The 60203-nt window shown below is 39.7% G+C and overlaps 1 protein-coding gene and 1 non-coding gene across 3 annotated transcripts; one reads left to right on the plus strand and one right to left on the minus strand.

Moving 5' to 3' along the window:
• Positions 1-36752: 36752 nt before the first annotated feature.
• On the plus strand, positions 36753-36859 carry LOC127792710 (small nucleolar RNA R71). Its single transcript, XR_008021182.1, has one exon. It is a non-coding gene; the product is annotated as a small nucleolar RNA R71 (small nucleolar RNA).
• A 2279-nt stretch (positions 36860-39138) lies between these two features.
• Positions 39139-60003, minus strand: LOC127792140 (putative 4-hydroxy-4-methyl-2-oxoglutarate aldolase 3). 2 transcript variants are annotated; one of them, XM_052322514.1, is made up of 3 exons: positions 59862-60003; positions 59492-59681; positions 39139-39852 (listed from the first exon to the last, which is right to left on the minus strand). In XM_052322514.1, exon 3 carries the CDS (start codon positions 39842-39844, stop codon positions 39344-39346), a length of 501 nt encoding a protein of 166 aa, XP_052178474.1. In that variant the 5' UTR covers positions 39845-39852; positions 59492-59681; positions 59862-60003; the 3' UTR covers positions 39139-39343. The 2 variants fall into 2 exon arrangements, with proteins under 2 accessions (XP_052178474.1, XP_052178473.1); XM_052322513.1 differs by lacking the exon at positions 59492-59681.
• Positions 60004-60203: the final 200 nt, after the last annotated feature.

Genomic DNA, 60203 nt, shown 5'->3' on the forward strand with positions numbered 1-60203 from the left:
CCACAATACATTGGACCCTACGAGATCTTGGAGCAAATTGGGCCAGTAGCATATCAATTGGCATTACCCCCAGTGATGTCCAATATACATAATGTCTTCCATGTGTCTCAACTTCGAAAGTATGAACTCGACCCTTCTTAGAAAATCCCAAAAGAAACTATAAAGCTTCAAGAGGACTTAACCTACCCTAAAGAACCAATCAAAATTTTGGATTGAAAAGAATAAGTTGTGAGAAATAAGAAAATACCTCTGATAAAAGTATTATGGAAACACCACAACATTGAAGAGGTTACCTGGGAAAGAGAAGAAAAAATGCGCCAGAAGTTTCCGCACCTCTTCAACCATATGGAATCCTGACATGAATTTCGAGGATAAAATTTTTTAAGGGGGGAGGATGTAATACCCAAAATCTTTGTAAATTATTGCTCTTAAAGAAATAAAGCATTTATTGGAATTAGGGGTCATGTAGTGTAAGTGCAGTTTTTGAAAAGTTTAGGAACCAGTGTCAATTAACAATGAACCCTAGGAGTTGACATAACAAACCCTTTTTCTAAGGGCAATTGGAAGATTAAAGGATAACTCAAGGCCCCTAATGATATGGGGCTAAAGTGGAAATACACAAAGCATCAGGCCAAAGTATAATTTTTGAAAACCTGAAACGAACTCGCCTGAGAAACAAATCGACTGAACCGACGACTGGAGGTCATCATGAGCTCGCAAAACAAGGTGCAAGGTGGCATGAAACTTGGGAGAATTTGATTGGAGGAAGTTCTCGATAAATGGCTATGGGGATTTGAAGATCAAACATTTCAAAACAATTTTGGATCAAATTTGAGATCCATTTGAGGGAATTGAAGATAGAAGAGTGCTCTCGAGAAAAAGGGAAAAATTCTGCAAAAAAAAGAAGAGAGAGATTGGAGGAAAAACAAGGAAGAAACAAGCTAGCCGGAGTTTCGGATCACTCACCGAAATCTGGGCTCAAGTCACCAAAAAATAGCAAGGTAAGTTTAATTTATGCTTATAATCGGGTAGAGGGAAGGAAAAGGAAGTCGTAGGTTCAAACAAGGTCAAAACAAAGTTAAAATATAGACACCCCCTTTCAGACCAAGGGAGGTGCTACATAAAATAAGGAATAAACGAATAACAACAAATAATAATTCTCATAAATACTGAAAATATAAATCTCAACATGCTAAACGCAAACTCAAACTGCACTCAACGTACTAGTCCCCAACTGGACAACATCAAATATAAATATCCCTCATAAAATAAAAGACAACTGCGAAAATAAATAACTAAATGTCAAATGACCAAAAGACCAAATGACCCAGACATCCTTCAGGTTTGAGTGGCCTCCACATACACAATCTAACGCATCCCACTGCTAGAACCCACCTCGAGAACTCTCTCGCCGCTACCTGGAATGATGAAGAATACAAGGTGAGTCACAAGACTCAGCAAACAATAGGCATGGAAGAAATAATAGGCTGAGTCAAAGAAATCTCGAACTCATCAAAAATAACTCATCTCAATACCACAAGGTAACTCGATATAAACTAAGGGAAAACTAACCTCATAACTAAGGAATATCTTAACTCTTCTTATAATCGAACTCATTAATGAAAGTTTGATATATTTGAATAAACTGTTATGGTTGCACAGGTTCTCATATGATGATGCTCAAAGTGAATATATCTCATGCAGGTATGCACATACTGGCCTGACGGCCCACATAAATCTCAATGCACCTTAAATGCAACTCAAGGCACAAAGGCGTAAATATAAACTCATACTTGCCTATGGCTGAACCTGCAACCAAAAGAAATAAGCACATATACTCACTAGAGTTTAAAACCCCTACTCCATAATAAGGAGTGTAAATAATTATCTCGCTAGGGTCGTACGATGCCCCTAATTACCGGTAATCAAAGATCTGAAAATGAGATCAAGGGATCCCATCGCGGACCAGGCCGCCTCAATGCAACAATGCACAAATAATATACTAGCACACAATATGTAGTGCTCCACAATAAATAAAATGCTCCATGCTCACACAACATGAATGCTCATATTTCATAACAGATCTCATCACAATCTCATGCAATGCATGTATCTTAATTCTCATTGTATTGGAGACTTGATATCTTGGAATGATTATAAGAATATGGAATCTCTAACTCTTATCTCAATTTAATTACTACTCTTCAACCAAGGTAATTAGCTTAGCATTCATTGAACTTGAAAAGCCATATTAAACTCCAATTGCAAGTCTTAAGGATTTTAGAACATTAAAACTTTGAATATCTGATAAATTATTTTGAGGCAACCAATATTAGATCTCTTAAGAATTAATATGGAGTAATGGATCCAATAATGTTTATTTTAGTTGAAACTCTCTTCTCACTCTCAAATTGTCTCAATAATATAATTATCTTAATTAAACTTCAATCAAAAAGTTACATATTAGATCTCAAGTCTTATGAATTCAAGGATACGTTAGATGAATAAGACTTGCTTAATATTATTTTTAAGGCATAAGATTTCTTTAAATCTTATTAATCTTTATTTACAATAATTTAAATTTAATTTAGAACTTAATTAAAGAGATTTTTACTTGCATTAAAATCATATTAGGATGAAAAATGATTTTCTTCTCTTGGTGTTACAGTAACCCGAATTGCTACAGTAACTTGCTGCTATGCTGTTGCTACAGTGTCATCTTCCAGATTTTGCTACGTGAAACAGCAAAACAGAGTGTATGCGAGCATCAGCACATACAACTTCAATCCCAAAAATCAGCCACACAAATTAAAATAACACTTGGGGATGATTAAAACTCAATTAAAAGGATGATTTAGAAGATCAAACAAGGGTTGATTGGATCAAAAATCTTACCACTTTAATCAAAATATCACCTGCAACTCTCTGCAACTACACCATATACCTATATATATGTATATAATTATATAATATCTACTAAAATGGTTGCTCAAATGGAAGAATCATTGGAATAATGATAAAACTCAATTGAAAAGGATATACATATAAAATCTAAAGCTCCAAGATCTCTGCAACCATTGAATGATATATATATATACATATATGTATACTTACGTTAATTACAACAACTTCTATCCCAACATATATAAATATATATCAATGCCAATCAAACTCTAAATGCTACACCATTCCGAAAAAGAGATTTGGGTAGATCAATACCCAATGGAAGAGAATAAAATCTGAAAAGATTTCAAGAACAATTGAAGATAACATCAAGACTTCTTAAATATTTTCTGCGACCTCTCTTCATACATGCATATCGATATATTGCCTTTGAAAACAAAGAAGGAGAAACTGAAGACGCTCACTTGATACAGTTGAATGAGTTCACCCTTGGCTAACTGAGGAATGAAATCTCATACCAAAAACAAAGAAAGGAAAAAAAATTGGCCATGGAGCAAAAAAGACCTTACTTGGAAGATTACAGAGACCGTATCCAATAGAGCAAGATAAGACCTTGCAAAAACAATCTCAAAGGAATAGAAAAAGGGAAATTGCATAAAGAAAAGAAGTAGGATACTTGCCTTAATTCAAGAATCTCTTTGCTTCTCCTCTCTTCTTTGCTTCTCCAAAATAATGCACGGCGCTAGGTTTTCAAAGAAGTATCATACATATATAATTATATGCCTCAACCCTACATGAATAATCCCACTTTAATAATAACTCTCCTAATTTCTCTTTAATTAAATCCCTTAATTCCCTTAATTTACTCCTATTAAATTCTTCCGAAATTCCCCTCACTTATTTATGCCAATTTCTCCCCAAATAAAATAAAATCTTTATTCTAGTAAAATCCTAAAATTCCAAATAATGATATTCTTGCATTCTTAAAAAAAAAATTAAAATACCTATAAAATATTTCCCTTGGCAAAAAAAAAAAAAAAAATCATCTTAATTTCCCGAAAATTTAAATTCTCAAAATTTTCAAGCCCTCAAAATATTTATTTCGCTCGAGATTTCTTAGGTCCTCTTACGGGTCACTACATAAAATGAGTGAGAAAATGGAAAAAAATCGAGGCTAGTCGTCATCGCTTTAGCCGTCGCCAGAAAAGACAACTGTGCACGTGACAGTCCAGCCTGCGTGTGAAGGCGCGTGAGCCCTCTTCTAGTGGCGGGCGACAATGCGTGGCACCTCTTTTTTACCTACAAATCTCCAGAAAAATAAATTAGAATATTCCCTACAACCCTATGTAAAAATATTTGGTGTTTGGTTTACGAAATCTCGTGTTTTTCATAGAAAATCCAAACCCAATCTTGGTAATAGTACACTGGCAAGGTAAACAACAAGGTGAGTGGTTCCTACATACTATTTGTGACATCTCAGACATTTATTGGTTCATTTGTGTGTGGATGTTGGCTTGCATAACACATTTTTCTTTTACTTAAGCATATCTCTTATTTTATCATGCATCATTGTGGTATGTGTGGCTAGTTGACGTCAAGGCCATCATGTGAAACCAGGGAGCGATCATGTGAGGAGTTGTACATGATGGATCAGCGGGGGTTATTGCAACACCTTAACATCTCTACCACATAGGGAGATTTCATAACATCTTTAATTATTGCATTAGCATGCACTAAGTTTTTTCCTTGAATCATTCACTAAGATGTTCATATCTTACAACGACATATTCAAACATGCCAGGTGCCCCAGGTCCAAGTTCAAGCAAAGGTAAGGAAGTGATAGGCACTTAGTTTATCTTTACTTAACATTGTTATAGTAAACTGGTTATTATAATACTTGAATCATGGCTTGTACAAGGGTGTGTATGTGTACTACGGTTGTATTATAAATAGTGTGTGGATGGTTGTTAAAATAAGTATTATGGGTATGTGTCTTGGTTGTGTTAGCTTGTGGAAGTCCTATTCATTTAACTTTTCTGGTTTCGATCATTTGCTTCCGTTTTTATGGGCTTCCCTAACGTCCTGTGGAAATTCTAGTTAGCTTAGTATTGTGGTGTTGTAAAACGGGGTGTTACACTTATAGATTTAGAGGCTTGCTTAAGACCATAAATGAATCTCGCTCTATCTCTGTAGACACGGATTCCTGAGATATAGGTCACATCTCCTAGATCCTTTATGGAGAATTTATTTGACAACCACAATTTAATTGACATCAACATGTCAATCTCATTCCCCATTAAGAGGATGTCATCCACATACAAGATCAGAAAAGCTCACGCGCTTCCACTGACTTTCTTGTACATACAAGGTTTATCCAAATTTCTAATGAAACCAAACTTTTTGATCTCACTATCAAAACAAAAGTTCCAAGATCTAAAGGGTTGCTTAAGACCATAAATGGATATCTTAATCTTGTACACTTGATTGGCATTGGAAGACTCAAAACCACGAGATTGTTACAAGAATATATCTTCCTCAAGATAACTATTCAAGAATGTTGTTTTGACATCCATCTGCTAAATCTCATAATCGTAGTGTGTGACATTGGTCAGCATCATTCTGATGGATTTAAGCATAACGACCAGCAAAAACGTCTCCTCAAAGTCAATACCATGTTTCTGACAATAACCTTTTGCCACTAGTCGTGCTTTGAAGGTCTGCACCTTCCCATCAAGACCAATATTCCTCTTATAGATCCATTTACACCCAATAGGAACTATTCCTTTAAGAAGATCCACTAGAGTCTAGACTTGGTTGGAATACATGAATTCCATTTCTGACTGCATAGCCTCTTACCATTTCTTAGAGTCAATGTCATTTCTTAGAGTCGATGTCTGACATCGCCTCTTCGTAGTTAGTAAGATCAACATCTTGATCACTATTTCCATACATGAACGCTTCTTATATCTCCTCCATGATAAAACCATATCGTTCTGGAGGGCGAGATACTCTACTAGATCCATGAGCCTCATGTGGAATGACAATACTTATACCTACTTGATCAGGATTGGCTTCTTGACTAGGCATGATTTTAGGCTTAGAAGACACCTCTTCTAGCTCTACTTTCTTTTGGATGCCTCCCTCATGAAGAAACTCTTTCTCCAAGAATATGGCATCCTTTCTTACCAACACTCTTTGATCACAGGGAAAGTAGAAGTAGCATCCCTTACAATGAAGAGGGTACCCTAAAAATCTACATTTGTTAAACCTGGACTCTAGCTTATCTATCTTGAGCTTCCTAATGAATGTGGGACAACCCCAAATCTTAATATGCTTAAGACTATGCAATCTCCCATACCATATCTCATATGGTGTACTCTCGACAGTCTTGCTTGGAGCCTTATTAAGGACATAAACGATGGTGGATAATACATAGCCCCATAGTGATAATAATAGATTGGCAAAGGCGATCATTAAGCGTACCATGTCTAATAGGTACGATTTCTTCTCTCAGAAACACCATTCAACTATGGAGTAGTTGGAGGAGACAACTAGGATATAATTGTTGGAAATGTATGCCCTAAAGACATGTTTTGTTTAATTTATGGTAATGATGTTTCTTTTATTCAGTTTATGGCACATATATTATTTGCATTTAATTGTTGGAAAGGTGTCCATGCTATTAAGTAAGTGATTCATGTGATGGATCGTTCTTCACAGTTAGGCATGAATCATGGGTACTTAATAAGCAAGAAAATATTACTCTTGATCTTTTGATAGAACTGGGCATTCTATCATGATAAGATCATTGTGCAATAGATCCTAATAAAGGATGGCTTGCCTTAGCCAGTAAACAGTCCGTTTACTCTAATTGTACAAGCGCATTTGGAATGCGTAGAGTGGACCTGTGATAGAAGCTAATGACAAAGTACTAATTATCATGGAGCTATTCTATCACTGCTACTACGTGGACGAGTACTCTAATACTTGAGTATTAGTTGGTGGTCTAGTGAACCTAGAGCTATATTCTTAGATTCATTGTAGGTGAGGTCTATCAAAGATAAATATCCTTTTGAGTTGGGAGTATGGTTTCTAATTAGCTAAGACAGACTAATACAAGATAGTTTCTGTGATTCACCCCCTTGTGATTGTCCAAGAATAATCGAATAATCCAGGGCCCTGGGAACGTGACTTAAGAGTGTGTGCTTCTGGGTAGCTCCCAGTGATAAGCAAGTACATTCGAGTAGTCACGGATTATTGGACTAGTGATCTAAGGATGGTAGAAGTCATTTAGAAAGGTGTTAGTACATTATTCCTTTCTAAATGATGGGTGTTACGCAGAGGGGTATTTTCGTCATTACACTAGTAGGTCAAAGACATGGCATATGCAAAATTATTCGTGGGGTCAGTGTTACCATATGGTGATAGTTGGAACACTTAGAATGACAAAATATAGCTACTAGGTAGCAGGGATATTTTGGTCATTTTAGTAGTCGTGAATAATTTGTCTTTTGGTCCCCAGGGTAGCTCGATGTAACTCATGTATTTTTTAATACATTTGGCTTGTTGGATGAATTATATTGAGAGAGAATTATTTTATTCAGAATGGTCCATAATTAATTGGGCTAGAATAAAATAATAGTTCATTAGGGTTTTTAATTAATTAATTGGGCTAACCCAATTAAAAAATTAATTAAATGATCTTGGCCCATTAGGGTTTGGCCCACTAGGGTTTTAACCCTAGGGTTCTCCCTATATATTCTCTCATTATTTGTTTTTTCATCCAAGTCGTTTTTCATTCTTCTTCACCGAAGAAAGGCCACGAGTTCGAGTCATATTTCGGAAGATCGAAAGAGAGCCTCGAAGTTCTGATGCGAAGGAGTCGAAGGATAGCAGGACAGCCGTCGTCTCCACCTGGCGAAGAAGCTACCGCGCATCCTGCCCCTATCGCCCCATTCCGACCGGTAATCCGCCGCAAAAGTAAGTCTCTTAGATTCTAATCAATACGAGGATCGTTTTTTGATTAAAACGCTTCCATTGCATGCTTTTGTATCCTCGTTTTTGATCCTTCAATAATGTCATTAGCCTTGTGATAGTCATTGAACTCCGTACTCAAGCATTCTCCATCTCAATCCAATTAAAGTATTTTAATACTCTTTCCTGTCTAGTTCTCTACTTTAGCCTTAAACTCTTTGAACTTTTCAAAGGTTTCAAGCTTGTACTTCATCAAGTACACTTAATCATATCATGACAAATTATCAGTAAAGTTTATGAAGTAGTTATAACCACTTCTTGCCATTACAGAGAACGACCCACAAACATCCGTGTTGATTAACCCTAACAATTCATTGGCTCTCCCACTTTGTCCAACAAAGGGTAACTTGGTCGTTTTACCGGGAAGGCAGGATTCACAAGTTGGTCCCTATTCAGAACCTACTGGATCAATCAATCCTTTTTTGGCCAATTCATTTATCCTCTTCTCATTTATGTGGCCAATACTATGATGCCATAAATGTTTGCTATCAACACTGTCACCACCAGAACGCTTCCCACTGCTACTAGATGCAACACTTACATCCTTCTGTCTGATACTTTCATGTAACTCTAAAATGTAAAGACCATTTACTATAATGCCCATGCCAACTACCCCATTACCATAATGAATTTGACATGTATTGGTAGTGAAGGAAAGTTCATAAGCATCATTTACAAGCCTTGGAATGGACATTACAATCCAAAATGCATTAGGTAAATATAAGCAGTCTTTAAGTATCAATGCATGCCCAGAGCGAAGAGTGATAAAAACTATCTCTATAGCTAATGGTTCGATAATAGCACCGTTTGTTGGTCCCTTAGGGTATGGCCACTCGAGAAGGGGGGTGAATTGAGTGATTAAAATTTTTAACAATTTTAAAGAGAATTCTTGATTAATGATTTTATTAGAAAATATATTTAACAAATATGTATGAATAGTATTTGTGATTAATAATTTATGCAAGTCATAAGATATAACAACAATAAATAAAATGAGGCCAAAGACAATTTATAGTGGCTCAGTGTTTTTGCACAGACATACTCCATTCTCTCAACGTCTAACCACCATTGGGGTTTCACTTGTTGTACCCCAATAATCGAAAGGAAGAAAGGCCGAACCTTGTAAGAAGATTTGAAGCTACTTCGAAAGGAAGCTCAACAGAACCTCTCGCTGCTTGATTCTTGAGGAAAACCAGCTGTTAACGGATGCCTTCGGAAGAAGCCTTCAGAAATGGCACGTGTCCTCGAAGCTCGAGCCCTATAAAAGCCCAGCTACAGTTCCCAAAAAGGGGATCTGAGATATCGGTATATCACTTTCACTTTCCTTCAGAATCTTAGCCTATTTTTCCTTCCGTAAGATTATTTTCCTTCCGTTATTGACTTAAGCATCGGAGGGGTCTTCGCGAGAGTAAAATCCCAACAAGCCTTCTAACCCTTGTTTACCCTCTACAGTTCATTCGGAAGCATCACACCCCTTTCTTCGGAACAATAACTTGTGGGTTGACCCATTCGGAAGCAAAGTTCCTTTGGAAGACCTTGCTGAGACCAAGCTCGTTGAAGACCCTACTCGTTCCTTCGGAAATACCCTCCCCGGGTTCCTTCGGAAGCCTCTTTCATAGGAACTCTATCAGAAGATCCTTGATCCATCCAAGGAGCCAATTGTAATACCCGGGAAATCCTTAAAGGTATAAATGGTATTTTATGAAGGGTATAAGTGGAATTTTCGAAAGAATGATGTTGTAGGGTACACTGACATAGTTTTAAGCGACCAAATCAACTGAAGGGAGTACCTTGGATCCTAGATAGTTAAAGAAAATGGTATGGTACCGACAAGTGATTCAAGGCATAATTTTAGGTATCAAAAGAAGTTGGATCAGGAACGGTTTTCGGTACAACTATGGATCTGGCTGAAAAATCGAATCGGCATAGAAAACTTCCAGAAAGTCAACGGAGTGTTTTGAGGACCTAGATTTTATATATGAAACAACCCTTGAGCGATTTTGGGTTGAAATGAAGGGATTTAGGGACAAAACGATCAACCGGGCCAAAGTATAATTTTCCAATTTTGCCCAAGGGAGGTCAAAATGATAGTTTTTTAAAAATTTCAAAGGTGAAATGAAGAGTACAAAACTTGTGGGCCTTAGTGGTATTGTTAGAAAGATCAAGGGCCTCAAGGAAATGGGCAAACTGAGATTGGAAGAAACAAGGGGGGCAAAATGTAATAAATGGAAAATGCAGTGTGAACGCAGCAAGAAGACGGTCGCCGCACTGCCACCCCACGTGGCCGCCGTTTCCGGCGATGGGACGACCAAGGGAGGCCCGAGAGAGGTCGTATATGACGCAAGGAGGCTTGGGGGCCAGGCCTTGGCCTTTGATTGGATGCAAAACGGCCGGATTTCGGCCATAAATAGCTAGGTTTTTGGCCGAGAATAAGCACACAAATTGCTCACAATTGAGGGTGAATCGAATGTAAGGGATATAGGGCTTTTGGTCTCGAGGGATCAAGGATCAAATCTGGAGCATTTCAGAGTGTTTGGAGGCCATTTGAAGCTCGATCAGAAACACGAGGTAGACTGCCAAGCCGCGCCTGCAACTGCCTGTTTGGGGCGTTTTCTAGTGGCTTTTGGCCAAAAAATGGTGCCATTGGGATCGACTTGGTGAGGGCTTCACGGGGGTGTGCTTGGTTTGGCCATCGAAGGAGTAGCCAGCAGTCGAAAACGAGGAAGAAGGTGGCGCGTGAGTTGCACGCGCCACACTCCACGCGCAAGGCTCGTGGCATAGGGGTAAATTTTGAACTTTGCTTTAGTATTTTTATTAAATTATTTTAGGATTTATCATGTTGAAAAATTTAGAAAAATGTTTGATGAGATAATTATTTTGAAATTAATTATTTTTATTAATTTTGTGTTTTCGGTATTGAAATGCAAGTTAATTGGCCGTTAGAAGGGGTACATTCAATTTAAGAAATTCCCAAAGTGTAATAAAGATGTAATATGGGGAATTAATGTGTGTAATATATATGTTAAATATTATATATATATGTATATGTGCATGCGCAGGCTGGCGTGGGGAGCATTGTAAGAGCATGGTGGAGTTAGTTCTCCACTTGAAGGCTTTGAGCAGAGAAATTTGAGGGAGACCGAGAGGTTGGTCAGCCAAGGCATGAAGGGTGGCTCGCCTATAAATAGAAGGGAAAATGAAGAAGAAAATGGAAGAATGAAAATGGAATGAAGGTTGGCCGAGTGAAGTTGCAGAGAGCCAACATAGAGGCTGAGGTAACAAGCAACCACCAAGTGATCGAGGGAGAAGTTGGGAGCTCACAACGACGGCCAAAGGCAGCCGCAACGATGGCCGGAAGCGGCCGAAGCTGGCCACAATGGACGGACATCAACCATAGCCGCAAGCCGCGGCCATGGCAGCTCGAGCACGAGCTCTAATGGCTGGGCAGCGAGCTCAAGCAGGCGGAGGGAGCTCAACCAGGTACGTCGGTGACCAGTAGGCTCGGTGTGGAGGCCCGAGAGGCGGCCGGAGAAGCAAGGGGCGTGACCATGGTTGCAACCGGGTGCGTTGAAACAGCAACTAGCCGCGGCCGCGAGCGACTACTAGTAGCGGTCGTGGTAATGGCCGGGGAGGCCGGCGGTAGGCCAGAAGGCGTGCGAGTGACGACCGAAGCATGGCTGGTGCGTTGCAGGCGGGAAGAAGAAGAAGAAGAAGAAAGAAAATAAAAAGAAAAGAAGGAAAAAGGAAAAAAAAGGAAAGAAAAATAGAGAAAAATGCTAAAAAAATTCCATAAAAATGGGAAATGAAGATTTATTAATATTCCGGAGACTTTGGTAAGAAAAACGGTTTGGACACGCGTTTCGAGGTGGTGCACGAAAATGGTGGTGGTGCACTAGAATCAAGGTAGTGCGCGAGAATCAAAGTTGTGCGTGAGAATTGAGGTGGTGTGCGGGAATTGAGGATTTGCACACATTTCGAGGTTAATGCATGCACATCAATGAGGCTTTGAAAGTTAAGCCTAGGTAAGTTTTAGAATTTTTAATATTCTTAGATAAATATTTTATGAATTTCTATGGAAGAATATTTGGTGGAATATTTAAGTAGATATTTATTTTAGAATATTAGTGAGGAAAATGGGAGAAGAATAAAGAAAATGCAAAGATATTGAGGAAAAATAGGTTTTAATATTTAATGGGATAAAATGATGAATAAGGTGTTTTGAGGATTGAGGTGAAATGACTTGTGCAATTTTTTAGGCTTAGCGCGTAAATCAAGGCAATGCGTGTTTTTTGAGGTGTTCTAAATTTGGGGCATCAGGTGAGTGATTTTTCCCAAAAAACTTATATATGATATGATTTCTTATGTTATGCATGTTATTCATGGAAGTTATGAGCATTTTATCATACTTGTTCATATACTGTTGTATCAAAAGACATGATTTTCATATGACATAATGTTATTGGCATATTGATACTTGTGTTGGGATGGGATGTCGCCCTAATAGTGTAACCGTAATTCCCCAAGGGCAATTGATGGAACAACGTTAGGATTATCTTGTCGAAGGTGTCAAGATTTTACCTAGGGTTCCGTGCTGGGCTAGGCCTGGGAAGTTACACTAGGGCAAGTGTTTGTTCACGTATTTGTATCATGCATTCATATAACTGTTTTTAAAACGCTCACTAAAAGGTTCATCTTCTAAAATGCAGATTAGGGCATTCGAGCAAAAGTGCAGATTTTGTAAAATGCCCAAGGGAGGTCGAAACGACGAATTTTTCAAAAATTCTTGAGGGAAATGAATAAATTGGAGCTTGAGGGAAATCAAGAAATTAACGAGAAAATCAGGGGCATCATGGATAGGGAGATATGGGGTTTGGAAATAATTGAGGGGCTTACGTGCAAAAAAATAAAAGTCTAGGTGGGAAACCGACCGGCCGCACATGGCCGCCGGCAGCCGCCTCTGAGGGGTCAGGAAGCTTGCCTGGAGGCTCGAGGATAGCCTCCAGGTGATGATGAAGCAGGTAAGGGTCACCATTGGCCGGAAATGGCTGCGAAGTGACCAGATTTAATGGCAGAGGTGACCGGCATTTTGACTAGATTTTTCGAGGGATTTTTCTCATGATTTAGGGCTATTTAATGGGATTAAAGGCTAGATTTGGGCTTAAGGGATAAGAATGAGCAAGATTTGGTGGGAAATCGCGTAAAAAATAAGTATAAATAGAGGGAGAGAGCCGAGGGTTTCAAAATCAAATCGATCAAAATTACTCCTATTTTGGAAAGAATCGAGCAAAGAGGATAAAAGGCTTTTGTTCTTTGGGTTGTGGGAAGAATTTCTAGGAAGTTTGGAGGCGTTTGGTGCAGAGTAAGTGGGGTTTTAGCGAGTTGGCCAAAAAATCGGGGGTGGCCGGACCAGACCTACAACCGCCATTTAAGGCGTTTTCCAGGTACGTTTTTTGCCATTTGAGGGTGCCATCGAGGTTGCCTGAAGGAGAGCTTCAAGGCCTTGCCATCGTTTTGGCCATCAGAGACCATCGCCAGAGAAGAATAGCGGAGAAGACGACCGGAGAAGACCAGCCGCGCGTGAGCACGCACGGACTCCAACCTCACCCACGCGCTAGCGCGTGAGGGAGCGTGAAACCCAGGTTTTCCCTGAAATTAATTTTAGAATTTTTGTAAAATTATTTTAGGAGGGTTTATGCAAAAATATTTGAAAACATTGGGTGTTTAGTATTTATTATGAATTTTTGAGGGGAAGAAATGTTTGAAAAATAGAAAAAAATAGGAAATTTTGAGGAAATTATGGGAAAAGTAGAAATATTGATTTCTATAGTCACAATGGCCAACAGGAGACGATTGGACTGTTAAAGGAAAAGGTTGCACATTTTTTGAGGCATGACACATTTTTTGAGGCGAAAATCAGACTTTTCCGAATTGAGATGAGTGGTCTAACTTCAGTCTTACCCTTGTTTGGAAGTATCTTGGTGTGCGTTTAGTGAGTTCAAGTGAGCGATTTTACCCTCCTGAGCTTAGGTTGCATGTGATTGAACCAGTTCAAGTGAGCGGTTGTACCCTCTAGAACTCGGGGTGTTATGCATAGGAGTTTTACTTACGTACTTATGGCATCATATGCATATTGAACATGTGGTATATTGCATCAACTGTTTTTAAGTATAAATGAGTTGGTGCATGGCGTGTGATTTTTCATATCATTGGGGTATTGGTTTTTCGTGTCGTTGTATGTTCATGGGGGATGGGATGGGGTCTACTTGGGACAAGGTTAATCCAGGTGAACGGGTGACACAGTAGGGCACCCGAGGATAAAGTATGTCGCGGCAAGGTCAACCCAAACGGTGTGTGGAATGGATTTTCCACGCGAGGTTGAGTATGTCAGGGAGATTTCTCAAGTTAGACGTATTGCATGTTATCGTTGTTTGTTTATGCCATGCTCGTATGTCGTTTAAGCATTCAGTAAACTGTTTAATGCCATCACTTAGATGTTTTATCATCTAACTTGGGTTATGCTCCTGGAACATTCAACATTGCAGCCAGGGACTACTGCGAGGGCGAGGACATGGCTAGCTAAGGGCCTATGGTGTTTAGTATGATAGTTGTTGTATCATTTTGAGGTGACAGTAATTATTTTGGTATATGTATGAATGGTTGTATGATGGTGATGTTATCATGTGGTAGACTATATTACGTATTTTGTTGTGAAAATACTATGTAAGAACCACGGTGTTTTGATGTTAATATATCCGCTGCGTTATAATATGCCTCATTTAGTTTTTAAGATTATTGGTCTTGATTAGTTAAACGAGCAAGGCTGGGGTTCTCGGGATTCTATCTGAATATGAAGATTGTTCTTGAAATCACTGCGGGCGCCGGTCATTGTATGTGTCAGGTGTTTTATCTGCATGTGAAGATTGTTCTTATGGCACCGCGCGTGATGGACTTGAAAAAAAAAAGATTCTCGAAGATTCCCTTATAGTGACGCACCCGTGTAAGGCGGGGTGTTACAGCTAATCGGGATCTACCTATGAAAGATAAGGGTCCGATGATATAGTTCGGATGTAAGGATGTAACACCCCCTCTCCTAGAACTGCCCGAGAAGAGGTGCTACGGGAAAAATAAAATAAACTAACAGATAAACTGAAATCTAATACCAAAATGAATATCTCAATCAATTGAAATAAAACTTAGAGTCAACAAACTGAAAACCATAAACTACATCTAAGGGAAAATCCCTAAACTGAAATATAAAATAAACCTAAACTGATCAAACACTAACTAATAAACTAACAACTCCCAGACATCTTTGGTCTTGAGCGGCTCCACGTACACATATTACTAGACACTGCTGCTAGGTCCCACATCTGGTACTCCCTCACTAGGATCTAGAATGGTGAAGAGTACAAGGTGAGCTACAAAGCTCAGCAAGTAATAAACTGGAAAGAATAATTGAAGTTGAATCGAAGAATATCGATGCTAATAAAATACTTACCGAACTTGTACTGAGAGATATAATAATCACTGGATAGCATTTACAAGATGTAATGCACATAAACTGTAACTAAATGCAAGTATGCAACTTTGGCACGTAGGCCCACATAACTGTAATACATACCTGACTGATCTGTGTCCTACAAACATAAAAACTGTAAGCACATACTTTGGGCAATATGCCCCTAGCTCCCTGGTCGACATCAGGCGAGCGACACACAAACTGCAACTGAAAACTGGTGGGATCCCCGCGGACTAGCCGCCTGGCACGCATAATGCAATGCTCACATACATGCTAGCACACAATATGTAGTGCTCCATAAAAGGTCATGCTCAATGCTCATACCAATGTGTATGCACATAATCTCACAAAATAATGCTGATCATGTCATAATTAACTACTAAACATGGTATATGATTTTTACCAACCATATTGAGGCACAATTATTCTGATATTTCTGAGTATAGGCATGGCATATTGGATTTTTATCACATCTTGGCATAAAAATTCAATTTTTGAATTATTGAATATTTATATTAAATTTAAGACTTGCATTAAGAATTTATTGGAAGCCATTCGGATGTCATATGATACTATTTGGATGATTGAGGAAGCATAAGGAAGCAATTTGGATGAAACAGCAGCCCATTCGAATGAAAAAATGGATTACAGCAAGCTCATTCGAATGGCAGAAAACTCATTCGAATGATAGAGGCTCATTCGAATGACAGATGATATATAACAAAGGCTATTCGGATCTGATCAAGGACTCATTCGAATGACTCACAAATTCATTCGAATGAATTTTGACAACTTCCAACTTTTGAACTGGCAAAAAGAGACTCATTCGAATGCAACAGTACCCTTATTCGAATGAATTTATGGGGTACTCATGGGTCATTCGAATGACAGAGGGACTCATTCGAATGCTAGATTATACAAAGCAACAACTTATTCAAATCTTCAAGGGCTCATTCGAATGACAAGAAAACTCATTCGAATGACAGTCTCAAAACTTCAAAAATACATACGAATGATACGATAACACATGACTCATTCGAATGATAAGGGACTCATTCGAATGATAAGGGACTCATTCGAATGACTGATACATTATAAGGGAAAAGCTTACGATAGCACTGAAAACTCATTCGGATACCACTGAACTCATTCGAATGATAAAGAGGCTCATTCGAATGACTGGAAACTTATACAAAACGAAGCTTACGATAACAGAGACCATATCTTGAATCAAAACTTAGCATCACTACACCATTCCAAAAGAAATCTTAGGAGAACAATCCCAATTGATATAAAATAATATCAAGATGTATTAAATCAATCGCTTATGAAAGAAAACGTTGAAAAGAATTGTGCATGGCTTATCATATCTCACTAGACATGGATATATCGCATGAATCTATATACATATTCTTGAACATACCATCTGATTAAACTAGGAACCCAAATCAATGAGTCTTGATATTCTGAGATCACTGCTAATATGATTTGAAGATCATATTTAAAAGATTCACTAGTAAGAATCCCACATAACTTCCTCATGCACTCATTGTTCTACGTATACATATATATATATATATACTGCAACTAATATAAATCTGAGAACTCAATGGAACGCTGGAATAAACTGAGGACAAACTATTATGAATCTGTAATGAAAGGAATTACATATAGGATACTTGCCTTATGCTAACTCTGATCGGATCAACGATTGCAACGAAAATCTTCCTAAGCAAAGACTTGAACCCACTGACTGCTTCTTGACTCTTTGTTCTTGCGGCGTGAAGAACATATGGCTATGGTCAAATATATATATATAAATAGCCCTAAGTCCATCTCATATTCCCATTATAACTTGGAGACTTCTAAGTCCAAGCCTTCTCGCACCTAGACTCCTAATCTCATAATAACTCTTATTAACTAATTAAATAAATAACAACTTCTTAAATGACCCTCAAGTCCTTACATTTAATTTCAGCACTAAATATAGAATTAAATGCTAATTAAATGCTGATCTCTCAATAAAAAAAGAAAATATTCTAAATTGCCACATTGCAAATTAAATGGCAAATTCTCTTAATTAATTACTTCAATAATTAATTAACTAATTTTGAATAAATACTAGGCCCTGCAACGGGTCATTACAATATCTCCCCTCCTTAAAAGAATTTGGTCCTCCAAATTCGTAACTGGTTACTCGAACAATGAGGGGTAAAGACGCCTCATCTCTTCTTCTAGCTCCCACGTCGCCTCTTCTGATGAGTGTTGCTGCCATTGTACTTTCACAAGAGGAATTGATCGATTCCTCAAGATCTTCTCTAGAATGCTAGTAGGCGTCTCTTCATAAGACACATCTTCTCTGACTTCAAGATTTTGAAAATCAATGACATGCTGAGGATCTGGCACATACTTCCTCAACATCGAAACATGGAACACATTGTGGACATGGGACAATTGAGATGGCAAAGCAAACTCATATGCCAAAGTCCCTATCCGTCTCAAAATTTCAAATGGACCAATGTAACGGGGACTAAACTTCCCTGCTTCGCCAAATCTCCGCACACCTTTAATAGGCATGACTCTCAACCAAACATGGTCGCCTACCTCAAACTCGAGGTCTCGTCATCATTTGTCTGCATAGCTCTTATATCTGTCTTGTGTTGTCTTCATTCTTGCTTTGATCACTCGGATCTTTTCTATCGTCTGTTCCACAATTTCAGGACCCAATAAAGTCCTATCTCCCATCTCTTCCCAACATATTGGGGATCGACATGGTCGCCCATACAAGGCCTCATAAGGTGACATTCCAATACTTGAATGGAAACTGTTGTTCTAAGCAAATTCCACCAAAGGTAAATGCTCATTCCAACTACCTTGGAAATCTAGAACACAAGCTCTCAACATATCCTCGAGAGTCCTGATAGTCCTTTCTGATTGACCATCTGTCTGCGGATGAAATGTCGTGTTGAACTTCAGCTGAGATCCCAATGTCTCGTGCAGAGCTCCCCAAAAATGAGAAGTAAAACAAGGATCTCGATCTGATACAATGCTGGATGGAACACCGTGTAACTTCACGATCTCCTCAATATAAATTCTGGCAAATCTATTCAATAGATAAGTCTTCTTAATAGGCAGAAAATGAGCTAATTTAGTCAAACGGTCAACAATCACCCATATAGCGTCATAGCCTTTAGTAGTCCTGGGTAAGCCCATCACAAAATCCATAGCAATATTATCCCACTTCCACTCCGGAATAGGTAATGGAAGCAATAAACCTGCGGGTTTCTGATGTTCCGCTTTAACTTGCTAGCATACTGAACATTGTGAAACGTATTTAGCTACATCTTTCTTCATACCACTCCACCAATACTGACGCTTTATGTCGTGGTACATCTTCGTAACACCTGGATGAATAGTGTAACAACTACTGTGTGCTTCATTCAAAATCTCTTGTTTAAGATTTCCACCATCGGGTATACAAATACGTCCCTGAAATAAGAGTATACCATCACGTCGTAGAGTATATCCCAAAGGAGAAAATTTCTCGATATCTACTAAAATTTGTGTTAACTTCACATCTTTCGATTGTTGTGTCTTGAGTAATTCAAATAACTCGGGTTGTACTCTCATATAAGCACAACTCACAACTGATTTATCTTCTGGGCCTGAAATAGATAAAACACTCAACTGCTCTAATAACCTCCATTCTTGAACCATCATCATAGCCATAGAAGCTCCTCGCCGACTCAAAGCATCGGCTACTACGTTAGCCTTTCCTGGATGGTATAGAATCTCATAGTCGAAGTCCTTAAATAACTCGACCCAACGTCTTTGCCTCATGTTCAATTCTTTCTGAGATAAGAGATAATGTAAACTCTTATGGTCTGTATAAATCTCGACATTCTCACCATATAAATAGTGTCGCCATATCTTCAATGCAAATACTACCGTTGCCAACTCCAAATCATGAGTGAGGTAGTTCACTTCGTGTTTCTTCAATTGTGTGGATGCATAAGTATTAACTTGACCCTCTTGCATCAATACGCAACCCAAACCTGAATGGGATGCATCGCTGTAAATGGAGTATTTCTCTCCACTTCTTGGAATGGCTAAAACTGGTGCAGTAGTTAACTTTCGCTTCAATTCTTGGAAGGCACGTTCACACGCGTCATTTCACTCGAACTTCTCTCCTTTTCTTGTTAGCTTAGTCATAGGGGAAGATAAACGAGCAAATCCCTCAATGAATCGCCTATAATAACCTACAAGACCTAGAAAACTACGTATCTCTATCACTGTCGTCGGTCTCGGCCAATCCATCACTGCTTTAGTCTTGTCTGGATCCACTGAAATACCGTCTCCAGAAACGACATGGCCTAGAAACCCAATCTGAGTAAGCCAGAACTCACACTTTCTGAACTTGGCGTATAGTTGCTCCTCTTTAAGCCTCCGCAATACTAGAGTAAGATGCTCCGTATGCTCCTCCACATTAGGTGAGTAGACTAGAATTTCGTCGATGAAGACAATAATGAATCGATCTAGATACTCACGCAGAACTCGATTCATCAAATCCATGAAAACAGCTGGGGCATTCGTCAACCCAAATGGCATCACCACGAACTCGTAGTGTCCATAGCGAGTCCTGAAAGCAGTCTTCTGAATATCATCATCTCTAACTCACACTTGATGGTATCCCGATCTCAAATCTATCTTTGAGAACACCTTAGCTCCTCGCAATTGATCCAACAAGTCATCCACTCGAGGTAAGGGATACTTATTCTTCACTGTCACCTGGTTCAATTGGCGATAATCAATACATAATCTCAAATATCCATCTTTCTTCCTCACAAACAATACTGGTGCGCCCCACGAGGATGGACTGGGTCGGATAAAACCCTTCTCTATTAATTCTTCTAATTGGGCCTTCAACTCCTTTAGCTCATTAGGTGCCATCCGATATGGAGCCTTAGAGATAGGCTGTGTACCAGGTAATAACTTAATAGTAAACTCCGATCCTCTCCGAGGAGGTAATCCTGGTAACTCATTAAGGAAAACTTCATGGAAATCTCATACTACTGGTACCTCAGATAACTTCTTCTTGCTTCCCTCGTCAGTGGTTACAAAAGCTAGATAAACTTCACATCCATCACGCATTAGCTTCTCGACTTTCATCACCGAGATCATAGGAATCGTAGATATAGGCTTGACTCCTCTGTAAATAAGAATCGGCTGTTGAGGTAGTTCGAAATCAATAATCTTTCGCCGACAGTCGACTCTTGCATAATGTCGTGATAGCCAATCCATGCCAATGATCAAATCAAAATCCTTAACATCGAGAATTACCAAATCTCCCAATAGCTTCTTATCATGGACCTCGATCTCACAATTCTCAAACATTTCTCTAGCTATCATAATCTTATCTCCCGGCGTAGACACAATCAAGTGGTACGGGAAAGAAATCCGAGAATGGGGAACATAACATACTGTGCGCAGTGCAATAAAAGAATGTGTAGAACCAGTATCAAATAATGCACGCACATCATGACCATATAAGGATAGAATACCTTGGATAGTCCCGTCGCCCTGCTCTGCCTCAGCTGTGGTAAAGGCATAAACTCTACCCTGCACCTGTCTATCGGCGGGCGGTGGATGCTGAGCTACTGGTAGAGCTGGTATAGGTGCTCCTGGCCCTGTAGTTGCTGGTGGCCTCTGATTCGCCTACTGACCTCTATTCTGGGGCGGTTGAGTACACCGATTGGCTGTGTGTCCTTTTTGTCCGCACCTGAAACAAGTGACCTCTGGTGCGGGGAGTGCTGCTTGATTTCTCGGGCAATCTTTCTTTCTATGCCCCTCTTGTCCACACTTGAAACAAACGTTCTTCCCAACTAGACACAGTCCTCCGTGCTTCCTTCCACACTGACCACATTGTGGATTATTCTCTATTTTATTTCCTTGTCCAGTTGTCCACTTCCTCTTCTTGTTGTTGGATGAGCCCTGTGTCGTATTGGCTCCCTTCTTAGCTGCTTGTGTCGCTCTCCACTCATTGCGATCCCGCTCGATAGCATACGCTCGCTGAACTACTATGGCATAATCCATGCTCAAAGCTCCTCCAAACGCATGTCGGATACCAGCACGCAATCCTCTCTGGAATTTGGTAGCCTTCTTTGCTTCAGTGGACACCAACTCTGGAGCATATCGTGATAATGCTGTAAACTCTGCCTTGTACTGAGCCACCGTCTTAGTACCTTGCACCAACTCAACGAACTCATAGACTTTCTGCTCCTTGACCCATGCTGGGCAATATGCATCGTTGAACACTTGTTGAAACTCGACCCATGTGGGCTCTCGATCACCAAACCTCTAGCGGGCAGTCTCCCACCATCTTTCAGCGTCGCCTCGGAACATGAACGTGCTAAGTCATACCCATCGATCGTCCGCACTACCAATAGATCGGAGATGCTTCTCTATCGATAGCATCCAATTCCCTGCCGCTGCTGCATCTGTGCCTCCATGAAATGCTGGTGGTCGCAAAGCCATGAAATCCTTTAGTAATTGACTCCCAGTGTTTGCCGCTACAGTTGGAGTTGTTGGGGCGACTAGCGGTTTGCCTCCACTGCCTCTTGTTTCTTGGGGTACTTGCGGTTGCCTCGCCTGATTAGTAACTAGGGTATCGACTACCCTCATCAATCCTGCCAACATGCCTCGCATCTCGGCCATACCCTGTCGCAAGTCACTACCAGAATCCCTTGGTGAGCCTGGTATGGGAACTGGAACCTCGCCTGGTGTAGAAGTAGCCTGGCTGCGAGTACGGGGACGTCCTCTTTGATTACTCACCTTCCTACATCACCACTTAGGGTTAGAATACTGTAAATTGGGCTGAGTTATCTAACCGATGGACACAAGTCCTAACTCTACCCAACATCCTATGTGTGTACTGGAGACTCCTCAAAACACTACTCTGATACCAATACTGTAACACCCCCTCTCCTAAAACTGCCCGAGAAGAGGTGCAATGGGAAAAATAAAATAAACTAACTGACAAACTGAAATCTGATACCAAAATGAATATCTCAATCAACTAAAATAAAACTCAGAGTTAACAAACTAAAAACCATAAACTACATCTAAGGGAAAATCCCTAAACTGAAATATAAAATAAACCTAAACTGATCAAACACTAACTAATAAACTGACAACTCTCAGACATCTTTGGTCTTGAGCGGCTCCACATACACACACTACTGGACACTGCTGTTAGGCCGCACATCTGGTACTCCCCCACTAGGACCTGGAATGGTGAAGAGTACAAGGTGAGCTACAAAGCTCAGCAAGTAATAAACTAGAAAGAATAACTGAAACTGAATCGAAGAATATCGATGCTAATCAAATACTTACTGAACTTGTACTGAGAGATATAATAATCACTGGATAGCATTTACAAGATGTAATGCACATAAACTGTAACTAAATGCAAATATGCAACTTTGGCACGTAGGCCCACATAATTGTAATACATACCTGACTGATCTGTGTCCTGCAAACATAAAAACTGTAAGCACATACTTTGGGCAATATGCCCCTAGCTCCCTAGTCGACATCAGGCGAGCGACACACAAACTGCAACTGAAAACTGGTGGGATCCCCGCGGACTAGCCGCCAGGCGCGCATAATGCAATGCTCACATACATGCTAGCACACAATATGTAGTGCTCCATAGAAAGTCATGCTCAATGCTCATACCAATGTGTATGCACATAATCTCACAAAATAATGCTGATCATGTCATAATTAACTACTAAACATGGTATATGATTTTTACCAACCATATTGAGGCACAATTATTCTGATATTTCTGAGTATAGGCATGGCATATTGGATTTTTATCACATCTTGGCATAAAAATTCAATATTTGAATTATTGAATATTTATATTAAATTTAAGACTTGCATTAAGAATTTACTGGAAGCCATTCGGATGTCATATGATACTATTTGGATGATTGAGGAAGCATAAGGAAGCAATTTGGATGAAACAACAGCCCATTCGAATGAAAAAATGGATTACAACAAGCTCATTCGAATGGCAGAAAACTCATTCGAATGATAGAGGCTCATTCGAATGACTCACAAATTCATTCGAATGAATTTTGACAACTTCCAACTTTTGAACTGGCAAAAAGAGACTCATTCGAATGCAACAGTACCCTTATTCGAATGAATTTATGGGGTACTCATGGGTCATTCGAATGACAGAGGGACTCATTCGAATGCTAGACTATACAAAGCAACAACTTATTCAAATCTTCAAGGGCTCATTCGAATGACAAGAAAACTCATTCGAATGACAGTCTCAAAACTTCAAAAATACATACGAATGATACGATAACACATGACTCATTCGAATGACAGGGACTCATTCGAATGACTGATACATTATAAGGGAAAAGCTTACGATAGCACTGAAAACTCATTCGGATACCACTGAACTCATTCGAATGACAAAGAGGCTCATTCGAATGACTGGAAACTTATACAAAACGAAGCTTACGATAACAGAGACCATATCTTGAATCAAAACTTAGCATCACTACACCATTCCAAAAGAAATCTTGGGAGAACATTCCCAATTGATATAAAATAATATCAAGATATATTAAATCAATCGCTTATGAAAGAAAACGCTGAAAAGAATTGTGCATGACTTATCATATCTCACTAGACATGGATATATCGCATGAATATATATACATATTCTTGAACATACCATCTGATTAAACTGGGAACCCAAATCAATGAGTTTTGGTATTCTGAGATCACTGCTAATATGATTTGAAGATCATATTTAAAAGATTCACTAGTAAGAATCCCACATAACTTCCTCATGCACTCACTGTTCTACGTATACATATATATATATATACTGCAACTGATATAAATCTAAGAACTCAATGGAACGCTGGAATAAACTGAGGACAAACTATTATGAATCTGTAATGAAAGGAATTACAGATAGGATATTTGCCTTATGCTAACTCTGATCGGATCGACGATTGCAACGAAAATCTTCCTAAGCAAAGACTTGAACCCACTAACTGCTTCTTGATTCTTTGTTCTTGCAGCGGGAAGAACATATGGCTATGGTTAAATATATATATATATATATATAAATAGCCCTAAGTCCATCTCACATTCCCATTATAACTTGGAGACTTCTAAGCCCAAGCCTTCTCACACCTAGACTCCTAATCTCATAATAACTCTTATTAACTAATTAAATAAATATCAACTTCTTAAATGACCCTCAAGTCCTTGCATTTAATTTCAGCACTAAATATAGAATTAAATGCTAATTAAATGCTGATCTCTCAATAAAAAAAGAAAATATTCTAAATTGCCACATTGCAAATTAAATGGCAAATTCTCTTAATTAATTACTTCAATAATTAATTAACTAATTTTGAATAAATACTAGGCCCTCTAACGGGTCGTTACAAATGATGATTTGATGACCACGTTTTTTGGATTTTAGTGTGGTGTAGCGGTAGTGCATGTGTTGGAAAGTTCTGTCTAAGGAAAGACTTGGTATTTAAGTGTGTCTGTTTGTGACCCACCTCTCTTTCCTGGGAGCTTACCTGGTGTACTATTCACATACATACACTATTCCAGTATACGGTTACTATTCGTAATGAATAGTGGCAGCCTGATGGAAGCTAGCAAGCAGAATAATCTAGCTATTGAAGTTGGGATCCGATGATATGATTCGGGTGTAAGGTTGACTCAATAACCATGATTATGGATCCGAGAGATTTGGAGACTGTTGATTTGAGGTCATTAGTCGAAATCATTGCGAGAAATGATAGGATAACTGGTGGTTATCGAGGATGATCGAATCACGGATGATTAGTCTGATGTTGCATGGCCTAGCTGATGAGTTAGGATAAAGATTTTCGATGATCATTTAGTGTCCCAGAAAAATAAGATGTGTAGATCAAGGATCCAACGGATTGGGTCAAGTGAGAGGCCGAAGATGGTCGAATGATGGCCTGTAATAGTTGCGTCAATTGATAAGGTGACAGTGGTGCAACTGATGTGACTCGTAGAGATGGGATAAGGAACCCTAGCAACATGACGACACTATTGGTTCGGTGTTCACAGTGACAGATCTTGATCTAGGGACCAAGGCAGAAGACTTGTAATGAGCTTGTGACTAACGTGCCAGAGAAGCTTGTAGGCTGTCTCGCGGTATGGGTCTGGGACCCAGGGTCTGAGTTGCTTAGTGAACTGCCAAGGAGACGATCAGATACTGAAGATCTGGGACAACCCAGTAGGGTTTGTACCTTGTAGGGGAGTCTAAAGTCCCAATGGTCTAAGGTGCGAGATATGCCACTAACTGAGGTTGAAAGAGGCCGGAAGCCTAGGAAATCAACCCGAAATGAGATGGATTAAATATGGACTATGTGTCATATTTAAGGAATTGCATCGGGGTTCATGGTCATCTTGGGAGTGGGTGACACGATGATCAGTGCGAGACTGGATAGAATACCTCGGTGTCTAGTGTGGCAATGCTAAGTGAGATCATGAGATGGTAATCTCGACTCAAGGTAGAGTTCGGGTACCGAAAAGGAAAGAGTTGCTTGTTAGGTCGTATCGATCGTAAAAGAATGATAAGGAGACCTAGTCAACAGAGGTTGTGACTACGATTTAGTATGCCAAATAGACCTGCGGAATCAGGTAAAGTTGTCTGTGGTCAACCCAACAAAGAGAGCTTAAAAGCACCATAATGAATGGTAAATCGAGAGCCATAGTTGCAAAGAAATCGAGTCCTCAGAAGATGATTGGAACCAAATATCGTGATCTGATTTGAGGTCTTTAGAGATAAATCGATTTGGGATTCCTAGAAGATCGATTGTAAGGGTCATGGAGGATATAGGGATTCGTGATTGGGGGAATCAAGTGATGGCAGATGTGCTAGGATGACGGGTCGCAGTAGAAGAAGCTGTAGACCTAAAACGATTGAGGATCCGAGATTTTCGATTTTGGAGAATGGAATTCTCGTATGGCTAAACGGTTGGTCTAGGTAGCCTGGTAGGCAAATTGGGAGATGTATAGCTGAATGATGTCAGCAAGTTATGGAAATAATGAGCCTGCTAAGATATGGTTCAGGCACTTGCGGTCAGTGAAAAGCTGTAAGAAGAATTGGGAGATATTAGAATATATTCTCATAAGATTTATCGGGATTATTTCTTAATGATTTTTGTCAATGATAGCTTGAGGTTATAGGATGATTAGCCGTGTGCGACTTGATTGAGGACATGAATTATCAAGCTTTGGAAGAGGTGATAATTAAGAATCGATATATTTTACCTCGAATTTGATGAATTATAAAACAACTGCAAGAGGCTGTGATATTTTTTATGATTGATGTGCGATCGAGGTTAAGATAAGGGAATGAGGCATTTCGGATATGACAATGGAGTCATGATTTGATGATAGGGATATTGAGATGAGGATCCCAAAATTGATGATATATTGGTGTATTTCTCGAATAGGGAGACACATGAGGAACATTGAGGATAATGTTGGGATCTCTTAGGGAACATCAGATAGATATTGAGATCGAGATTGGCTTGCTAGGTCGTAAGCAAAGCATGGAAGAAACGATAAGAGCATGAGGCTCTATGTCGGTAAGTGTGAAATCAAAATTGATTGTCATAAGCCACGAGGTTCGAAAGTTTCGAAATGTAGGATATCCCGATAGATTTTGGGAGACGAACCAAAAGTTTTGAATAGAGGATGGTTTGAGCAAAGGTTGGTAACCTAAGTGAATGTAACTCCGAAAAGGATCGAGGATCTGTGAGGTTTGGAGATCTAAGATGGTATTGAGAAAAGTATCAGAAGTGACAGGAGTCGGGTCAATTACAACTAGTGGTGTGTTGTAATACCCCAAGAGCCCAGAGAAGTTAGAATATATCGAGGATAGTGTAAGAAAGGAAACAACACCAGCTGGATACCTTTTGGGCTGAATGTTGGCAAAGAACTCCCAAGTTAAGCGTGCTTAACCTGGGGTAATCCAGGGATGGGTGACCCCCCTGGGAAGTTCGTGTAGGCTCATCAGGGTAAGTTATTCCGGTTCTTCCTATCGCTCGAGCGGGATGTTACAAATGGTATCAGAGCCGACCCCCGAGCCTCTGAGCGCGATGGTGGGGCAAACCTCAGCAAGGAGGCTGAGTCCCGAGGGGGGTGTGAGGCCCCTATGGGGGGTGCGTGTAGGCACCTTAGGCGAATCCCACATCGGCCATGCACGGAGGGAGATCTGGGACTGATTGTAAGGTCGCATGACGAGGACGTCATGTGCTTAAGGGGGGAGAATGTAATACCCCAAGAGCCCAGAGAAGTTAGAATATATCGAGGATAGTGTAAGAAAGGAAACAACACCAGCTGGATACCTTTTGGGCTGAATGTTGGCAAAGAACTCCCAAGTTAAGCGTGCTTAACCTGGGGTAATCCAGGGATGGGTGACCCCCCTGGGAAGTTCGTGTAGGCTCATCAGGGTAAGTTATTCCGGTTCTTCCTATCGCTCGAGCGGGATGTTACATGTGTGGCCTATAACAACAGATCTGAGGCTAGGGACCAAGGCAAAAGACTTATAATGAGCTTGTGTACCGGAGAAGCTTGGAGGTTGTCTCGCGGTATGGATTTAGGACCCAGGGTCAAAGTTGCTTAGTGAACTACCAAGGAGATGATCAAATGCCAAAGTTTAGGTAACACCATGATTATTATGTCTTGACTAGGATCTAAGTTCCAAGGGATCGGAGCACTGTGATAGGATCCCTAAACTGTCTAAAGATGATTGGAAAACTATGATCGGAGATTCGTGAGGGATTCTTCGAAATAGTTGTGTCCATGTCAGGACTCATGAGAAAAGTCATATGAGAATGATCTGCCGGATGTAGTGAGAGCTTGTAATAGCTCAAGGGATTGGGTTGCGTGTTAATGGAACATGAATGGATGATTATGTATGGATTATGCCAAGGCACTAAGAGAACTACGCGATGTATGACTTAGAGATGGTAGATGTGGTATGTTCTCTCGAGATTATGGAGACACTACCGAAATGGTGGGACATTTTAATGTGCTCACGAACCACGAGGAGCTTGAGGTATGAGTTCTCGCAGAAGGAGCTGAATGAGAGGTAGCGACGGTGGACGGAGTTCATTAAGGACTACGACTACACTACTTTGTATCACCGGGGCATGGCAGTGAGGTGCCCAACGCAAGACCTGGTGGATAGCTGTGAGTGTTAGATGTTGGGGGCTTGTTGGCCTGTTAAGTGTAGTGCCTAAAGGATCGTCTATTTTTATGGCTAACCTGGTTGTTTAGTTGGATCTGGAGAACGAGATATGAAAGGCATGTGTAGTTGACAAGTGTACTTGTCTTTGGATTGATGATTGTTACCAGCCCAAGGGTTCTGATTTTCGAGATGCGAGATGGCATTCTCAAAGTTTCGGGGTAGGAAATTCTGAGAAAGATACAGCATGCTTGTAGGCATTGGACGTGTAATGAATGCAAACTAGGGTGTTTGTTAAGAATTGAGTCAATCTGTGATTGAGGTGTTCAGATAATTAGCTGAGTTTGGTCTTAGCTACATGATCGGTCAGATGTAAATTTCGAGGACGAAATTTATTTTAAGGAGGGATGAATGTAATATCTGGGAAATGTGGACTATTTAAGAATAAGTATTTTATTAGATAAATAGAATTTCAGAGAAGATTGATATCTAAATAGCCGAAAAAGTGACCGAATCGACTGCAAGGAGTGCCTTGGAGTCTAGATGCTTAAGAAAAATAATGTGGTATTGTCAAACATCTTGAGGCATGATTTATGGTTCCAAAAGAAACTGGATCGGGATCGATTTTCGAAACAGCTAAAATGCAACTATAATTCAGGCTGAAATACCGAATTGTTATAGGCGACTTCCGGGAAGTCAATGAAAGCCTTAGGGGGCTTCGATTTTTCGTAATGATCAACCCTATGATGGTTTCGGGATGAAACAAGGGCCCGGTGAGGATACTGGGGCAAAATCGATTTTATCGAGTAATCTTAGGTTATTAATTTTGCGTTTTCGGTATTGAAATGCAAGTTAATTGGCCGTTAGAAGGGGTATATGCAATTTAAGAAATTCCCAAAGTGTAATAAAGATGTAATATGCGGAATTAATGAGTGTAATATATATATATATATTAAATATTATATATATATGTATATGTGCATACACAGGCAGGCGTAGGGAGCATTGCAGGAGCATGGTGGAGTTGGTTCTCCACTTGAAGGCTTTGAGCAGAGATATTTTAGAGAGATCGAGAGGTTAGTCGACCAAGGCATGAGGGGTGGTTCCCCAATAAATAGAAGGGAAAATGAAGAAGAAAATGGAAGAATGAAAATGGAATGAAGGTTAGCCGAGTGAAGTTGCAAAGAGCCAGCATGGAGGCTAAGGCAACAAGCAACCACCAAGTGATTGAGGGAGAAGTCGGGAGCTCGCAACGATGGCCAAAGGCAGCCGCAACGATGGTCGAAAGCGGTCGAAGCTGATTGCAATGGACGGACAGCAACCATGGTCGCAAGCCACGACCACGGCAGCTCGAGCGCGAGCTCCAGCAGCTGGGCAGTGAGCTCAAGTAGGCGGAGGGCGGCCCAGCCAGGTACGTCGGTGACCAGTAGGCCCGGTGGAGGCCCGAGAGGCGGCCGGAGAAGCAAGGGGCACGACCATGGCCGCAACCGAGTGCGCTGAAACAACAACCAGCCGCAGCCACGAGCGGCTGCCAGCGGTGGTCACAGCAGTGGCAGGGGAGGTCGGCAGCGAGGGCGGCAACAGGCCGGAAGGCGCATGAGCGGCGACGACAACATGGTTGGTGCGTTGCAGGCGGGAAGAAGAAGAAGAAAGAAAAAGAAAGAAAAGAAAAAGAAAAGAAGGAAGAAGGAAAGAAAATAAGAAAAAAAAATAGAGAAAAATGCTGGAAAATTCCATAAAAATGGGAAATGAAGATTTATTAATATTCCGGAGACTTTGGCAAGAAAAATGGTTCGGACACGCGTTTTGAGGCGATGCACAAAAATCGAGATAATGCACGAGAATCAAGACGATGCACGAAAATTGAGATTATGCACGAAAATGGTGGTGGTGCACTAGAATCAAGGTGGTGTGCCAAAATCGAGGTGGTGCGCTAGAATCGAGGATTTGCACGTATTTCGAGGTCAATGCACGCACATCAAGGAGGCTTTGAAAGTTAAGCCTAGGTAAGTTTTAGAATTTTTAATATTCTTAGATAAATATTTTATGAATTTCTATGGAAGAATATTTGGTGGAATATTTAAGTAGATATTTATTTTAGAATATTAGTGAGGAAAATGAGAGAAGAATAAAGAAAATGCAAAGATATTGAGGAAAAATAGATTTTAATATTTAATGGGATAAAATGATGAATAGGGTGTCTTGAGGATTGAGGTGAAGCGACTTGTGCGATTTTTTAGGCTTAGCGCGTAAATCGAGGTCGGACGCTCAAATCGAGGCAATGTGCATTTTTCGAGGTGTTCTGAATTTTGGGCATCAAGTGAGTGGTTTTTCCCAAAAAAACTTAAATATGATATGAATGCTTATGTTATGCATGTTATTCATGAAAGTTATGAGCATTTTATCATACTTGTTCATATATTGTTGCATCAAAAGACATGATTTTCATATGTCATGATGTTATTGACATATTGATACTTGTGTTGGGATGGGATGTCGCCCCGATAGTGTAGCCATAATTCCCCAAGGACAATTGATGAAACAACGTTACGATTATCTTGCCGAAGGTGTCAAGATTCTTTCTAGGGTTCCGTGCCAGGCTAGGCCTGGGAAGTTATACTAGGGCAAATGTTTGTTCACGTATTTGCATCATACATTCATATAACTATTTTTTAAACGCTCACTAGAAGGTTTATCTTCTAATTGGGTTATACCCTTGGAACATTCAAACATTCCAGTTAGTACTTGCAGATAGCAAGGATATGATTAAGACGTAACGACACATGATGACGTGTCCGATGGATTCAGCAGGTGGTTCTGGTAATTTGTCTATCCAGATATATTTAGATGAGCTGGGAATTGGCTATGTATTCGCGGTATCATTTAATTGCATCTAGGGTGTTTAGATGTTATCTCGGGAATCGAATCTCCATGTATTTAACTATTGAAGATGTAAAATGGTACAGATTTCTATGTTATGATTATAGTGAATTCAGGTTTATACCATATCAGGTTTCGATTATTGCTTTCGCATTGTGAATGATATGATGGGGGTTATGTTTGAAATTCGATACTTGTGGTTTAAGATATATACAAAATAAAAAAGAATTTATGTATATTTTGGACCCCAGCATAGTGACACGCTCGGTAAGAAAAAACGGGGTGTTACAGGTTGCCTCCCCAAAAGCACTTGTTTAGAGTCATTAGCTTGACTGTGTTGTTGCTCATTCTGGATTGCTCAACTCGGTGGATGTCTTTTCCTTGGCATAGTCATCCCCTAGATATGGCTTGAGTCGTTGTCCATTCACCTTAAACGTACCATTGGTGTCATGAGTGACATCAACGGCGCTGTGTGGATAAACTTTGACAATAGTGAGCGGCCCAGACCACCTTGAGCACAACTTACATGAAAATAACTTGAGGCGTGAGTTGAATAACTACACTTTTTGCCCCACCTTAAATTGCTTCCTATGAATGTGATGATCATGGCATTTTTTGGTTCTTTCTTTGTATAACCTAGCACTTTCATATGCCTCCAACCGAAATTCATCCAGTTCATTTAGTTGCAATAAGCTCTTTTAACCGGTCTTTTTTAAATCAAAATTTAGCTTTTGCGCTGCCCAACAGGCTCGATGCTCCAACTCAACTGGTAAGTGGCATGCTTTTCCAAAGACAAGGCGATATGGTGACATCCCAATAGGCGTCTTAAATGCAATGCGATAGGCCCATAGCGCATCGTCAAGTTTTTTCGACCAATCTTTACGAGATGCATTCACTGTGAGTTCTAGGATCCTCTTCAGCTCTCTATTTGAAATCTCCACTTGACCACTTGTTTGTGGATGGTAAGGAGTAGCAACCTTGTGTTTCACCCCATATTTGGCTAAAATAGCGTCAAAGTACCGGTTGCAAAAATGCTTCCCCCATCACTTATTATAGCCTGAGGAGTACCAAAACGAGTAAAAATATTTTTCTTGAGGAAGCTCACCACGGCCCAGCCATCATTAGTGGGTAATGCAACAGCCTCAACCCACTTGGAGACCTAGTCCACTGTTACCAAAAAATAAACATTGGCAAATGAGGGTGGGAATGGGCCCATGAAATCAATGCCCCAAACATCAAACAGCTCAACCTCAAGAATTCCATGAAGAGGCATTTCGTGCTTCCTTGATATGTTTCCTGTCCGTTGGCACCGGTCACACTTCTTTACCAATGTCTGAGCATCTCTAAAGAGAGTAGGCCAATAAAATCTAAATTGAAGAACTTTTGTTGTTGTCTTTGTTGCCCCAAAATGTCCATCATATGGTGAAGCATGACACTGCTCTAGGATCAGTTCCATTTCTTCTTCCGGGACACACCTCCGAATTACTTGGTCGACACCTCGTCAGTAAAGAATAGGATCCTCCCAAAAGTAATACTTGAGATCTGAAAAAAACTTTTTGCGCTGATGGTAGTTAAAATCTGGTGGCATAATATTACTTGCAAGATAATTTACATAATCAACATACTAAGGTGCCTCTATGTCATTGGTCTTTCTTTCAACCATGAAAAGTTGTTAATTGGAAATTTTTCATTTATGTCCTCAGTTGCAGCTTGCTTGAAATTTTCCATTCTAGAGAGATGATCGGCCACCACATTCTCACATCCTTTCTTATCCCTTATTTTCAAATCAAACTCTTGAAGCAATAATATCCATCTGATCAGCCTTTGTTTCGCATCCTTCTTTGCGAACAAATACCTCAAGGCTGCGTGATTAGTGTAGACAATCACCTTGGACCCAATGAGATAAGATCGAAACTTCTCAAACGCAAATACCACTACTAGTAACTTTTTCTCTGTGGTAGCATAATTCAACTGAGCATCATTGAGAGTCTGACTACCATAGTAAATAAGATGGAATATCTTATCCGTCTGTTGTCCCAAAAATGCCTCCACTGCATAATCACTAGCGTCACACATGAGTTCAAATGCCAAGTCCCAATCTGGTGCCACAACCACAGGTGCTAATATCAACTTCTCCTTGATCATGTTGAAAGACTTTAGGCATTCCTCCGAGAAGTCAAATTTGGCATCCTTCTCCAACAAGTTGCACAATGGCTTCGTAATCTTGGAGAAATCCTTGATGAATCTTCTATAAAAACCAGCGTGCCCTAAGAAACTTTTGATGCCCTTGACTAACGTTGGTGGATGGAGTTTCTCAATTACTTGAATCTTTGCTTTGTCGACCTCTATGCCCCTAACTGAAATTCGGTGTCCTAACACAATTCCTTATTGGACCATAAAGTGACACTTCTCCCAGTTAAGCACGAGATTTGTTTCTTCACAACGCCTTAGAACAAAAGTCAAGTTCTTTAAACACTTGTCAAATGATGAACCAAAAACTGAGAAATCATCCATGAATACTTCAATAAATCTTTCCACCATGTCTGAAAAATTTGACATCATGCAGCGTTGAAATGTAGCAGGTGCATTACATAAGCCAAAAGACATCCTTCGATATGCAAATGTGCCATATGGACAAGTGAATGTTGTTTTCTCCTGATCTTCCGGGGCTATTAGAATTTGATTGTATCCCAAGTAGCCGTCAAGGAAACAATAGTGGGAAAGGCCTACTAGACTCTCCAACATTTGATCAACGAATGGTAGGGGAAAGTGATCTTTTCGGGTTGCATCATTCAACTTGCGATAATCTATGCAAACTCACCACCCTCTAGTTGGTCGGACTGGAATGAGCTCGTTGTGTTCATTCTTTTCCACTGTGATACCTCACTTTTTCGGCACAACCTGAACAGAACTAACCCATGCACTATCTGATATGGAGTAAATAATCCCAGCATCAAGCAATTTCAATACCTCAGGTCTAGCCACATCTTAAAGATGAGGGTTTAGTAGACGTTGATGTTGCACTACTGGCTTATAAGTTTCTTCCATGAGGATCTTGTGCATGCAAAGGGAAGGACTAATGCCTTTGATATCCACTATAGCCCATCCAATAGCCGATTTGTATTCCTGAAGTACCCAAAGTAATTTATCTTCCTCGTCTTTATTGATAGAATTGGCAATGATTATTGGAAGAGTAGAGGATTCCCCCAAATAAGCGTAACGAAGATGTGAGGGCAGCTGCTTCAACTCAAGTTTTGGTGCTTGCTAAATTGAAGGGACTGGCCGAGAAGGACTAATACCTAATTCCATGTATTGTCTCCCTCTTCTCATGGGTTTTGAGCTTTGCAGACACTGCACACACTCTTTAATGGTAGCTGAAACTAAATTTTCATCTTGTGAGTGCATGATGCATGCCTCCCAAGGATCTGCTAGATGCTCCAATTTGAAAAATTCCTCTACTTCTCTGTCCATAATATCTATCCAGAAGCACAAATCTGATGAGCTGGGTAATTTGAGTGCCTTAAACACATTGAAAGTGATTTGCTCCTTATTCAACCTTAACATTAATTGTCCCTTCTGCACATCAATGAGGGCTTTTCTCGTGGCTAGGAAAGGTCTCCCCAATATGAGCAGAACATCCCTATCTTCTCCCATATCCAAAATGACGAAATTAGCAGGGAATATGAATTTATCCACTTTCACCAAGATTTCTTCCACAATTCCGTGTGGATGTTTCACTGATTTGTTCGCCAATTGCAATGACATCCTTGTAGGCTTTGCTTTTCCTAACCCAAGTTCCCTAAAAATAGAATAAGGCATTAAATTAATACTAGCACCCAAATCACCTAAAGCTTGTTCAAAATATAAACTACCAATGGTACAAAGGATAGTGAAACTCCCTAGATCCTTCAATTTTGGTGGTAGCTTATTTTGCAATATAGCACTACTCCCCTCCGTTAACATGACAGTCTCGTGTTCATCCAATCTCCTCTTATTCGAAAGGATCTCCTTCATGAACTTTGCATACCTGGGCATTTAGGCTAAGGCATTCGCAAACGGTATATTAATATGAAGTTTCTTGAATACCTAGCCGGGCATTTAGGCTAAGGCATCCGCAAACGATATATTAATATGAAGTTTCTTAAATACCTCCAAAAACTTCTCAAATTGCTTATCCATCTTGTGCTTGCACAACTTCTGAGGGAATGGAATCAGAAGGACATATGGCTTCACCGATGGTGGCATCACCTTCTCTTGGAGCTCTTGTTTAGCTGAAGCTTCTTGTTCCTCTTGATTATTTGGAGCTTCGAACTCATATAATTCAGCTAGTGTCTCTTGAACTTTTTTAGTCTCTTTTGCAACTCTGGGTCTCTTTACATGAATTTCTGGGAGTTATACCCCGCTCCTTGTTGTGATCGCATTTACTTGCTCCTTCAAATTCACCTCAGTGTTGCTAGGCCACGTGCCCAGTTACCTCTCTGTTAGGATTTTTGCTAGTTGCCCAATCTCATTTTCAATATTCTTAATGGCTGCATCGGTCGGTCACTTCATTCTTGAAGCTTTGAAACTACTTCTTCCCATCCTCCTTTTTCCCTTTGTGGCCGCCCTTGTTTTGGTGGATTTTGGATGTTCTGAGTATTACCATAAGAGAAATGAGGATGATTCCTCCAACCCATATTGTATGTCTGCCAGAATGGGTTATTCTACTGCCTTTAGAAATTTTGCTGACGTTGAAAATTTTGAGCATAGGTAGCTTGCTCCGTGAATGGTGGATTTATGAGCAACGGGCATTCAGATGATGGATGAGTTGCTCCACAAGTTTCACATATGGGGAGTGATCCTTGCACCATATTAGCATTCAAAGAATACTTTAAGGCTTCCATCTGCTTTGATAGTGCATCAATCTTAGCCAACATCAACATGTTAACATCCACTCCATGCACTCCATCTACTCTTTTATGTGAGTTTCTATCTAGCCACATCATTAAGTGCTCACTCATTGTCTCAAAAAGGTCATGAAGCTCCCCAGCTAATTTGTTTTGGATAGATCCTCCTGTTGTAGAATCAACTGCAGAGCGACCATGAGGAGTGAGTCCAGCATAGAAAAAGTGATTTTAAGCTCATAGTGGAAAACCATGACTAGGATACTTTCTCAACAGCTCCTTGAATCTCTCCCATGCTTCATGAAAATTTTTAGACTCAGCTTGTCGAAAAGTTGAAATCTTATGCTTAAGCTTGTTAATCTTGGCCGGTGGAAAGTATTTGAGTGTGAACTTCTGTACCAAGTCTGTCTATGTAGTAATACTGCCCGGTGGTAATGAGTCTAACCACTCTCGAGCCCTGTCCTTCTGAGTGTGAGGGAAGAGGTGCATCTTGAGTGCTTCTTCATTAATTCCTTGGTACTTGACATTCCCACAATACTCTAGAAATCGAGACAGGTGGGAGTGTGGATTTTCCTCACTCATTCCATAAAACGGTATGTTGTTGGCGAAGAGATTGATCACGTCCGACCTTAACTGAAAGTTCTCATTCCCGTAAGGCGAATAGATTATACTTGATTGATGCTCAATCACTGGGGGCATCATGAAGTCCCCCATCAGAATGTCTATTTTGTTGACTTCAACAGGCTGCGCCATTTGAACGAGTTGATTGGCGTTGTCACCCATATTATTCGGTTGCTCTTCCTTCTTTGCTCTCTGTTCACGACATCTTTGATGGAACATTTTTTCTATCTTAGGATCGAACTCACAAATATCCAAATGTTCTGAATGGCTCATGCACTATCTCAATCCCTGCACCTACACAAATTGAAATAGCTCAGCCCAAAAAATAATGAAAACAAAATTTAACAGTTAAAGCTAATATCAGTCAAAGCAATAATCAAAAGAGCTAGTCCCTGACAATGGCGTCAAAAACTTGTCTGCCTATTTCTATCACGCCGCAAGTGGACGGATCGTGACAAGTAATATAGTGATAAGTAAAGTGTCGTACCCACGAGGACTAACTTTTGGCGTTTACCTTAACCGATTTAACCTTAACCTAACACACACATTAGCAATGACTTCAACTGTAACGAAAACTAATTTACTAATAAAAGATGTAAGTAGAACAATTTCTTTGATTCAAAACTCACAAAACTAAGACACTAGGGTTTGTGAATCCACCATCGACCTTCTATGATTCAATTGTTCATAACTCAGATCTTCCTATTCCTTATCCTAGGTTGAAAATCGATGATCCAATTACAACCAAAAGTCTCTCTCGATGGTCATTCAATTCAATTCTATGTATATATATATGAGATTAACTATCTCTAGTCAACCTTCAAACATATAAACATGCATTCAATCACAGTGATCATCACAACATGATTTCATAGGGCATAACGGTATCTCTACCTATTATAAGACCATATGTTTAATCCGTATTGAATCTCTCAAAAACAATACAAATCACAAATACGTTTCAATGGTGATCAAGTATCAAAACGACATTATGAACATAACAAACAATCAACCCAAATGAATAAGAAAATAGCAAACCGAGTAACTTTAAATCAAACCATTAGAAGTTGAGATTCCATCATTCACCCTAGCTATAAACAATTAGCAATGCATTCTTACAATCAAAAGAAAAAGCAAAAAGTTGAGATCCATAACAGAGATTTGAGAAAGAAAAGAAAAATACAACCTAAGAGTATAGTCTTCAATCTTCCGCCAGCTCCTCCTTCCTCAAAAACTCTCCCCAAAACTCCAACTTCCCTATGTCATGCATCTTTGCTGATTTCTCACCAGAACTCAATTGAATCTAGCCAATCATCCGACCTTGATTGTCTTGTAATCAATCTTAATCAATCTTGATCTTGATCTTCTACAACAATTTGATTAGGCATGCAATTTTTTATTCAAGTTCAATTTTTTTTTAATTCTTTTACTTCCTATATCTTTCTTATTAAGGATCAGGAATACAGACCAAAGGTAATGTTTTTACCTTCTACATGTCCTATGTATGACCCTAGGTCATGTTTTGCCCATATACATGTCCTGTGTATGATTCATCAATGGGTTTGGTCTATTCCAAATTTGTTTGTCCAAAATTCAAATCCAAAGTCATCTTCACAAGTTTGTAGCGTTTAGATATTTTTTTTTGCAGTCTTTCAAGTTTAATTGTTTTTAATTGATATCAAAATTCAAAGCCACCACCATGTTCTTCAATTATGTCCGCTTTAAGACCCATTAACCGGTTTGTCTTAATTTAAATTGGTTTGAGTTTTATGTATGTTGGTAAACTACTCACCAATTTATCATGTATTTCAACTAATTTTGGACTCAAATAATTTCTAATTTGGTTTTTGACAAAGATTAAATCCCACGGGTTCATCTTTATGTCATCCATGAAGCCCAGCACTGGGTTCTATCCAATCTACCCGGTTTGGTCGAATTTCAATCTTCTCCATCTACTTGCTGTCGGTCGCTATTCAACAGAGGAAAAAGCTTTTTAGCAAGTGCACGTCATGTGTAAAGATTCTGGGGGGAGGGGAGGTCAAGAATCAAGGCAGTGCTGTATATTGATGGATTCTCCATCAATAAATGGGATAACTGAGTACATTGGCGTAGCAATGTCAGGGGAAAACGAGTACATTTCCTATGTTCGTTTTCAATGGCTCCTCTTACTAAACAGGAGAATGAATTCAGCCCATAACAACAACTACTGCTGCCGGTTCAGATGGAGAGCTCTGTTTTTGAAACAAGAATTCCATCACTATCTGCATACAACCATTCACCATCTCGGATCAAGGTTCCTGCAACATAAATGGAGACGTGCTTTTCACCAAAGCCCTTTTTGTTCGATTTCTGGGGATGGGATGCCAAAGCTCTAACCCCAATATCACAGCCATTAATCTCATCCACATCTCTAATGCAGCCATTGACTACGATACCCGCCCACCCCATATTCTGGGCCAGTTGCCCTAAATTCCCTCCCACCAAGGCGCATCTCATGCTTCCTCCTCCGTCTATGACTAGAACTCTCCCGTCACCTTTGCTTTCCAGAAGCTCCCTCACCAGCACATTATCTTCAAAAACCTTGAGGGTCACAATTGGACCTGAGAAGGCCTGACGCTGCCCATAAATCTGGAAGATGGGTTGCAGACATCGCAGATCACCACTGGCAAGCAGCGCTGCATTGGCATCACAAGCTTCAGCAGTTGCCAAATAGGCCATGGAATCTCCTGCAAAATGTGGATTGAGACATCCAGTATTAAGGAAATGGGAGCCATAGAAGGATCCATTAAGGAAGACACATATCATGTGCTGAATCATACGAACTTGGCATTATGGATACATGTTTCAGAAATCCTTCCCAACATTTTAATTCAGAATTAAGCAACATAAAGTTTTAACTTGTCTAATAGCTACTTCTGAGCTACTTGATTACAAATACTTGGTAAATAAAATCTTGCATTGATCATGAAGACGCCAAACACACCAGTGGAACCTGATAATGAAAGGGCAGCCAGAAAATACATTTATAGCGTGATGAGGGGGGAGACAAATAATTTCAGTTACAATAATCAGTGCAAGGAAGGAAAGGTTGGAACCAAAATGATGCTCTCAACTTTAGAATTAAGAGCATGGTCACAACCTAGAAAGTGGGTTCCGTGACTGGCATTGATCCCAATGCTAGGGCAACCTGAACCCTTGGAATCAACAAGCCACATGTACAATGTTACTCATTATATTACATGTGACGACACTGAAATATCCTGTTGAATAGTCTCATATATTCAATATCCAATATCATTTACACATGTCTTAACTCTAATAGCATAATTATAATTAAATCCAATCCTTTCATATGGAACAAAAATTCATATAATGATAAAAAGAAGAAATAATTAACTCGAGGTTGGACTCTGTGTCAATGTGTCCACACAGATTGTATCTAGAGAACGAATGTACTCAAAACTAATGAGACTGGATGACTAAACCAGAGACATATCACTGAGCCAAAACCTGAAAATGTTTTTATCAACCATATGAGCCCCGGGGTCAACTAACAAAAGCATGTCATGTCCACTAGGAGAAGATATAAAATCTTATGCCACATGCAACATGTGAAAGATAAATAACAGTTGCAAGTTTTAGAAGTCATATAATCATGTAAAACAATCGCGCATTCAATTGAACATGTAAAACTGCGATCTCATATAACAAGAGAACTGTTAAAACATGTATAACTTAGGTTGAGACACCATGGTTTCTCATATATCACATACATGCTAACCCACAGATCCCTGTTGTAAGCATGCAGTGTCCTCAATTACTAGTCCCATATGTAAAGTAAAAAACATAATGTCTTACAGACTAGGTTGTGCCAAAATCTTCACATATAACTTGCAATTTACACAATATATATCATGCACAGATATAAAACAACTTCTCATTTTTTTTTTCCCAATGGATTTAAAACAGTTTATGAATAAAACCATCGGTTTCATTATTAGAGTGTACCTATACAAATAGTCAAATATTTCTACAGTATAGTTTCCAATGCATGTAAAGAACATAAACTTTTTCATAGCATAACAATAGTAGTTGCCTATGAACACCTACATACAAATCTAAGTATGTCTCTCACTAGGTTGTGTCTCAAATCCTACAATCAAATAAGACTAGAATCAAAACTTGAATTAAAAACCGATGCCTATACGAATAAATGTTAAACTTAGTGCGTAACCACGAATAGTGCCCAACGTTATGGGTTTCAATACTTTTTTCATGTACCATTTGGCCAATTAATCTTGTGCTTGGCATTACATTGACCATGGCATAAAATTATCCCAACACTTAACTTAAGCATCAGAGGGTCTAGGCAGGAGAAATCCCTCTGTGCCTTCTGACTTGCTTCTGCCTTGTAGATTACTTCTTTGGGCACACATCAACTCTCTCGAACAACGAAGACTCACTTGAACCACTTATTCCACATAGAACTCTTCCGGTCACACTTGTTCGGGGCACACTAGTTGACTTCTTCTATGCGCACTCTTTGAGACACTCCTGTCGGGCAATTCCTCAGGGCCACTTTGTTCTCCCAGACAACGGATCAAGCCGTGCCCCGACCAATCCTACCACAGACTTCTCTGACCACAACCTTGCTCCTCCGTCTCACCTGGCCTTACCGACCTCTTGCTGAGCTTCCTCAACAAACAAATTGTCCACTACTTGTGCTCCAACATGAAGATAATGAAGAAAAACTAGTGTATTTGGGGAGCCAACTGTCACCTCAGGAAAGGCAAGAGATTGTCCACTGCTTGTGCTCCAACACCGATATCTTCGCATGGAGACCTATTGACATGGCTGACATTGACCCTCAAGTGGATCTCTAAACATTTAAATATCAAGCCTAGAGCAAAGCCCCTCAAACAAAAGAAACGCAATATCGCATCTAACAAGCTACCAGTCCTCCAAAAAGAGGTGAATAAGCTCTTATAGGTTGGATTCATCCAAAAGGACTAGCTCGCCAATGTGGTAATGATAAAGAAGCATGATGGAAGGTGGTGTGCCTATGTAGACTTCATTGACTTGAATAAAGCTTGCTTAAAGGATTTCTATCCTTTACCCCAGATTGATCGAATAGCGGATGAAACATCAAGCCATGAAATACTGAGCTTTCTTAACGCCTTCTCAGACTACCACCAAATCAGCATGTACCCACCTAATGCAAAGAAAACATCCTTCATCACCAAAAAGGGGACCTACTACTACAATATTATGCCTTTCGAGTTGAAGAATGCCAAGGCCATATGTCAACGGATGGTTAATAAAGTGTTCAAGGACTTGTTGGAGAACCACCATGAAAGCCTACGTTAATGATATGATAGTGAAGAGTTGCCAAGACAAACCTTATTTTAAAAAGCTCGCTTAAGTATTCGCGGTTTGTCAACAATCCAACATGCGACTCAAACCCAACAAGCGTGCCTTTGGTGTCTACTCAAGCAAATTCTTGGGTTAATAACATAGCAAGGGATCAAAGCCAGTCCTTAAAAGATCAAAGCCATCTTAAACATGCAACCTCCCTTGCCTTGTAGCTCTCAACTAATTCCTCTCCAAGCTTGCTGAGAAAAGTCTGCCATTCTTCCAAGTCCTTAAAGGTAGGAAGCACTTTCAATGGAATGCAAATTGTGAACAAGCTTTCCAAACCTTGAAGACCTACCTTAAGGGAATCCCACTATTAACTTAACGAGAGAGTAGGGTTAGTGATGTGTTATTGAAGAAGACTGAGCAAGCAAATCAACCCATATACTATGTTAGCAAAGTCTTACAAAGGGATGAAATGCCGAGAAGGTGGCTCTTGCTCTTATTGTGGCAGCAAGGAAACTAAGACTTTACTTCCAATCTCATAGAGCCATTGTGCTCGCTAATCAACCCTTGCACCAAATCCTTCAACGACCAGATTGTTCAGGTAGACTAACCAAGTGGGCCATCGAGCTTAGCAAGTATGATATACATTTCGAGCCTCGAAAAGCCATCAAGGGACAAGCACTAGCAGACTTAATCATGGAATGCACCCATACTCTCGTCTCAGTGACAGTGCCTGGTCCCGAGTGGATGTTGTTTGTTGATGGAGCCTCAAACGTCAAGGAAATAGGTCGGTGTTGTGATTATATCTCTTGAGGACAAAGTGCTCAAGTACTCCTTGCAATTCACCTTCCTAAGTTCCAACAACATCGCAGAATATGAAGCCCTTATTGCTGACCTAAACATCACCAAGAAGCTTGAAGCCCAAAAAATCATAGTCACAGTGATTCCCAGCTCGTGGTTCAACAATTCCAAGGTACATACAATTGGTGCAGTATCTTCAAAAGTTATGTGGGTTGGCCTGCTCCTTCACTGACTTCTAGCTTGTGCAAATCAACTGCGCCCTCAATCAACACATTGACACCTTATCTAAACTGGCCTTGACAAGGGACACTCTCGGGCAGCTGATTCACATGGAAGTTCTTCAAAGGCCAAGCATAGAGAAAAATGAGGTTGAGACTGCAGTTAACTTCATTGGAAGTTCTTCAAAAGTGAATGACTTCAGCACACCGACGCTAGGTCAATGGATGAAGCGAGCAGAGTCTTTAAGGTTGTCGAAAGCTCTTCAAAAGCGATCCTTCAGGGAGACACTCAAGTGCAAGACCTTCAGGTGCATAGAAAAAGTCAGTGGGATCCACAGGGGGTCACCCTCCCAGTATTTATAGACAGAAACCCCAAAATGTGAATCAGCCAGCAATCAATGTGCGCACAACTCTTCAAGCCGCAAAATGCCCTGGTCTTCCGCGAATCTGATGCCTGATAATTCTTTTGCGAGCCCAAAGCCCAACAACTCTTCGACAACCAGCCAGGCTCTTCCGCATTAAAAGTGTATGGACACTTTTGGGGACTCAATCTCTTAAGGTATCCTTCCGAGTGAGTTCTTTCGCAGGAGCCCAAAGCAAGTCCCAACTTCTCCGAGGCAACTCCCCCGCGTCTCTATATACTTTTCCCTTTGACTTTCAGTCAAAGACAATAGTAGAGAGCCATTTGTGACCTACCCTCCATGGCAATTCCCTTGGAGAAGTCTCCAGGGAGATCCCCCCGAAAAAGAGCATTTGTTCCCAAGAGAAGGCCTTCTCCCAGAAGGGTTCTTCGGGGGTAGTCCTCCGAAGACTTGGTTCGCATTCGAGCATCACCCAATCAAGTAATCCTCCCAGGGAAGTCCTGAGGGAAACTCGTCTCCCACATTGCTTTACCCCATGTTGTTCCTCACATGGCCTACCCTTCTTCAGGCCTCCTTCCTCTGAGGGACCATTCTCCCCCAGGAAGGTTCTCATCAGGGTCCTTCCAAGCTTAACCCTAGACAACCTCATGTGCCTAGGAGAACTACGCATCCCCTGCACGTGCGTCACGTGTCCCAATCATCGACCAATAAATATCCCCTGACCTTTCATCTTCTAGATCTTTTTTCCCGACTCTTCAACTAGCCCGAACAACTCTTTCACATAGTTCTTCAAGATAGCATTTACACTCCATCTACACCAACTGCATATTTCACCTGCACCGTATCTGCATATATTTTCCACCATGGAAACACCTAACTTAAGCATCGGAAGACCTGCGAAGGAGAAATCCCCACGTGCCTTCTAACCTGCTTCTACCTTGCAAACTACTACCTTCAAGCACACATCAACTATCCTGGACAACGGAGACTCGCCCAGACCATTTCTTCCACACAAAGCTCTTCTGGTCACACTTCTTCAGGGCACACTAGTTCCCTCAGAGACTTCTTCGGTGCAGACTCTTCGAGATACTCTTGCTGGGTAATTCCTCGAGACCACCTTGCTCTTCCGAACAATGGATCAAGCCTTGCCCCGAGCAACCCTGTCGTAGACTTCTCTGACCACAACCTTGCTCCTCCATCTCGCTTGGCCCTGCCAACCTTTTGCTAAGCTCCCTCAACAAACAAATTTCAATTGTTGTATTCAAACAACAACAAATACTCTCTCTCTCTCTCTCGTCCTCCTTGTCATCTCCATCCTCACGACATTGAACCATCGCCCACTCTCGAATCCATTGTCCATCACCATCATCTCTTCCTCCAACTTCTTGTCACTGTCGACTACTCAAGTAACACCACCACCATTCACCTAGGCACCTCCACAGACCCAACATCTCTGGTCCTTTTTTTATCTTCCAACCTCTCTTTCTCCCTCATATTCTTTGCAACCAAAACCACCATCATCCACAATCACCATCATTGCCATCATGAACCTCTCACTCCTTCGTTGTCAAAATTTGAATGCTACCATACCATTCACCTTTGCTCTCTCATTCTTACCATCAACCCTTTGGCACCACCTTCTGCCACCATGAAACCCAAAACTGCCTTCCCAATCTCCCCCTCTCCTCTGCTTTCTCCCTCCAGCTGATTAAACTCATCAGATTTTGGGTTTGATTTTTTATTGGGATTGATCAAATTTGGGACTTGGGTTTGATCATATTTGGTACTATGTTGTGATGTGCAGCATCCTATTGTATGAGCATAAGTGTATGAAAGAATTGATAGACACCCAAGAAGAGGGTGAATTGGGTTTTAAAGAATTTTTCTTGATTTAAAAGCACTTTAAGAAAAATAGTTTGGACTTTTACAAACTAATGCTTTAAATAAATCCTTGTCATAAACTGATAACTACAAAATAGATTTAATACAAGAAATCTTATCCTTTTCAAGATTTAGAAAGCCTTTGCTGAAGAATGAAAAAATTGATTTTAGATTGTTAAAAATAATTCTTGATGTAAAAAGAAAAACAGTGCTAAAATGAAAGAAAGAATGCAATGCACCACACAGCAAAATTATAATGATTTGACCAACAAGCCTACTCCACTCCATTGGCTCCTCACCAAGGATTTAACAATCTACTTAGTTTTTTCAGGCTCAACTATAACCTCAAGATATAAGAAGATTTGAGGTTGTTCTCTTCGTATTTCAATTTTAGTTTTGAGTTTTGAATTCATTTTTAATTATGTGTTTTGAGATTGATGAAAACGGGTTCTTTATGTCTGCAGCGTTTTCCGCGTTTTGAAAATTTTGAGTGTGTTTGTGATGAAAATAACCAAAACAACTTTTATTGTATTGAGTTTTCTTTACAAAAATTTTCCTTATTTTCGAAAATGCGTTTTTGAAAATATAAAAGTAACCATGTTTTCACTATTTTGCAAAACTGAAAACGGCCCGAAAACAGCAAAAAAAATAAGACCTTACAATTTAAGCTCAATTGTGAAGCTCTCACAAGATTGAGATAAAATACAAAAAAATAAGGGGCTGTTCTCTTTGGCATTTTCAGCTCGTTTTCCATTTTCAGTTTTTCAAAACACTCAAAACACGTTTACTTACTCATTTTCAAAAACGCATTTTGCAAAACACACAAAAAATTTACACAGAAAACTCAAAATGCCAAAAACACGTTTTGGCTGTTTTCAGCCAAAACCAGCCTCCATCCAAAACACGGAAAACAGCCACCGTTTTCATCTCTTTTCTTCAACCTCTCTTTTCTCTTCTCTTTTTTTCTGTTCAAGCTCGATCACCTCCATCATCCATGCCACCGCCATCACTGCAATTGCTCGCCACGACCATCACTGCCACGCCCAAATCCGCCTGTCACTGCCATCTTCCTTGCCCGCCATAGCCCTCTGAGCCCAAATTCTCCATCGCCACTGCCTTCCATGCCAAGATTGGCCACTGCCACCGCCATCGCCCTCGCCCTCGCCTGTCACTGCCCTCCAAGCCCAGATCTGCCACAGCTACCGCCGGCCACTGCCTTCCACGCCCAGATCTGCCACTACCACCGCCACCGCCACTGCCACCGCCATCGCCACTGCCATCGCTCTCGCCCGCCACTGTCCTCCACGCCCAAGCCATAGCCACCGCCTGCCATGCCCAAATCTAGTCGCCCGCCATCGCCCTCTGCCATTTCTTCCTTCCGCGCCTCCACGCCCAATTAATATAGTTTTTGTTATTTTATGCTTTATATATTTTTAAATATTTATGTTGTGAATAATTTAAATCTCAAAATTAATATCAAATTTTAATTTATAGGTAAAAATAAATTTATTATGAAATTAATAGTTGAGTAAAATTAAAAATGACTTAGAATGTACTTTGTAATTTTAATATATTATATATGATTAAATTATATAATTTGTATTATATTTGAAATTCTTTAAATTAAATTTATAATTTATTTTGAATCAAATTTCTTAAATAAATGATCATAAAATAACATTTTACAAAATTTCAAAGTAAACGCATTTTCCAATTTTCTGTTTTGAGAAACAATTTTTCAGAATAACAAAGAGAATGCGTTTTTAAAAATTTCAAAACAGACACTCAAAACACAAAACTCAAAATGAATTCAAAACTCAAAACTCAAAACTGAAACACAAAGAGAACACCACCTAAGCTTCCCCCAATAGAAAAGAGAGAGGATTGAGAAATAGATAAGCACTCTTTCTCTCTTTCTCTGATTAAAGATAAGAACTTGAAGTATTCTTTTGGCTCAAGTTAGTTGGAAGAATTCAAGAACGGCAACCTTCTTCATCTTCATCTCCTTTTATAATTGTTGTCTAAAGGATAGTTTACTTTTTTATAAAATAATTATTAGAATATTTAAATATCATGCTCAATTATTTATAGAATATTTAGAGCCTTTCTGGAGCCTAAACGATCCAATCCGTGTCTTAAAAACACGTGCAACAGCTAGTTTAATAGCTATAAAATTGAGTTCAGCAGCCATTCAATCGACTAACTCAGGCTTTCACTCAACTAATGAAAGTCTATACTCGATTATATAAGCTTCATACTCGATTATATTTTAACAGCACTCTATTATACTTCAGATGCTCAAGTAAGCCCATCGGATATGCGAGTAAACTCTTTAGCAACTTGATTAAACTTGAAATACAGAGTTCGCATATCATACTCAACTACCACTCACTAGTAGTCGATTATTCATCAAAATACACTTGATTGCTCATACAAAATACTCGATTAAAACCTTATAAGCAATCATACTCAACTAAGGAACCAATATACTCGAATAATGCAAGGATATACTCAATTATGCACAACTCTTAGTCGATTACAAAGCTGAATCATTCGACTATCACTTTGATCAATTGATTAATTTTAATATAGCCAAAACCTTGTAATAAACACTTGGATCACCAAGAGCATTTACTCAAAAGACATTTAAATATACTCGATTATCAATCAAACAAAATATATTGTTTTGAATAACATCAAAACAATTTTCTCCTTAATAACAACAACTAAATGAGAAACATAAATCATTAACATATGAAGCACAAGTTTCCCATAAGCACCTCGACATTATAGACATTAAGTTTAAAATATAGAACACATTTTTCTCATAGCTCAAACAAACACAAGTGTTGTTTGTGAAAATTGGATAAATCTAACTTTCCAAATACATCCACTTGATTACATAAAAACCCTTAGAGGAGCCAAGCAAAAGAGATATTCTTAAAGCACATGACTTTGATAATAAGTTGAGAACAACACATGTTACTCAACTAAAACATGATATTTCTTGATTCAAATAAGAATCATTTCAACATGAAACATAAGGATGCAAAACACATAGAAACATGATTTTTCATAAAAACTTTACGAAATATATTCTCATGAAACACATATAAGTCAAATAGCTTACTTGCCACTTAACTTGAGACATTAAACATACTATATCTTTTGTTAACAAGTAAAGGATTAAGCAATGGGTTTGAGATAAGGGGATAAGAAGCCAACATTATACTATTTTTTATCTCCTATGTAAATCTGTAAAATATAGAGATAATGTTATAATCTAGTCCTATTAATTAGGGTTGTAATCTTTTCCTAGTTTTTAGGAGAATTATTAGGATGTCTCTTGTATATATAGGTTGCAGCATATGTGGGATGAATACAAGTTTTCTATTCTTCCTAAAACTCTCTTTTAACATGGTATCAGAGCCAGCCATCTAAAGAGCTTTTTTTCTCGACCTTCATTGCCCTTTTTTCTGCTCCGACAGTCAGTGCCATTCTAGCCTTTTTTTTGTTCCGTTTTTTTCTGAACGATTACAGCCAGTTTTGGCCCTCTTTCTTTACCCGATAAGTATTTCCAAGATCTTCCTAAGATGTCTACCATCTCCAACAACAATCCTATACCAAAAGTAGTTGAAACGAGCAGCTCTTTAGAAGTTCCATTCTCTAGAACTAGCAGTACAAGAAGTGGGGGAGAATTACAAAATCTCCAGGCGGCCTACCGGTTGAACGGAAGAAACTATCTAAAGTGGTCTCAGCTTATCCGAACCTTTCTCAAGGGGAAAGGGAAGATAAGCCACCTCTTAGGAACCGGTCCCAAGGAAGGAGATCCCATGTTTGCTGCATGGGATGGGGAGAATTCCTTAGTGATGTCTTGGCTATGGAATTCAATAGTAGTGGAGATAAGTGATATTTTGATGTTCTTAACAACTGCTAAAGATATTTGGGAGGTTGTCAACGTCACCTATTCTAAGGTGAAAGATGCAACACAGTGTCATGTCCCTAGAAGGATTAGAAGGATAATATTGTAATAGGGATATAATAAAAGAGTAATATTGTAATAGGCTTATATTAGTTTGTTAGGAGTGTTTGTTAGGAGCATATAGATGCTGTTAGAAATTAGTTAAAGAGCTATTTATGCCTATAAAAAGGCCCATTGTAAGAAGAGATGATTATGCATGAATTGATAAAATGAAATTCTGATTCTCTCTACAATTCTCTCTCTTCTCCCTCTTGTTTCTCTCTATTGCTCTCCCTCATTTCTCTCTACATCCTTCCCCCATTTCTGTCCAAATTTCCCTCTAAACATTCTATTCTTAGTTCTACTCAATCGGATCCTTCCGATTGCCAATCCAAACTTATTATGAACCCTAGGTTCATGACAAATGGTATCAGAGCAATCCATCCTTGGCTGTGGTTTTGATTCGAGTTCCGACGATGATTATCACTGAGTTCCTACGGCGATTATCAGTTGTTGATAGGCGATTGTTTCCAATTCGATTCGGAGGATATTAAGATCGGCAATGAAAGAGAGAGCAAGTAGTTCTCGCCAACTGCATCAATTAATCCTAAGCAGTTCGAAATTGAAAGACGAGTAGCGTCGGGAGGTGACGGCCGAAACTCGGGCAATTCTTGTCTAATGTTGAAGGCGAAGCGAGCCAAGGGAATTTTGATAGTGGCTCCAAGAAAATTGCAGCAAAGCCAGGGTTCTTCGACCACATCGGTGATTGGGTGACTTGATTCTAGGTGATTTTTGGCTGAACCTCGGAATTTGATTCCGCGACCCGAGGAGGAAACTGTGGTAGCAGGATCGGCTTGAAGAGGAACAACACTGCAATTTGCGACTCCTAGAATCAGAGTCGAAGGCAAGTTAGGTTGCTGAAGGCAACTTTGAAGGACCAAGGGAATCCCAAGAAGTTGATTCTCAACAGATCGATTGCCGACGGTTGTTACAACGTTCAATCCAGGAAGTCGCGATTAGTGTAGGAGTTCCGAGCGAATGCGAACGGCCAGGAGGTTGCGATTTGGACTTGGGAGTGTTGCGATGCAGTGGGTTGGACTTGGGGGTGTCTCGATACAGCGGGCGTTACAATTTGGACTCAGGAAGGGGTGTAGCTATTGAACTAACAGTGAGTTCTGGTGATTTTGGAATCAGAAGCGATCACAATTGGCTGTCGATTAAGAATCAGCTACAAGAGGAGAAGCCGAGCAAAGTAATTTTGGTTGGGAATTCAAGACGACAAGAGCTAGGAAAGTGCTGACGGTGATATCGAGTTGAATTTGAAGTCAAATCAGAGTGCCACAGCAGGTATTGGATCAGAAACGGAGCGAATGTGAAGGTGGAAGCGTGAATCACTTTTAGATTAGGTTGTCGAATGTGAAGGTGAAACGAAGCGACAATCAAAGGTGGAACAGCAGGGTGAATTGCTGCTATTTTTTTCCGAGTTGTTGTGGTCGATCAAGAAGGGGAGGTGAGTGTAGGAGACTTTTGCAACAAGCGAGCCAGAAGGCGTAATCAAATCTGCTGCCTAGCGGTTCATTGTGCTGGAGAATTAAAGATTGCTAACAGTGGTGAGGCAATCGCTTGTCTTAGGCAACTGCTGTAAAGTGGAAAAGCAGGTTGATTGCGGCTAATTTCCGAGTTGGGGTAGTGTGGGTCAGCAAGCCAAAGCACAACAGCAAATTCCAGCAAGTGACCCTCGACTGCTAATTTCAAAAGCATGTACAGAACTCCCATTCCTTAGCCGTCAAAGTATGTTGTTGGTGAAAATTCAGCCATGAGTAGCAGTGCATATATGAGACCATTGGAGTCTCAATTGCAACAGAAGAATTCTTCATTTTCAGCTGGAATTGAGCCTCAATGGCAGCCAAAGAAGGCTGCATTTTCAGTGGGGTATCCTACTCGTGAAGTTAGGGACGACAGTACATACATGAAGCAAAATGCTTCATTTTTAGTTGGAATGGAGCCTCTATGGCAGCCAAAGAAAGATGCATTTTCAGTTGACCAGAAGCATCAAACATGGGGAAAGGATTTTGAGAAGGAGATCAGCCACAGGGACTAGGAAAAAAGTAGGATTGGTGAAGAGTGCGAGGAATTTGGCAGTATGTTCCGCGATAAGCTACAGGAGTTTGCGATGATACTAATCAAGAAGTATCATTACAACTTCCCCGCTGAATACTTCGATGATTATCGCGGGAGTTTTAACAAAGACAAAATTCCTTAAAATAAAGCCGCTGAAGGAAAAATTAAGGAGGCGGGAAGCAGATTCATTGCTCACCTCCAATGTTGAGCAGAAGAAGTATATCGGTTTAGGCAAAATTGACAAGAAAGATGCCAACTCATTACCCTTGTTGGCTAGTGCATGGGCTGAAGGATTTAGGGGTGTTTCAAATCAGAAGTTTGTGGGAAATGGAATAGCATTGGATCAAGAAAATCTAACTGAAGGACCCTCAATCCACACAAATATTGAGGCTGGAATCCTTCCTCCTATTTTGGACCTACCAAAAGCTAAGGATTCTTTGGCTTAGGGTAAAATGGGCAGCGAGAAGGTGGAGAAGGCTGAGGAGTACATGGAAGAAGAGGGTGAGGAAGAGAAATTGGAGAATGGCAGTCTCTCAAGCACTCTTACTAGTGCTGAGACACTTAATGCTATTGATTTCTGGAAACAACAGAAGGAGCCAAAAAAGCCTCTTCACCAAGTACTTGAGAAGAAGGAACAAGGGATTGCACCAAGCACCTTGCTTGGAACATCTCACATGTATGTCATTGGCACGGGCACACAAGACAAAGCAAAGGTAACATTGCAACAAGAAGAGTTGGAGGTAATGTACAGATTTTTACTTGCAGAAAGGATTGAAATTCTGTCCATAATTGAAAAGGATGGGGTTGTAAGGCTGATGGTACATTTGGGACCATTTTTAACGGCATTAAGGGGCAGATGGCTGAAATTGGTGTGGCAGCAAGACATAATGCTGTTGCTGCTGAGGAGAAAGAAAAGAGAAGGCAAAAGAAAAGGGAAAAACAAAATAAGAAGAAGAAAAAGCGAAGAAGAAACCACTAGGTGAAGATGGGCATTGGATAAAGAAGCAACGGCTAGGTGGTAATAAGTTTCTTGGGGACAAGAAACATTTCAAATGAGGGAAATTGTCATGTCCCTAGGAAGATTAGAAGGGTAATATTGTGATAGGGATATAATAAAGGGGTAATATTGTAATAGGCTTATATTAGTTTGTTAGGAGCACATGGGTGTTGTTAGAAATTAGTTAAGGAGCTATCTATGCCTATAAAAAGGCCCATTGTAAGAGGAGATGATTATACATGAATTGATGATATGAAATTCTGATTCTCTCTACAATTCTCTATTTTCTCCCTCTTGTTTCTCTCTATTGCTCTCCCTCATTTCTCTCTACATCCTTCCCCCATTTCTGTCCAAATTTCCCTCTAAACATTCTGTTCTTAGGGTGTGTTTGATTGCATTACCTAGAATTTAATTCTAGGTAATGATTGCCCAGAAAATAAAAACCACCCTACCCCCTTGGAAAATGAATTCCATGGAAAGAATCTTTAAATGCTTGTACCATACACATTTTTCATAGAAAAATTAAAAGTGTTTGATTGCTTCCATAGAAAATATGTATAATAATTACACATTTTCTATGGTAAATGTGTGCAATCAAACACACTCTTAGTTCTACTGAATCAAATCCTTCCGATTGCCAATCCAAACTTGTTATGAACCCTAGGTTCATGACACACAGATCTATGAGGTTCGGACTAAGATTGTAGCAACTAAACAAGGGGTAAGATCTATCACTGAATACTCTAATGTGCTACAAACTCTATGGCAAGAATTGGACCATTATCAATGCCTAAAGATGAAATGTAGTGAAGATGCAGCCTTACATAAAAGATTTGTGGAGAAAGAGAGAACTTACAATTTCTTGGTTGGTCTTAATATGGAGTTTAATGCAGTAAAAGTTCAAATACTTGGTAAGAGGAGTTACCTTCCCTAAATGAGGTAATCTCTCTAATTCGGGCTGAAGAAAGGCAAAGAGGAGTAATTCTAGACACTGTCCCTATGGAAAGATAAGCATTAGTGGCATTGAAGGCTCCTAAAGAAGAAAAGAAGGCTGCCAGGAATAAGGTTGCAGGCGATAAAGATCCTCGAGACTCTCTATGGTGTACTTTTTGCAAAAAATCGAGTCATACCATAAAGATATGCTGGAAGCTACATGGGAAACCATCTAAAGGAGGATAGCTGGGAGGCCAAAATCAAGCCTATATGGCCAGCAACCAACACCAGGGAGAGCATAAACTAGCAAAACACAAGGAACGAGGAGATGGTTTGGAGTTTAATCGAGCAGAAATTGAGAAGTTAAGGAATTTTCTAAATTCCCTTGACAAGAAAGAAAAAGGTACTTGTTCTCTTGCACTTACAAGTATGTGCTCTCATTCTCTTACCCTACATGCTTCAGGAATAACTCAATCTAACTCTTGGATCCTTGATTCTAGGGCAACGGATCATATGACCCCTTTATCCCATTATTTCATTACCTATAGCCCTATTCAAGTTCTAGAAAGATAACCTTGGCCGATGGGTCCTTAACCACTGTTGCTGGCCAATGAGACATTATTCTTAATAAACATCTTACTCTTAAGGATGTTCTCCATGTCCCTAAACTATTCACCAACCTTATTTCCATTCAAAAACTTGTCCTAGACAATAATTGCAATGCTAACTTCTCCTCCACCTTTTGTAAAATTCAAGAACAGGAGTCGAAGAAGATGATTGAGCTTGCTAAAGCTAGGGCTGGCCTATACTACCTTGATGAATCAAGTAGGCAAGAAAACAAGGGCAAGGTGAATCTTGTGGTCTTGTTTGGTGCAATCCAATAAAAACCAAATCTAGTTACATCACCATCATCTTGGTCATCCTTCATTTTTTACCCTTAGAGACATGTTTCCAACTTTATTTAGGAGTGTTGATATTAGAGATTTTCATTGCTCTATTTGCAAATTTGCTAAACACAAAAGGGTGCCTTATTCTTCATATAATAAAAGAACCTCTCTTCTGTTCACACTCTTATTCATAGTGATGTTTGGGGCCCTGCACCTGTTCCCAATATTTTTGGGGCACGGTGGTTCATAACATTTGTAAATGATTGCACTAGGGTAATGTGGTTGTTTCTTATAAAAAATAAATTTGAAGTAAGCACTATTTTTCCTAACTTCTATAATATGATTAGTACTCAATTTGGAGTGCCAATCAAGAGGCTAAGATTTGATACTGCCAAAGATTTTTTCAACCATTCCCTCACACAATTTTGTCAACAAAAAGGGATCATCCATGAATCATCTTGTCTATATATCCCTCAACAAAATAGAGTAGTCGAGAGGAAAAATGGATATCTATTGGCTGTGACTAGGGCACTACTTTTCCACCATAATGTTTCAAAAAATTATTGGGGAGAAGTTGTTTTAACTGCCACTACTCTCATCAATAGACCGCCTTCACAAAACCTCAAGTCCTATAGCCCTATTCAACTCTTAAACAAACATTTTCTTGAAACTCACATCTCTAGTGACTGGAAACCAAAGAGTTTTGGGTGTCTCCTTTGTGCATGTTCATAATCCTCATAGAGGCAAACTAGACCCTAGAGCTCTCAAGTGCATCTTTGTGGGTTATTCCTCTGCCCAAAAAAGGCTATAGGTGTTAAACCCTTCTTCCAAGAAATTCCTAGTCTCAGCTAATGTCACTTTTGTGGAAAATTCTCCTTATTTTGATCAATCTTCTGATCACCAAATCATTTCTAACAGGGAGTCACTTGTGTGTCTCCCTAGTCTAGAATTTCCACCTTATTATACACCTCATTCGAATCTGGTTCACACACAGACTGCATCAGACAAGATTCCAGAGGAGACCCAGCCAAGTATTCCTCCTCTCAAGGTCTATTCCAGGCGGCAGACACTGGCTCCTAACCCTATGCACGACCAAGAGTCCAATTCCTCCCCTGAACCTGCCAAACCTCTTGCCAGTCCAACAGGTACACCTTTTTTTTATTCTTCTACATCTACGATAGAACCCATTGAAGCTAAGAGTGACCCTACATTTTCCCCCAGTGACCTTGAATGGCCTATCGCCCTTAGAAAGGGAACCAAGACCAGCACCCTTTGCACCAGGTCCTCTCCTATTCCAAACTATCTACCTCCCACAAAGCCTTCCTAACCAGCCTTCATACCATTCCCCTTCCCCACCATTTTTCCGAAACTGTAAGGGATGAGAACTGACAGAATGAAATGGAAGTCAAGATGGCAACCTTGGAAAGAAAATAAAACATGGGAGCTAGTTCAATCACCAAAAGGAAAACAACAGATAGGATGCAAGTGGGTGTACACCATTAAGTACAAATTTGATGGGACCTTAGATCAGTATAAGACAAGGCTAGTGGCCAAGGGATACACTCAAGTATATGGCATTGACTACCTACACTCTTTTGCTCCTGTTGCAAAGCTAAATACAGTCCGGGTTCTCTTGTCTCTAGCTGCTACCTTAGGTTGGCCACTACTTCAATATGATATAAAAAATATCTTCTCACATGGGAACCTAGAAGAGGAAGTTTACATGGACCCATCACCTGGTTATAGTCCCACAACCCGAGGGCAGTTCATGTGTCGATTGAAGAAGGCCTTATATGGCCTTAAACAATCCCGTAGGGCTTGATTTGGCCGATTTTCTCACGTGATGCTCACTTTAGGGTATAAACAAAGTCAAGGAGACCACACCCTCTTCATTCATCACTCGGCCACAAGGGGAGTAATAGTATTACTTGTATATGTGGATGATATTGTTGTGACCAGAAATGATGAAGAAGGTATGACTAAACTCAAAGAATGCCTAATCAAGGAGTTTGAAATTAAGGAATTGGGACGATTAAAGAATTTCTTAGTCATAGAAGTTGCACGCTCACAAGAAGGCATCTTTATCTCTCAACAAAAGTATGTTGTGGACTTGCTAACAAAAACCGGATTGATAGGGTGTAAGGCTACTGAAACTCCAATTGACCCCAACCACAAGTTAGGGGAAGTTCCAAGGGATAAAGAGGTGGATAAAGGGGGGCCTACCAAAGGCTGGTAGGAAAGCTAATTTACCTAGCCCACACTCGGAGAAACAAGAAACAAAGTGTGGTGGCCCGGTCAAGTGCAAAGGCAGAATTCAAATATATGGCTCTTGGAGTTTGTGAGTTGCTCTAGCTAAAAATTTTGCTAGATGACTTGAAGATTGCCTTGGTGACACCTATGAGACTCCATTGTGACAACAAGTCGGCGATAAACATTGCCCACAACCCATTCCAACATGATAGAACCAAGCATATTAAAGTAGACAGGCATTTTATTAAAGAAAAACTTGACAGTGATTTAATTTGTACTCCATATATATCATCTTGTGAACAGCTTACAGATGTCCTCACTAAAGGATTGCCCGCAACCGTATTTCAGAAGACGACCAGCAAGCTTGGAAGGGATGATATCCATTCTCAATCTTGAGGAGGGTGTTAACAAATAAAGGATTAAGCAATGGGTTGAGATAAGGGGATAAGAAGCCAAAGATATTTTTAAAGATAAGTCAAGATTATACTATTTTTTATCTCCTATGTAAATCTGTAAAATATAAAGATAATGTTGTAATCTAGTCCTATTAATTAGGGTTGTAATCTTTTCCTAGTTTTTAGGAGAATTATTAGGATGTCTCTTGTATATATAGGCGGCAGCATACATGGGATGAATACAAGTTTTCTATTCTTCCGAAAACTCTCTTTTAACATCTTTAAACAACAACATAGCAAAACTTTAAATCACAAAGATATATATTCACAAAATCCTTATGAAGCATACTTCACATAAAACATTCATAAGTCAAGTAACTTATATTTACTTGACTGAAATAAAACATATAGAGTATAAAAAATATGTTGAGCTCAATAAATGTTGTTCAATCAACAAAGCACAACATTAACACAAAGATACTCTACCTTGATCATTATGATAACTCATTTATATATCAAGATAAGAGCACACATAGGCTGAACAAAAGCATGTATGATTTCTATACTATGCACTCTATCATACACAAAAGCTACTAATGCATACTTTGAGTAATTCTTAAAGAATAGAAACCTTAGAATTATATTACTCAAATGCATGAACTTAAAACATGAGCAACACTAGGAAGTATTGCTTGAAAACATACATCATTTAAATTCTATTTTAACTATTATCTAGATGCCTTAGGATAGAATCTCTTAATTACATCTATATTCTTATTCAAGTGATTAATCCATCACTTGATTATCAATCTGAGCAGCTTAAATAGAATGTTACTCATAGCTACAAGGCAACAAACATTATAGCTCTATGAATTAGAGTTTAGAATCGTTGCCTAAGCATATGTGCATTTACTCAAGAGCTTATATGATTGACACTAAAGCATCAACTTAATTATGTTATTTATTATTAATGGCATGAATATTATTTTTGCAAGATGTGAAATTAAGATTAATGATCTTACTGAAGATATTGTACAACTGGATTTTAAAGAGACTACCAACATGCTATTCACTCAATGTTCTAATTCTATCATTTGAATGCGTGATACATAATTGATGGAAAACAAATGTTTGATTTTTATATGTTGAGGAGAGTTAGATGATTGTATTTGGGATTTGGATGATTGTATTTGGAGATTTGGATTAATTTTTTTTATTGCATGGATGATAAAATGTGGGATTTTATTAGAGTTTGTTATTAATATGTTATAAATGTATGTTGACTGGTTAAATATAAATAATGTTCATAGGTTAAATTATTTGTTTGTGCGTGAATAAAATTTTGTATGTGTATTGAATAGGTTTTTTTATACATTCAATAGATTTTTACATGTTACAGGTAAATAGGTTGGACGGGTTAATAGGAGACACAGCACGACCCATTTAAATTAAACGGGTTAACAGGTGACACGACATGACAAATTTAATTAAACGGGTTGAACAGGTCGTGTCATGTTACACATTTAATAAACATGTCGTGTTCGGGTTTAAGGAATTTGACACGATTATTAAACGGGTCATGTTCGGGTTAGTTTGATACGTGTTATACGTGTGTCTCAACACAACACGATTACGACCCGCCAATCCGTATTGCCAGCCCTAAGATAAACCTATGAAGATTCTTTGACCTTGCACATATTCAAGGTAACCTAAACATATATCTTATCAAGATAAGCTTAACATATCAATAATCTTATAAGGATATAATATAAGAAGACATTAAAGTTGTTGGCATCAATGCAATCATCATCAAAACACTCATAACATAAACTCAATTAATACCTAGTTTTCATTTGTACACACCAAATGTAGAATTGTTTATATTTTCAAGTTATACCTCATCTATCAAACATAGAAGGGTACTAATTTATATCATCATCCGTTTACCAGACGGCCTACGGCCCCAACTTAAAATTCAAAACCACGCCCAAGACTCCATTAAGGTAGCCAAACAGCCCCTTAGCTGGAAAACCAAAGAGGCATTCCAACCGCCGTCCGCCGCTGCCGATCGCCGCCGGCCAGCGGTTCGGTGATCAGAATCCACCGCCAGATATCCCCAATCACTGTGACCGAAATATCCCAAACGAAAACAATCCAACGGCCCCATTTGCGTAGATCTAAGAATTAATTTTGAGACTTACCGTTGCCGTCGCCACCGCTGGCCACTGATTCCGATGATCTGGACCGGTCAGCGGATTCCGTCGACCGCGGCGGTTCATATATCCAAAAATGAGATTGATTCGACAGTTGGATTTTGTAGATTGAAAATTAATTTTCTTGTCAAAACTTGCGTTTCTGAAAAAGCGTCGCCGGCCACCGTACACGGTGATTCTGATGATCAGAACCGACAATCAGATTCTTCTTGGCCCAGTGATCCACATATCCAAAAATCAAAAGAATCTAACCGTTGGATCTCAGTAGATCTATGTTTAAAGAAGTTGATATTCTTCCCAACTCGCGTATATATACATTCATATAGCGTGAAAAGGAGAAGGGTCCTAGAAACCTCACCTGATAGGGGTTCAAGGCTCCTTCGTCGTCGTCGTCCCCGCCGGCTCGCCGGAAAATGGCCAGCGCCGTCCGGTCGCACAAGAGTGAGAGCTGTTTTGGAGAGAAAATTCAGTCCAGAGAGAGAGAGCGATGCAGCTGAATGAGAAAGCTGCGCTAGGGTTTTTTCCACCTTTCATTATATAGCTGACCCGCTGGGTAAGCCCACCCGGAACCCGGATCCGGCTTTTTTTTTTTTTTTTCCATGTGTTTGCTTTCTCTTTCATATGCAATTGATTGTTACCATTAAAATAATATATATATGTATATTTATACCACTTAGTTAAATTATTTTTATTATATTTA

The sequence above is a fragment of the Diospyros lotus genome, chromosome 15, assembly GCF_014633365.1.
Source record: "Diospyros lotus cultivar Yz01 chromosome 15, ASM1463336v1, whole genome shotgun sequence".
Taxonomy (NCBI): Eukaryota; Viridiplantae; Streptophyta; class Magnoliopsida; order Ericales; family Ebenaceae; genus Diospyros; species Diospyros lotus.

What these genes read in the sequence shown, in the direction of transcription:
- LOC127792140 (XM_052322513.1), bottom strand. Translation starts at nt 39,844, where the DNA reads ATGGCCTATTTGGCAACTGCTGAAGCTTGTGATGCCAATGCAGCGCTG.